Genomic DNA, 72,089 nt, shown 5'->3' with positions numbered 1-72,089 from the left:
AATTCTAGCTAAAGCTAGAATTTTTTACCCACCAGGCTCGCATGAATTCTCGGCGATCCCATCCCCCTTCTCGAGCATGGAGTAAATATTACTTCGTAATATTCACATCATGCTCTGCGATGCCGGATCGCCTCCGAAACGATGCTTTCTTAACATTTATTTCAAAAACATATAGATTCCATATTTTTAAACGATAGATTGTAACCTCGAGATTTTTACCCCCCTTTGAAACAATTGTTTTTTAAAGATAGTTTTTACCCACTGTTTAAAAGTAGTATAGTACATGGGGCGTATGAGATAACAAAAAGTGAACTTTTTGTGATCTCCTACCCCCATGTACTATACGACTTACACAACGAAACCAACTATCTCAAACGTGTTTTTGACAAAAACAACTATAGCTCTGACTTTATCAAACGCAACACTTACAAACCTAACGAACCCAACGAAACAAACAACTCAGTGACAACAGCAACGATACCTTACATCTAAGGCGCGTCTGAGACTATCTCGTGTATCTTACGACCATACAACATACGTGTCGCACATAAACCAATCACAACTTTACGACAAATACTAACGAACATAAAGGACAAAGAACAACCCAACGAACGACAAGGTGCAGTTTACACAATAAATTGCTCAGACTGCCACGCCTCCTATATCGGGGAAACTGGTAGGAACTTAAACATAAGACTTACTGAACACAAACGAGCTACAAAGAAACAAGACAAAGCTAATCACATTGCCGAACATCACCGAATCACCAAGCACAAAATTGACTGGGACTCTGCAAAATGCATTACTTAAAGTACTGACTATAGACAACGGCTTACATTAGAAAGTAGTTATACCAACTTGGAACAAATCCCCATGAAAACATTACACTTCACACTAATTCACAACTGACACCCATACATTACTTTGATGGCTTTCGGGTATCATCCAATGGTGGCGCTTTGATTTTCTAGTGGTCTTTCGGGTCGATATTTAAGTGTGCCATGAAACATCAAAGTAGTTATCATATAATAACATACCACATCAGACTAACAGACTAACAGACTAATTTTTTCTGCATCTATATAGTACTGCCATAAAAATGGCCACCCCACGCGCATCTCCAGTTGAGCCAGTATACGTTCCTACGCCAGTACCATAGATATATCCGGATTTAAAACGTGAATATGAATACCAAGGGGTAGAAGACGATTTTTCACCCCGTTCATCTGTCGAAACGAGCAACTTTCGCCTTGTTCGCATTTCAAACATTAAGGCAGAGCTCCGCCAAGAGCGTGACGCTCGTCATAAGTTGCGTAAGAAATACCCACACATTATTTCGACACTTGACATCTTATCTGCTGCATCGTGTGCCTTTACAGTCGTGACAGGAACTGGAGGTATTGCTCTCACTCTATCTGGTGTGGGCACCCCTGCTGGGTGAAAAAGGTGAAACAGATTCTTCTACAATCACCATCGAATCCGCTGGATTCTCCCTAATATCATTAATTAGAAAATATTTTACAAGTGCAGGAGCGCTACGAGTTTTTTAAACTCCTAGCAAATTAGTTGTCTTAAGTAAACATAAAACACATCGTACTGGTGATATTAACTCTGAATGTAGCTATAGCAATTTGATAAATGTAGACTTACCTGCTGATGCAACATCAGTTGTTCAACAGATGGGAACTGAAAGAGCTCGAGTGATTATCACACTCACTATAGAAAGCATAGTACCCGAATCTTCAACGGTTCTTTGATGAAGATTTGCTACACGAAGAGTTGGATGATTCCGAAGGCTTTCCTTCGTTTTTTTGTTCATTATCTAGAACCGAATAAGAACACTTCATGTTTGGCAAAGGGGATGAGCCACCCTCTAAAGGTGTTGCAGCTTCTTTAAAATCTTTTTTAGACGTTTTAGAAATTTTATTTACTGCACTTAGAAATCGATGATTGTTGTAGTTTATTAACGATGGGTCTCATATATTCCCATATGCAGCTTCCTAACCTTCAGACTTTGTCATAACAGGTGGTCTTATTTTGACTACATCATTAGGCTTAATAAGTCTGCGCTTACACTGTTCCGGAAAAGGTGTAGGTGGAGCTACTTTGGTACGCTTTCTTGATGTAGATGCGAAGTGTGCTAGCGGCAACGCTCTCTATACTACTATTGACTGTATTCAATACAAAGTTGATCTTTATGAAGAAAAAAAAACAAAGCAGTTTTCTGTCGATGACAAACAGGGTTGAACAACAAAATACTTTCTACTTTATTTATACATTTGAACTCGATGACTTATATTTATTAGCAGTGTTATGTGCTTGATAATCCAGTCAGCAAACATTGATCAAAGGTTGCATAATGCACCATTAATGCACCTGTGATAAATAGTCAAAGGGAGCTGTTTACTTAAATTTAGCTAACAGGTGTGGCAGTCAGAGCCCTCCTCTAGTCTGATTATTTCCGAATTGTCTACGCCCAGTTGTATACGCATGCGCAAGTAATCGGTGACATCTGACATGTGTATGTTGCTGTCTGATTTGTCCGTCTTCAAATCTTTTCCGTCTGCGAAACAATATTCAAAGGTTTATCTCAACTAGCTCTATTTTTATGAAAATGAAGAATCCAGAATTACCATGACACTTTCTTTCCTGTTTTGTTGTTGACACTTTAACGTGATCAGCAAAGGCAGCATGAGCTTTTTACGTGGCAACCCCGCTTCCTTGTAAACGTCGCGGAATTTCAATTAAATTTGAACTCAGAAATAAGTCTTACTGTATCAATTCTTAAGACAAAATATATTTTGCTCAGCATATTTAAGATTAAGACAGTAGATAATCATATCTACTTATTTATAGAAATACAAGTTCGGAAAAGATAATTAGTCTGAAGTGTAAAGCGTCTTTTGAAGAAAAAGACGAGTATCCAAATTATTAGCGTGTTTTTAATTCATCCAAACAATGCACTGTTCGTCTTTAATAAAGACTTTCTTTTTTCACAAAATTTGATCACTAAAATCATTAGCATGACAACTGTTGAAAATATGTTGTTTTCAAAGGTGCTCACTGAAAAGTATTAAATAATACAAATACATGCTAACTTGATCTACCTGCAGGAGAGTAAATTCATTTGGCAACCTCTAAAGTAACAGCAGCAGACAGAACTCCTTCTCTATCTCGTTCAAGCAAAGAGGTACGTATTCTCTGTAAATCAGGAAGTCGATAAACTACATTGTAAACCGGTTTATATTAAGTTTTAATTTCATAAGTTCCCAAATAGATACTACACATTAATATTGTTTGGATGAAACACATTGACAATAATTGACTTGATTACTATATTAGCCAGACATCTGCTAGAAATGCTTATCTTCATTTCTTCTTAACTTTTCTTGGAATGTCGTAGATCGAACTTGCAATTGAAATTTTAACTCGGTGTTTTAAGTCTTTACATAAAAAAGATATCGTAAATGCCTTCATTCCAGACATTCCATTTCTCATTGAAACTTTAGCAGTTGACTGTATTCAATATAAAGTTGATCTTTATGAAGAAAAAAAAAACAAAGCAGTTCTCTGTCGATGACAAACAGGGTTGAACAACAAAATACTTTCTACTTTATCTATACATTTGAACTCGATGACTTATATTTATTAGCAGTGTTATGTGCTTGATAATCCAGTCAGCAAACGTTGATCAAAGGTTGCATAATGCACCATTAATGCACTTGTGATAAATAGTCAAAGGGAGCGGTTTACTTAAATTTAGCTAACAGGTGTGGCAGTCAGAGCCCTCCTCTAGTCTGATTATTTCCGAATTGTCTACGCCCAGTTGTATACGCATGCGCAAGTAATCGGTGACATCTGACATGTGTATGTTGCTGTCTGATTTGTCCGTCTTCAAATCTTTTCCGTCTGCGAAACAATATTCAAAGGTTTATCTCAACTAGCTCTATTTTTATGAAAATGAAGAATCCAGAATTACCATGACACTTTCTTTCCTGTTTTGTTGTTGACACTTTAACGTGATCAGCAAAGCCAGCATGAGCTTTTACGTGGCAACCCAGCTTCCTTGTAAACGTCGCGGAATTTCAATTAAATTTGAACTCAGAAATAAGTCTTACTGTATCAATTCTTAAGACAAAATATATTTTGCTCAGCATATTTAAGATTAAGACAGTAGATAATCATATCTACTTATTTATAGAAATACAAGTTCGGAAAAGATAATTAGTCTGAAGTGTAAAGCGTCTTTAAGAAAAGACGATTATCCAAATTATTAGCGTGTTTTTAATTCATCCAAACAATGCACTGTTCGTCTTTAATAAAGACTTTCTTTTTCAAAAATTTGATCATAAAATCATTAGCATGACAACTGTTGAAAATATGTTGTTTTCAAAGGTGCTCACTGAAAAGTATAAATAATACAAATACATGCTAACTTGATCTACCTGCAGGAGAGTAAATTCATTTGGCAACCTCTAAAGTAACAGCAGCAGACAGAACTCCTTCTCTATCTCGTTCAAGCAAAGAGGTACGTATTCTCTGTAAATCAGGAAGTCGATAAACTACATTGTAAACCGGTTTATATTAAGTTTTAATTTCATAAGTTCCCAAATAGATACTACACATTAATATTGTTTGGATGAAACACATTGACAATAATTGACTTGATTACTATATTAGCCAGACATCTGCTAGAAATGCTTATCTTCATTTCTTCTTAACTTTTCTTGGAATGTCGTAGATCGAACTTGCAATTGAAATTTTAACTCGGTGTTTTAAGTCTTTACATAAAAAAAAGATATCGTAAATGCCTTCATTCCAGACATTCCATTTCTCATTGAAACTTTAGCAGTTGACTGTATTCAATATAAAGTTGATCTTTATGAAGAAAAAAAAAACAAAGCAGTTCTCTGTCGATGACAAACAGGGTTGAACAACAAAATACTTTCTACTTTATCTATACATTTGAACTCGATGACTTATATTTATTAGCAGTGTTATGTGCTTGATAATCCAGTCAGCAAACGTTGATCAAAGGTTGCATAATGCACCATTAATGCACTTGTGATAAATAGTCAAAGGGAGCTGTTTACTTAAACTTAGCTAACAGGTGTAGCAGTCTGAGCCCTCCTCTAGTCTGACTATTTCCAATTGTCTACGCCCAGTTGTATACGCATGCGCAAGTAATCGGTCACATCTGACATGTGTATGTTGCTGTCTGATTAGTCCGTCTTCAAATCTTTTCCGTCTGCGAAACAATATTCAAAGGTTTATCTCAACTAGCTCTATTTTTATGAAAATGAAGAATCCAGAATTACCATGACACTTTCTTTCCTGTTTTGTTGTTGACACTTTAACGTGATCAGCAAAGGCAGCATGAGCTTTTACGTGGCAACCTTCCTTGTAAACGTCGCGGAATTTCAATTAAATTTGAACTCAGAAATAAGTCTTACTGTATCAATTCTTAAGACAAAATATATTTTGCTCAGCATATTTAAGATTAAGACAGTAGATAATCATATCTACTTATTTATAGAAATACAAGTTCGGAAAAGATAATTAGTCTGAAGTGTAAAGCGTCTTTTGAAGAAAAAGACGATTATCCAAATTATTAGCGTGTTTTTAATTCATCCAAACAATGCACTGTTCGTCTTTAATAAAGACTTTCTTTTTTCACAAAATTTGATCGCGAAAATCATTAGCATGACAACTGTTGCAAATATGTTGTTTTCAAACGTGCTCACTGAAAAGTATAAAATAATACAAATACATGCTAACTTGATCTACCTGCAGGAGAGTAATTTCATTTGGCAACCTCTAAAGTAACAGCAGCAGACAGAAGTTTCTTCTCTAACTCGTTCAAGCAAAGAGGTACGTACATTCTGTAAATCAGGAAAACAATAAACTACACTTTAAGCCGGCTTATATTTTCAGTTTTATTTTCATAAGTTCCTAAATAGATATTACACTTTAATATTGTTTGGATTAAACACATTGATAATAATTGACTTGATTACTATATTAGCCAGACATCGGGTAGAAATGCTTATCTTCATTTCTCTTTAACTTTTCTTGGAATGTCGTAGATCGAAGTTGCAAATGAACTTTTAACTCGGTGTTTTAAGTCTTTACATAAAAAGGATTTCGTAAATGCCTTCATTCCAGACATTCCATTTCTCATTAAAACTTTAGCAGTTGACTGTATTCAGTACAAAGTTGATCTTTATGAAGAAAAAAAAAACAAAGCAGTTCTCTGTCGATGAAAAACAGGGTTGAACAAGAAAATACTTTCTATTTATTTATACATTTGAACTCGATCACTTATATTTATCAGCAGTGTTATGTGCTTGATAATCCAGTCAGCAAACGCTGATCAGAGGTTGCACAATGCGCCATTAATGCACCTGTGATAAATAGTCAAAGGGAGCTGTTTACATAAACTTAGCTAACAGGTGTAGCAATCTGAGCCCTACTCTAGTCTGACTATTCCCCAATTATCTACGCCCAGTTGTATACGCATGCGCAAATAAAATGTCACATCTGACATGTATATGTTGCTGTCTGAGTAGTCCGTTTTCGAATTTTTTCCGTCTGCGAAATAATATTCAAAGGTTTATATCAGCTACCTCTCTTTAATGAAAATGGCGCATCTAGAACTAAATGGCCGCACAGCCGAAGAATTTAATTTAGAGAGTCAGGAAGATCGTTTAAATGAACAGCAATCGTATAAACCATTAACAATCTCTATTTCATTCTATTAAAAAATCATTTTCCTCGTGTCTTGTCAGCCAGTTAAATAAACAAAACAAATGATGATTGATAAGCGTTATTAAATTTTGAGGTAATTTTGGTTCTGCGATAAGTAAGGTTTTCACGTGTTGATCTAAATAAAAGAGGAAAGTTGTATTTTTGTTTAATTTGATTCATTATTTTAACAAAGTTTTTTTTCAAAAATAAGCGATAAACGGTAAATTAACGACAAATATCAATGTGTGTACAGGCTAAGACTGTAAGAGTATTTAGATTGCTCTTACACGTGCTCAACTATCACCTTGTAGAGCACATGCGCTGTATGTGCAAGGAGGAGCGCTGAGACTTTGACATGTCAATTTAATGAGATGTGAAATGATTTTAGTCATGGAAAGAAGTGAAAACTTCAAGAGTAAAAATTACAACTTGTAAGTCACAAGATTTGTAATTCTCAAATCAAACCAAATTATTTGTTTTCAAATGTTTCTCATATTTATAAAGTTAGAACATTGCGAAATTGTTAAAGATAATTTTTTGATGACGACCATGGAATTTTTCCAATTTGCCTAAATCATTCAACGCTTCTATCTATTAATCCAGGCCACCTGGGCTCATGTAACCAGACATCTAAAAAAATAAAGATGCTATGTCCTAAAAGATTTTGAATTTTAAAATAACTATTAACTTAAGTCATTCAGAAAAAGAATTTCTATTTCAATGAAAACGATCATTATGACAAGAGTAAAATATTGTGTTTTTAACGTTCTGGAAAAGTATGAATATTGAACTATGATTTTAGTTATATTTGAAGCACTGATTTGTATATTTAGTTGTAACTGATGATATGAATCGATTCGCGGCACAATATCGTATTCAACTCGAACCGAGTTATACTCCAGGTATTTATATAGAGAGTACAGCAGTGGTGGAAATTCATTCTCCTACATGCAGGGGACTGTGGGTAAAGCTACGTGATCTATGAATTTTTAACAAAATTACTAAATTAAAAAGCTAAATTACTATTATTTGAGAAATGCTTATAAAACAACTTATTAAACATCCAAAAATATGTTTCAAAAAAAGATATTCTTCAAGACAGCCTATTTGATAAGTTTTAATATTGAGAATGTTATGTCTTGAGGAAATGTCGTAACTGGGATTACAACTAATTACCTTTAATTTTGGTTCGTGGAAATGTTCCGAACTCTTTGAAACTGTTATAATCTTTCGTTGGAATTTGCAAATGAGGTATTTCAGAATATTTCAAAAAAGCTAAAAATTTTCGACCAAGCAACAATTTAACCCCCACTCGAATTTCCAGCACTGGATTACATGCACTTAATTGAATTTTCTTTACAAAAATTAATGTACCAGCTTTTTGATAATGAGTAATGATTAATATTTTTAAGATGGCTATTTCAGCCCTGCTATCATTGTTCAAGGAGGAGGTTACAGCAACAAGGGACGTGAAACTTTAAGCTGTGAGGAATATCGTAACAAATTAAATGATTCAGCTATAGCAGGATATAATATATTAAAGGTAAGTATTGTTTGGTAGAAGATCTAAAGCAAAATTTTCAGAAATTCTTTGATTCGTACAAACAGTACGTTTTTTAGCTATTATAAATGCCAATGTATGTTTTTTTTCGTCCAAGTATAATGGTACTGCTGTTGATGCTGTTGAAAAGGCAGTTAGTGCTTTGGAGGATTGTGAGTTATTCCTAGCAGGATATGGATCTCCGTTGAATAAAGAGATGGAAGTTGAATGTGATGCAATGATTATGGATGGAAGCACCTTAGAAACAGGTTAAAATCATTGCGCACATGACGATATTTTAACCGAGAATTTAAAATGAACCTTAATTTACTGCATCTGGTGGCCATCACAAGTAACGTATGTTGTAAGGGAGAATTGTGTATAATAAAGAAAAGACACAAAAATGAAACTTTGCACTCTATTCAAAATAAGTTATAATAAAAAGGCTTTAAATATTTTTCTGTTGTTATAGGTGCAGTAATCTCGGGTCGACATTTCAAAAATCCGGTTTGCCTTTCTCGACAAATAATGGAAAAAACACCACACTGTGCTCTTAATGGTGATGGTGCTTTGAATTTTGCTATTGGTAACAATTTACCTTGTTGCGAACCAAAAGATTTGAGGACTCCAAATTATCGCTTTGATCCTTTCGTATTTGAGGAATTTGTAAAAACTGGCTATCGTTTTCATGGCGAGCCAAGAGATTCTGTCTGTGCCGTTGCAATTGATTCAAAAGGCCGTTTGGCAAGTGCTTTGTCATCAGGTAAAAACTGGTCTTGTAACTTGTCATCTTCAATGAGCAAACAAACCATAAGCATTATTTCCAGTAATTGTTTATTGTATCAGTTAAATTATTTTAATCAATATACCTTAAATTATTTAGGAGGCATTTGGGGAAAAATGAAAGGTCGTGTTGGCGACGTGCCATTTGTTGGTTGTGGTGGATATGCAAATGACAAAGGAGCAGCTGCAACAACTGGTCATGGAGAGAAGTTGATAAAATTGACTTTAGCAAGACAAGTTGTATTTGACATGGAAGCTGGAAGAAATGCTCAGGTAGGATAAGTAAGAGTAAATCGATTTTCATGTTTTTCTTTGGAAGTTATTTGAATTTATGGGTTTTAAACAGAGTCATCCCATAATGTGTGAATCATTTATCAGTGTTAGAGTTCTCCCAAAGTTCTACTCAATTTGCATAAGCCTGTGCAAACACAGCAAACGTGTTTTATTTCTTTATTGAAGGAAGCAGCGGAGAATGCTGTGAATTTACTTGAAACTAGACTGAGTGGACATGGAGGAGTAATTTCTATTGACTGTAATGGGAACATTGGAAAGGCATTTAATACTGATCTCATGGCTTGGGCAAGCATCAAACATAATGTATTGGAAGGTGGACTGGAAAAAAACGAATAAGCTACCACTAAGGCGCATCATAATATCTAAACTCATCAAAAGAATGCACGATACATTAATATCAACTGCGGCAACTTATTATGACCAGTAATCTCATTTTTATATTTACACATGCACGCGCAATCACACGTACATAACTATTGAAAGCACTACGTGTATGGTATATAGTGGACTATACAAAATAATATTTAATATATATACTGTTTTATTTGGTGTCATTCACAAATCATAATGTAATTGTTCACGTTGAAAAATTTCTCGTTCACCAGGTTTATGGTTTTTGTAGAGGATAAAGTTTTTGTTTTGATTGTTAACTAGCCTGCCTCCTGTGATCTGTTTTTTTAGTTCTAACATTTCATACCAATCTATCATTATCTTTTTTTGCGTTTTGGTTGTCATTTTAAAAAGCCGTCATTTTGTTAGAGACATTTTAGAGAAACAGCGCAGACCATCGTCATTTATACGACTAACATGGTACTCAGAACTTGGAAGCTTCAATGTCAATTGATTTGATGAAGCTCAAAGCCAGAATGTCTGAATCTAACAGAATATCAATGTCTCACAATTTACTAAACTATGACCTAAACTTGAGCCAACTATGAATTACTAATTAGTACCATCCAGACCCATAGTGACCACAAAGGATTTTTTTCTTAAATTATGAATGGTTTGTTACTTTGTTATCATGCATTATTGCAATGATAATTTATGAGGATAACAAACTTGAGGTTAGGCTTAAAATAAATAAACAAAGTAAGGATTACAACACATGATCACTAGTGTTCTATGGAATTTGTAGGTTAGAGCGAGTTTTTATCTAATGCAAGGGACTCTAAGAGGCTGTTCATGCACATTCGCCTGGTAACTAGAAATGATTTTGAGTCATTGAAAGGAGTATAAACTTAAAGCGCAAAACTTACAACTTTTCTTAAGGGTCAAAAGTTATTTTAGTCGTAAATTTCTAATCAGGCTAAATTATTTTTCCATTTAGCAGGTTCTGTGAATTGCAAAGTAAGATCATAGAGAAATTTCTCAAATAAGTTTTTTGTTGTGGAATATTTAATCTTTTCCATTTTCAAAAATGATTTAACGCTTCGCTGAATCCCGGCTGCCAGGTTCATGTGAACAGCCCTTAAACTCCATAGAACACAAGTGATCATGCTCTAACATCTTAAAACATGGCCAAAGCCATGAGTGTGTTAATTTAACTTACTTAGTATTTCTCTTTAAATGAACAATAAGACAATATCTAAATTAGTATTCCATCTGCGTATGTTGAGAATACTAATGACATTTAGAAAATACCAATGAGCCATTTTTCTTGAGCCCGCCCCAGAACATCAAAATACTGGATGCTGACTGGCCGAACGTAATAGTACCACAGATACTGTCAGTCAGTTATATAGTACAATGTTTTGAAATTTACAAACATTACTCCTAGTATGTTGTTTCTAAAACGCCTTTGGTTTTACTGAACTTTTTTTCCGTTCTCAACGACAAAAGACGTACTAAGACTGTAGCTTAATACTGCAATCAAGATAAAACCTGAAGCTCAATGAAAGTAGATTCACAGCGCAGAGAACCAATGACACTTCGCAATGAAACCTATTACAATAAATTATCCTTGTACCACTATATGAGACGCTGCAGCAAACCTTGATTCAATTTTCTTTGGCTGCCAATTATTAAGTAAGTGTCAAATAATTTATGAATTAATACTTTGAAGACTAAATTGTGTATAGTGCTTTAGTAGGAGGTAATTGTAAATTGTAAAATCCTTACAGTATAATTTGAAGATTCTGAACAAAAACGAAAAGCTTTAAATTTTCTTTTAACTTGTAGTAAAACATTAAATTAATTTATGTCACCAGTAATTGGTTTATAAATAAAAGTTTGATGACGCTAACATTGATAAGGAAACTCTGTGGGAAATATCTTCCAATCTTTGAGCATGTTGTTCGTTTATATTCATCTTTTCCAATATTTAAAACATCGTGGTTTTCATTTCTTTCATTTCTTTGGTCACTCTAGAAAGATTTTGTTCATCATTTCGTTCTTTAATTCCATTATTTCTTTCGTAGCCCGACCAGATACATCATTAATTTTTTTATTTATTTCAGTTCTATCTTGATCCATTTTTTTATTTATTTTAAACATCAGCATTTTCACTTGATCATAACTTCGTTGAAACATTTCTCTAATCTCTTCAAAGTCGTAAGAAGCAATCTTTCTGTATTCACATCACTCAGTTTCATGTTTAATCTTGTCTCGCTTGTTTATCTCCTTGTCACAACGTTCATTAGAACACAACACTGGAACAAAACCATAATTTTCAACATGTCGTTCAAGATCTTCAACATTTTTAAATTCTTTGCAACCACGAATAGCGTAGTCGCAATTGATTTTAACTTAGAAATCATATTATTTATAACACGCGCTGGATGAAGCGTAGCTACAGTTAAATCATCTTGACATTGAGGACATGATCAGTTTTCTTAAAATGAAAAAAGAAAACCCCGCGTCACCTATTGGCAACAATTATTTTTTTATTTCTCCAAATGACCGTAATTTTTCACTGGGGAGGCACTTTGACTATGAATTTGACAGCGACAAAGACATAATGAGCATCAGAGTGAACGGCAAAGTTATTAATGAGGACAATCTTCATTGCAGTCTTGTTGATATAAACATTGCACGTCGTCAAAAACGAAAACGGAAGCAAGTATGGAGCCAAGTGAAAAAAGGAAAAGCTGAATTCACTACACACCTGCAATAAACCTACAGGACTTGCATACACGGTGATGTAAGTGTCTTTTTGAGTATCGAAGTATGCTCATCCACGGTGATGTAAATATCTTTTTGAGTATTGAAGTATGCCATACATTCGTTTGCTGATAATGCAGATGTGAGAATGTGAAATGCCTTTTGATGCACATCTCGACATTGAAATTTCGTGTTCTTCTTTGTTAACTCGCGCAACGGTGCTGTTATTGCAGCAAAATTTGCGATGTATCGACTACTATAATTCGCCATGCCCAACAAACTTCTTATATCATAAATACTCTTAGGCGTTGGTGCATTTTGCAACTGTTCCACACGTTTGGGATCTGGTCGTGTTTCCTCTTCGGTAAAAACATCTCTGAAAAATTCAAAGCTTTTATTTAGATACCACTTTCTCTTTTCCAACATGGATGGTAAGACTGTAATTTTACCTGTCTTAGTGTCATACATGATAACACGGTTCCACATTTTTCTTCCATCATCATGACCTCCAAGAAGAACAACTTGATCTCTCCGTCAAACTTTTGCCATGTCAGCCAATGGATGAGGTAATGGAGGCATTTCCTTAAATGTAAGAGTCCTTAGATCAATCTCCAAAATATTTGAAAAATATTTGTCTTTTCTTCCCTGTCCTCCAAAAATAATAACTTTATCATCAAAAACAACAGGTCCATGGCCCCTACGTAGTTCATGCATATGACACAACTCTTTTAAAACATTAGATCTTGTACCTGTAATCTTTATTTCTTTGATTAAATCTGATTTTCCTTTACCAGCAATGTATCCTCCAAAGAAAAGGATTTGTTGTTTACAAACAATAGTTCGATGACGCCAATATTGATAAGGAAACTCTGTGGGAAATATCTTTCATGTCAAAGGAAACTGTTTTATATTCAATGTCTCTATTGACTTGAAACATGGTGGCTTTCATTTCTTTAATTTCTTTGGTCACTGTAGAAAGATTTTGTTCATAATCTTTTATTTTGTTCTTTAATTCCATTATTTCTTTCGTAGCCTGACCAGATACATCGTTAATTTTTTTATTTATTTCAGTTCTATCTTGATCCATTTTTTCATTTATTTTAACCATCAGCATTTCACTTTATGAAAACTTCGTTGAAACATTTCTCTAATCTCCTCAAAGTCGCGAGAAGCAATCTTTCTTTATTCACATAACTCAGTTTCATGTTTAATCTTGTCTCGTTTGTTTATCTCCTTGCCACAACGTTCATTAGAACACAACACTGGAGCAAAACCACAATTTTCAACATGTCGTTCAAGATCTTCGATATTTATTTCTTTAAATGGCCGTAATTTTTCACTGGGGAGGCACTTTGACTATAAATTTGACAGCGACAAAGACATAATTAGCATCAGAGTGAACGGCAGAGTTATGAACGAGTACAATCTTGATTGCAGTCTTGTTGATATAAACATTGCACGTCGTCAAAAACGAAAACGGAAGCAAGTATGGAGCCAAGTGAAAAAAGAAAAATCTGAAGTCACTAGACACTTGCAGATTAAAAAATGGATTAATTGAAAATCCAGATCATTTATTTGTCATGCCGGAAAGATTTATTTTGAGAATGCAATAAAAGTTAAAAGCGATGATATTTTTCTTTGCAATGGTGATTCAGGGGTGCTGGTCTTTTTTTACGACAAAAAAAAAACATAACAAAATGTTTTTTTAGCATATAGGGTTCTTCAGGAGAGCAGTAACACATACGTATGCCTAAATGTAGACACTGCGTTGGAAGCCCTGAACAAAGGAAATTGTGATTGGTACAAGATTTGTGGGCCTCTTTAAGCATCAGTGGTGTCATGTCTAATTCCTGAAGAATTATAAATTATGTTGATGGAATTCCGTGTGTTGCGAATATTTTATCTAGTTTCGGAATAACCGCTGCAGCTTTTGTTGATGGCACTAATTCTACTTCGGGGTACCTTGAGTATCTATCATTCACGACCAGCAGATACTTCCTGGAAGGTAAGGGACTGTAAAAATCAGCATGAATAGATTCCCACGGGCCTTTGGGAGTATTTGTCACATTCATTGGTTCGGGTGGTTGTGATTTTCCCACTGCTAGACACGGAATGCATTTCTCCAAGGGTTTCTTTTACCAATTGATCCATATTAGGGAACCATACTTTTTCTCTCAAGAGTGCTTTAGTTTTGGTTAGTTCCAAATGACAATTGTGTGTATCAATAGCTTTCTGCTGTAGACTTTTTGGGATGACAATTCTGGTACCTTTTCATCATCATCATCTTGCGGCCTCAGCCGAGATTGAACTCACGACATCTTTCCAGTATTATTTATCTTTCATAGCTGCTAACAGATTTTCCTTAGGAATTGTTGTGTCTCGTCTTATCCTATCTGGAAAGGTTAACTTGCGTGATCTATTCTCAGATGATGGGTGTCTCCAAAGCACAAATGATGACACTAGTTCATCAGTTGCACGTGCACAATGGCCAGCGAGCTGAACACGTCTCTTACAACCTAAGTTTAATACTCTTGGTAGGTCTCCATATATAGTTTCTAAAGTTGGGGGGTTTTGCCAAGAGAGATTGAGGAATCTTCTTAAGAGACGTGTATAACATCCATCTAAACGCTGCTGTTGTTTGGCTGAAAGAGTCCAAGTCTCAGAACCGTACAATAAGATGGGCTCAACAAGAACTCAAAAAATTTGGATTTTAAATTTCCGATCAAGGTTGGATTTCCAGATCTTATCAAATTTGTTGCAGGCAGTCCATGCAATACCTTTTCTGATGTTTAAGTCTTTCTCTGAGTTCTTCATGTGTGATCCTAGATACTTATTGTCTTCAACACATTTCAGAATATTTCCTGACAGTGTTTTGATCTCCTGATTGTTGCGGATGTTAACTGAAATAAATTCAGTCTTGGTTTCATTGAGATGAAGACCTGCACAGTTGGCTGCTGACTCAAGAGAAGAAAGGAGAGATTGGGATCCTTGGAGATTGTCAGACAGCAATGCAATGTCATCAGCAAAATCTGCATCAGTGATGTAGAGTGCAGGGTAGCGTGAGCTTTTTCTAGGCTGATACTTCCGGCCCTTTTCATTGATAGAATCTACTGACACACGCATGATGTAGTCTATCACAATTATATAAAGGAATTGTGCCAGTGTGTCACCTTGGAGAATGCCAGCCAGGATATCAAAGAGTTCAAGAATTTCAAACATGGTATCGCAGTTAACTGAGTCAAAGGCTTTACTGAAGTCTACAAAGATGAGAGCGGCAGTTTTATTGCAAAAAGTGATTTCCTCAATTATTCTACGCAATGTGAGAATTTGAACAAGAGTGGATCGGCCTGTGCGGAAGCCATTTTGATTATTGCGCAGAATAGGTTCAACTTCAGAGCCGATTCGGTTCAAAAGAAGCTTATTATAGATTTTTGCAGCTATAGGAAGCAAGGAGATACCGCGATAGTTAGTTGGCAACGTCATAGGAAGCAAGGAGATACCGCGATAGCTAGTTGGCAACGTCATAGGAAGCAAGGAGATACCGCGATAGTTAGTTGGCAACGTCAAATCACCTTTTTTGGGCATGGGAATGATTTGTGATCTTCACCAGATGGTTTGTGAAATATGGCTGGTCTTTGCATAATTGCAGAGATCAAGAAGTAATTGATGAAAGATAGGGTCTTTCCAGAGGTAGCTGGTATCTTGTCTGGTCCGAGAGTATTTTTCATTGGTTTCTTAAAGACATATTTCAACTCTGCACTTGTAAAAGGGCCTTTGATATATTTAAGGTTTGACTGACTCGAACTTTTGGAAGTGACATATTACCTGGAAGACTTGCGGGACTGCCCAGGAGGCGTTTAAAATGGGAGTGCCAATTAGCAAGTCGTTGCTCTCGGCTGCCACCCTTGACTGAAGGTGAGGGTTGTGAGCCTTTTCCTGCTAGTTGGTTTATCGTCTTCCAGGCTGCAGAGTGTTGTTGATTGCTATGAAGATGAGAAATTTTGGCTATTTCTCCTTTGATGTAAGCTCTGCAGTCTTTGACACTGTTACGCCACTTTTACGGACCATAATAAAGTCTAGTTGGGCTCTGCTGCCATTTGGATACTCGAAGGTCCATAAATGGTTCTTATTAAATCTAGTGTTAGTTGCAAAGAGACTAAATTCTTCAGCTAGGTCTACCAGATGCTCTCCGTTGCAATTGGTTTCTAACTGAAAGGTAAATTTGGCATCATGTGCTCCAAGTTTAGCGTTAAAGTTCCCTTCGACTAAGAGATAGTTGTGAGCAGGAACTTGCTCCAAGGAAGAACGCAAAGTGCTGTAAAAATCATTCGGTTCCTCTTCACTGATATTGTTGTGGGGACTATAGCAAGATGTCACTGTTGTGGTTGGGTTGCCTTTAAAGTCAGCAATAATAATCCTGGGAGATATCTTCTCTATGTGCAATACATTTTCCATAGCTGCTAGGGAAAGTTCGAAGCCTACACCTCCAACAGATGAGTTAACAGAGTTCTCACAAGATGATGCTGTAACGACATGATATTCTTCTATTTTCTGATACTCAATGTTTGTGTCAGGGTAGAAGAATCGATGCTCTTGAATAGCAATAATATCTATGTTCTTTACTTTGCACTTCTTACAAGTTCACTAAGACGAGATGGAGGATTCAATGTTCTAGTGTTGAAAGTGCTGATAATGGTACGTTTTCTACATTGCCTTTCCCTGGGGTTTTCTGCAGTAGAATGATGACGACCGGGCCCACCCTGCTGACCAATGGGACGCCTGCCGGACGTGGGACCTTCACCAGAAGTTCCAGCCCCATTCACGACGTTGTGAATACTAAGTTTGGTGTAGTTCATAATCTTGTCATAGCTGAATACTTGATGCTACGCTACGGCTATCAAGAATGTTTTTATCGTGACACCATCACTAGAAGGACTGCCGACCAAGGCTGAAGATATCCCTCTGCCCATGAAGCACGGTTATTCCCCGCCGAACGCCAACCCGAAAATTTCAAGACAACGGTGACTAATCGGATATTTCAAGAAATTTCGGAAATCTTGAAATATCGGAAATTTCAAGACCACAGGTACCTCTTAGTTTTACTACTTTTGTTGTAACGGACAGCTCGTCTTTGATTTGCTTGAATTGTTTAACTATATCAGAGTCCCACTGGTTCAATTTAACTGAAGCTCGAACCCCTTTTAAGACTTGATCTTCATCAGTCGCTTTTACGATTTCTTTGATTGTCATCGCTTTTGGAAGGTTGTTAAATGCAATGAAGTTTACATATTCTTCGGTCATTTGCTGTTGTTTGTGGTTCACTTGGACCGGATGTCTGGATAGATAATCAGCAGGGTTAGTAGATGATTTTGAATTCCGATTGCCATAGATAACCTCGAGAGGCTTATGGTCTGTTTTTAAAGTAAACTCGCAGTATGCCATACATTCATTTGCTGATAATGCAGATGTGAGATTTTGAAATGCTTTTTGGTGCACATCTCGCCATTTAAATTTCGTATTCTTCTTTGTTAACTCACGCAACGGTGTTGTTATTGTGGCAAAATTTGTGATGTATTAACTACTATAATTCGCCATGCCCAACAAACTTCTTACATCATGAATATTCTTAGGCCTTGGTGAATTTTGCAAATCGTTCACAAGTTGAGGATCTGGTCGCATTGAAAGAGGATTTGCATATCGTAAGAAAAACGCTCGTGGTTTTATGTTTGCTCACAGCATATAAGTATTCCTTTCCTTCAATACTGCTATCTGATTGATTGCCGTTGTCAATGGGTTTAAGTGGGTTTAAGGGACGTTTGCTGGAAGTATTTGCGTGTTCTTTACGTTGATCTTGTGTTGAATTATCTCGTTTAGGCTTACTGTGACAAACGCTCGAAATGTGGTTTTGTTTTTCCGCATTTATGGCAGGTTTTTCCTTTCGCCGGGCAAACGATTCAGATTGGATGGTGGCCAACGTGTCGTTATTTCTGTCCTTTGACTCGATATCCCGTGCTTGATAAGTGCTTTGCTCATCTCTTCGGCCGTCCAGCAAAATATCCCTGAGTTTATACTCGGGTTTTTTTAGTGCTTTCTTTCGTATCCGCAAAGAAGATCCCGCCATGATTATTTGTTGTTCAACCTCAAAATCAACGTTATGAGAAGCACATGTTTGAGCTAATTTCCTCAAACGCGTATGAAATTGGTCTAACGTTTCTGATTGTTCTTGTTTGGCTTCGCGAAATTTGTACACATTTAAGTTTTAAAGTGTTGTATTAACAGGCCTCCCTATAGGATTATCTTTTATCAAACCTTTTTTCAAGTGGGGGACGACGTCACCAAGGGATGTAACTCTCTGCAACGAGTCTTTTGTTCACCTTCTGTATTTCAACAAGTTAGAACTCATTTGAATATTCAAATATTACTTTCGGATGAGTTGGGGAGAACGAAACTCGAAGCTTTAAATAAAATGTTCAATGAAACAGCCATCAAGACAATCAAACATCAACGTTTGTATAGACCATGAAAACTATAAAATGTTCCAAATATTTAAATTCGTAAAAAGAATTGTAAGTTTTTATTAATGTTTATCCTCTCATTTATTCCCAATTTGTGTGATAAATTGTACAAATCTTCAAATTAAATTATGCATGAGCTACGAAGACCTCAACCTTCTAGCTAAGCAACGCGTTTGGAAAATTATTGTAAAAACTATTGAAAATTATTCTAAATAATTGTAAAAAGCATAGCCATAACGTAGGCAAGAAAGATTAAATATGACAAAAATAGTTCATTTTTTATTTTGAAAAATATTAGTTTCCTCCCCCGCTCAATTGTTACTATAAACACTATTTAATCTTTGGTTGCCATGGGAGAGATGTAAATATGGAGTCTGGTGTATCACGTTGAAGCCGAACTAAAATCAACGATTTTAGATTGTAACATCGATCAAAGCCATTTAAATCATGGCTGAATCGTAAGTGAAGAATTCTTTGTTATTCCAGGCAACTTTACATGGTTTTAATGCTTCTGAATTGTGATAAACACGGTTTTATATTTCATTAATAGAGTGAAAGTCGCCGTCCGCGTTCGACCTTTTAATACAAGGTAAAACGACAAGCTTTGTGTGTTTGTAAAGCAGGAATTTTAAGCAGGAATATTTATATCTTGGCAGGGAGAAGGACAGAAATGCGAAATGTTGTATCGACATGCCAAATAAAACGATGACTCGTATCAAAGATCCGGACAATCCCGGTATTTCACAATTGCTACCTGTTACATGAATATTTAGAATTGATCTTTTAACAGTAATTAGTTCCACACTAAGGTTTTTAAAATCTGTTTTGAATTCGTTAAGTTGACACGTGCAAAAGTTTATAAATGTTTCGCTTTTTTAGATCAACCGCCGAAAGAGGTGAGTCGTTTGTACTTTGTACGATCAAAGAATAACAAAGTACTTGGATATTACATCAGTTTTAGTTGAAAACACATGAAATGATTACCACAACAAAGTAACAAATTTTGTATTCTAATGTAAATAATAAAAATGTCTTCTTTCTATGTCATTAAACACGTTCTATCATCTATTGTGTAGTTTACGTTCGACTTTTCCTACTGGTAAGTACAAAATTTTCATACAAAATTTTCTTAGTGGGAATGTTTTGAATATTTCAACTTTCATTTTTCATACATTTTCACGTCAGGTCACATGATGGTTACGAAGTAAATAGTGAAGGTCTTTGCGTTCCCACTGATGCTAAATATGCAGACCAAAGAACTGTATTTGATGATCTGGGTCAGGGCGTGCTGAACAATGCATTTAAAGGTTCGTACAATGTCGAATAAACTCGCTCATTTCCCTGCCAAACGAAACATGAAACTTCCAAGTTTTAATTTCAACGAGAAACTTATGTGCTGTAGTGAAGTCTGTTTTGTAAGTTAACGCCATAATTACCGTTTTTTCTTTTAATGATAGTAAATTTGGCTTCGTGAAAAATCCTTAGTGAATAATCAGTTTTTTATATTTACATATCTTTCATCTATCGTTGACTCGTTATACCTTTTGTTTCTCTTGTTTTTAAAATACAAGCAAAGTGTTGAAAATGACTTACTAATGCTCAGTTGAATTAATGTGTAACTTAAGGAGCGTTTTTTTACTCGGCAAATTTTTTCTTGATCAACTGCGTTTTGAATTTTTCATGGGCTTGTCAATACACCAAAATTGTCTCATTAGTCATTTCTTTATTTTTTAATCGTCCGGATTATATAGGCTTAGATCCCAGCCATTGAGAGGATTATGTGTGTATATTAGATGATTAAAACAGCTCTTTGGAAGCATGTGTTTGAAATGAATCCCTTTTAATTTTGTTTTCGCGGAGGGTTCCGTAATGTTAGGTTTTGGATTTTATATTTTTTTTGATGGATAAGATTTTTGAAAAGCTATACATATTATATAAAAAATAGCTCGCAGCTTCTTTCCAGAGCTCAGACAACTTATTCCTTTCTTTAATTTAGGGTTCAATTGTTCGTTGTTTGCTTATGGACAGACGGGAGCTGGAAAATCTTATTCCATGGTTGGCTATGGCCCCAACAAGTAAGAATAAAAGCATGGTTTCTTCAAAAATGACAAGTATTGAAACTTTTTTTCCCTTCCAAAACTTGCACAATGAAGTGAGAACATAAAGTACAGCCATCTCAGTTTGTTCTCTACATTACACAGTCCATTGGTCTATTTGCGTAACATGTTCCCGGATATTGGGAATGTATACGTCAGTATTTATATAACGCAAATGTATTAAAGTATCATTCCATTCCATTATTTTCTAATTCTAAGAATGCAGTCCCATTGCTCATGTAGAACTGAAGGATTTTCCATTGTCTTTTTTTAACAAGTGTAAACTTAGTCATAGGCTTTCTTCATTTCATGAACGATTTTTTCGATCTTAAGGAATATTCTTCATTATGTATGCAAGAAGTTGCTACATAAAAAGAAATATGTTGGATTACATATAATTGTACATATAATTTTAATATTGGATAGGGTAAAATGAAAATCCAATTCATTCAATGATTGGTGAAAGTAAAAAAAGTTGGGATGGCTTTTTTGTTACCTTTTTTCCGTTTGTTTCTCTTCTGTACCAACCCTCTGTATAGATATTGAACTTTTTCTTGTTTTCAATTCAATAAAACATGATTTATATTTTAGAGGTATTGTACCAATCACTTGTGACGAACTTTTCAAAAGTATTACAGAAAACCAGGACAAAGCAAACACAGTATGTATAACGAAATGAAGTTTTCTTTTCATCATATGAACATTGTTTTCTGACTGGTAACTTTCGATAAAAATGGGACAAAAATGTGCTAAAAACATGACTAGAATTTGCCCGAAACCTGACTCAAGCTTGGATGAAACGCGACTAAAAACCAAATGTTTGGCGTTTCGTCGACCCTCGCTCAAGTTGTACGATTTATTTGGTGCTTTTGTAAAAGTTTTGTTCTACAACTAAAAAAGAACCATTTAAAATATCCATGTCTTTATACTAGCGTTCTTTTACAGCGTTATGAAGTAACCTTCAGTATGTTGGAAATCTATAATGAACAAGTGCGTGATTTACTAACGAAGGATAATCCTAAAGGTGGTTTGCAAGTAAGTCTTAATTTTTTCATGAAATGAATATTTGGATGTTTATATATTGAATCATTTCTTCCATTTTTCGTGAAGGTTCGTCAGAATCCCAAATTGGGATCGTTTTTCGTACAAGGTTTAAAGAAAGTGGCGGTTGGAAGCTACAAAGAAATCGAGAAACGAACAGAAGAAGGTGAACAATAGTGGATAATAAGTTCATTTTTTCAGTCAATACCCAAATTACCCATACACCCCCTCTTTCAGGAACGTCAAATAGGACGGTAGCCGCAACGCAGATGAATGCCACTAGCTCACGGGCTCATACTGTTGTGACAGTGACTTTTGATCAGATCAGCAAAAATGACTCGGGACAGGAGACGAAGAAAAGCAGTACCATCAACTTGGTTGATTTGGCAGGTAGGATTTTGTGTCTTTCAATCCTCGAGAGGGCTTAGTTAGGACGTACTTCAGTTCCAACGTGCATGCGCATTTTTAGCGTTTTAGTAATGGCGTCAATGTAAGTGTATAGTTAAATTAATGAAATGCTGGTAGATGTTGATGAACCAGGTTAGTGCAGTCATCATCAACACCAACAGTCCTTCTCAAGACTCCACTAACCTGAACGATACACATTTACAAACATTTAAACATACTTTTGGGTTCAAACCATTCCCTTTTTTAGGATTATCGCGCTTTCAATTTGCAAAAGCTTCTTGCCGAAAAATTATATAATTACAACAAAAACAAACGTTGCGTTTTACGTATTTTTATTTGTTTTGATTTTATTTTCAATTAAGAAATAAAAGATGATTACTGCGTTTGCGCAGGCTTACGAAAACCGAGGAGATCTTTGGGAGAACACGAAAGCACATTAGTGCAAGCCCGAGACCGAAGTTCTTACAAACATCTCCGAGGTTTGCTTAAGCCAGTGCAAACATGAAAAACATCTTTTACTTCTTTTATAAAATAACAACAATGCGAAAAAGTCAAATTTAAAACAAATGTTTTAATTTTCCTCTAAAATATATTCATGATCGACTTGCAAATTCTCTTTGACTGATTTAATTAATTGAGCTCAATACAATTTGCACAGGCTTAAGCTAACTCAGCTATTATCCAATCAGCTCACGCGTTGTATTGTTTCATTTTGTAATTTCAATTGAATTGTCACGTGACTAACCACTCTCCATTTAAGGTAGCGAAAGAGCGGATAGTACGGGAGCCACAGGTGATCGTTTGAAAGAAGGCGCAAATATCAACAAAAGTTTATCAGCTTTGGGCAATGTTATTTCTGCCTTGGCTGATCTTTCCATGGGAAAAAAGAAAATCATGGTACCTTATAGAGACTCTGTTCTCACTAAATTACTTCAGAATGCTCTAGGTGGGAACAGTAAGACGATTATGATCGCAGCGTTATCGCCTGCAGATATAAACTATGATGAAACACTTAGTACACTGAGGTAAGGGATCATTTAGTACACTGTAGGATATACTTAGTACACTGTAGGAAACATTTAGTATAATAAGGTGAGGGATCATTTTAGTATACTAAGGTGAGGGACCAGTTAGTACAATATAGGGAACACTTAGTACACTAAGGTGAGGGATCGTTTAGGGCACTGTAGGGAACTCATTGTATACTTAGGTTAGGGATTGTGTTGGAAAAATAAGAAGAGAGACCATTTTGCGCACTAAGATGAGGGAATATTCAGTACAATGTATGGAATACTTAGTATACTAAAGTGAGGCATCATTTAGTACGCTGAGCTTAGGGATCATTTATTACGCAGAAGTGGAGAATCGTTTGGCACACTATAGAAAGGGAACACTTCTAAGCATTCTAGTGAGAGAAAATTTATAGCAACGTAGTAAAGAGACACTTGTTACACTAATGAAAACACTTAGTACACCGAGATTAAGATCACTAAGACAAGAGAGAAAGGATTGGTGTTGTTGGTTTTAGGAATCAATTACTTGTCATAAACATTCCTTCATAGATATGCTGATCGTGCAAAAAAAATCAAAAATAAAGCGGTCGTCAATGAGAATCCGATGGACAAGTTGATCCGGGAACTTAGAGAGGAAAACGAAAAGTTAAAAAAGTTCCTTGACGGAGGTGGAGCAACCATACAAGATGTGAGTGGTCGGGGTGCTGCAATGAGTGCTGAAGGTCGGTGTAGTTAAAGGACACTTAGGGGCAGGGAGGGTGAATCGTCTGGTCTTCATACGTTTTTATTTTCTGGCAACAGAGAAGGAAAAGATGCGAAAAGAGATGGAAGCTGAGATTCGCGCCCAGCTCGCAGCCAATCAGGAAGCAATGCAGAGTTGGGATGAAAAGGTTCGTCTGTGGACATTAAGGGTTTTTTGTAGGTACTTTAGTATGTCTGTCACCTGGACGGAAACTGCGTAAATTTTCGTTTAAAATCAGCAAAATCATTTATTTATACAATAATAATTCCTAAAAGAAAACGTCAGTGACCCTCAGATTATTCTCGTGCTGTTTTTGTCTGTGTTTATAGCTGGAAAAATCACGTAGTGAAGAGGTTAATGACTCGTCCCAGTCCAAAATTGCCGATATTCCTCATTTGGTGAACTTGAACGAAGATCCCATGTTGTCTGGAGTGGTTAGACATTTTCTCGAAGGAGGTAAGATGACGTAATCGTCAAATCAGTGACGTTTATTATCTCACACGTAACGATTATTTTAACTACAGACGAGATTACTGTTGGTCGTAAGGATGCTGATCCAGCACCAATTATAACTCTCAGTGGACTAAGGTAAGAAGAAATTTGTCAAGAGATTAACAGAGCATATGTTATTCTTCTGACGTCATTCATCTGCTTCTCGTGTGATGTCATTGACTAAGTTTAATTTGTTTTTGTTATGTAGAGGATATTTGTTGTTTGCTACAGAGTACAGAGGCAATTTACACTGTTCTTGTGCCCTATATGAAACAATGATTTCAAACAACTATCCTAGTTTTACGTTATTTTTGGGATTAGAATCGTTTTGATCTCATAAATGGTAACATCCCGTTTGTTGCGGTCCTATAAGGACATATGGATACTTATAGTGTAACATAAGGTTATGGTCTAAGATGTAGTCTTTGTTACAGACTTTGATCAACTATTTTCTCTCATTTCTTTCAGCATTCAAAAGCAACACGCCATTATCACGGTGAAAAATGGCGAGATTACTGTAAAACCAGCAGCACAGGGAGCAAAAACTAAAGTAAACGGAATGCCGTTACCTGGAGAACGGGTGTTGAAACACCTCGACAGAGTTTTATTTGGTCAGTAAAATAAATATAAACATAAGTTTTTGAACGCTGTAAACAATTTTAAAGTATCATTTGTCTTGATAGTAGCGAAGTCAGCTCGTTTTTTATTCCAACATTGTAATTAGTATTCTATTCAATCACAAAAGAAAAAAGGAAGGTTGCTGATTTACTTGAAAAAATGATCAATAAATTTGCTGAGAAATTGCATTGCAGGAGTAAAAATTCGGGCTGAAGTTGCTGCTGTAAATTGGAAATAGTTGGAAATTGAAAAAGAAATGCCTACACAGCAATTCTCCTTTTAATTTGCTGTGATTGAAACAAAGATGAATTAAGTTGTATTAGGATTAAAACAGATGACAAGTGGATATAATGGTAGTAGAATACAAGGGACGAGAATATGGAACAGGTTCAACTTTTCACACAAAGTTCTTTTTCTGTAGGTTCAAACCACCTTTATTATCTTGTCAATCCAAAGAATACGGAAAAGAGTGAAGGATCCCCGGATGAAGTGGACTGGAACTACGCGCAAAAGGAGATGGCAGAGGCAACTGGTTTTCAAACTGGTTTTGGAACCGGCTTGTCTAAAGGTAGATTTTATGTTTCGAGACTGACATCTTTAAGACAGTTATCATTTAGGAGCCTTAAGAACAGTGGCGTAGCCAGCCCGCAAGTTTGGTCCTTCTATGTTAATTTTTCTGTGTTAACTCACTGTAAAAATAACAGATTTCTAAAGAAATGTTAATAATTCTTAATGATGTAAAACTTACATATCAAGAACAAAACTTGCGGGCTGGCTACACCACTGCTAAGAAAGATCTAAAAGATCTCGATGATTCACTCAAAATTCAAATAACTTTCAGTAAGCATCACTTCTATTTCTTCCTGTTTATTCAAGAACAACAACTCGCCCAAGAACAAGTGTTGGAATTACTTCCTCTGGTCGGCGAAGCAAACGCAGTCAGTGAAGAACTGGACAAACACAAGTAGTTGGAATTTAATGCAGTTTTATTTAAAATTACTTAGAAGTTATGTTTATCACCTTTACTATGATTTTACTAGGAACTTCGAGCTCGTTCTAATCTCTGGTGCTGCTCAAGGAAATCTAACTGGAAGCACAAAGTGGGTGCATAATTAATTCAACTTCGTAATATTTCTAGTGCATTCTAAGTTCTACCTAATATATTTTAAACAATCGAATTAAGATTGTGTAAACTTTACATGAACACGGAACAGTTTATTTTTTGGAAAGATGTTTACTAAAAATACTAGAATCTGACGTATTAATGGCTGATTACAAGAGCCCGGGCAGCCAGGATTCAGCTAAATTGAAATAAATCCGTGTTTTCCATCACGCGATACCAATCCCAATTCCAATAACTAACAAATATATCGATCATAGCCTAATACTATTGGATAAAAGGTTAGGTTAAGGATCAGTTTTGCATACTTAAAAGTATGCACAGAATTATCACCAACAACCCATTAAGTGACCATAAAAAGATTGACTTTTGAAATTTTTACTATTATTCTTATAGAGTTATGGTCAAAATGACCGATCTTCTGAATGGCAACTCGTGGCTCTGGGATCGTGGAAAGTTCATGAATAGACGTTATTTAATGCAGGTGAAAATACTGACTTATCAAGCATTGTTTCCTTGTTCTTTCTCTTTTTGACGTCATCCCTCTGATCTCTTTTGCAGGATCTTTACCAACGTTACCTGGATGGAGACTCGACCGTCGCCAACATTCCTCAAGAGGAAGATCCATTTTGGGAGCCACTGGAAGACGTTTTGGTTGGTACGGCTAATGTCTTCTTGCAAAGTCTTGCTTACGCTCTGGATTTTGACGATAAACTCAGCGTTACAGATTACAAGGTAAAGTTGCGAATGTCAAGGTTGTAAATCCACTGGTTTTTTAATGGAAGGGGGCTCACCTCCAAAATTCAAAGTCAACTGGAATGTTGCAAAGGACTACAAGATTAAATTGGGGGGGAGGGGAAGCTGGAGGATTTTTGGGTGCCCAACCATAATTTGAACTGAACACAATGGTAAAAGTGCGAAGGGCCGTGAAGGTCATATAGTCGGGAGGAAGGGGGGAGTGCCCTTTCCCAAATTAAAATATAATTGAAAGATGAGAACCCTCCTCCCCCCCGAATCAAAGTTAACAGTACATGTTTGGAAGAAAATTGAGATTTTCTTTCTGCTCGTGCTTCCACAGGGAGGGGAACAAGCTTCAATGTATGTGAATGTTACGCCATGTAATCAAAATGGAAAGTCTCTTGATGAAGATTATTTTGTTGATGACAGCAAGGAGTTATTGGGAAAACCATATCATTATAAAGTAAGGATTATTGTTCTCTTCTCTTAAATTCTGTGCAAACTGTTTTCCGTTATGTTTCGAATCAACTTCATTCTAGCCACTGAATGAACTAGTTTAGCTTGTCGATATTACTCATTAACATAATATGCGTAAAATGAACACTAGCGTAGACACTTATTAAGGCCTGCTATGCTACGTTTTCCATTTTAACTCACTTTACACTTGTAATAGTTAAGCGCGTATACCAAGTTAAGCCAGGCTCAACAAAGGGTATCTTCGCCGTACAAAACATTTACGTCACTTAAAATGCCAACGAAATCACCAGTACTGTACGGTCCTTTTATACTTTCCTGATTACGGCCCTTTTATACTTTCCGAAAGCAATTTTTTGTGCAGTAATCAAATTCTCTGAATTCTCTACCCGCTCGGCACCTAATTGGCCGGCCACAAAATAATTTTCCGCAGGATAAATCAACGGAAGTTTTCTTTTCCTTAAATCTTCCCAGGTCACGATTCGCACGGCCGAGGTTCGCAACTCGCGGTTCTCGAAAGGTCTCTACGTCAAGTACAAAACTTTCGATCAAACGGAAGAGTTCACGAAATCTCCGGTCGTCAAAGATTCTCTATCCCCGGAGTTTAATCACTCTACGATATTCTCGTTTCCCGCCATACGAGATGAGCATCTGGAATGGTTCGAGAATGGTTGCATTACGCTCATGTTGTACGCAATACAGAAGGAGTCACTCGCTGATTCAAGACTCTCAAAGATGACAACAAAGGTACATAAAACTGAAGGGGGAGGGGTGGTGGAAAAAAAGCTGTATTTGATTATTACCTGAAGAACGCAATTGCCATAGTGAATGGCCAAAAATTTAAGAGTTCCCAAGAGTTCTGAAAATAAGTGAAAACTCAAGAAAACCAATGGAAATCCACGAGCTCTAAAAAAATGTTTAGGATTTAGAACTTCACACGAATATTCTGCGAATAACAGTTTTAGATCACAATGCATTTCAGCAGACAACTTGTCACGTGTCAACGTCTGCCTACGACACCCCCACCCTTGATCTGCCCCTGTCTACTGTACAAATAATACACGCTTACTTTTCAATCAAGAATTTGACGTATCAATGATTTCTTTTCAGGAATTACGTCAAATGGATCAATACAAAAGAACCGATAGGAACCCATCTTTGAGGAGAAGTGTTTCCATGAAAGTGGAAACGAATGAAATTTCCCAACTGAAATCGGAAATCATTTTGTTGAAACGACAAAATGAGAGACTTTTAAAGAAAGAGAAACGACTGCAGGTTATGTACAAATATTGTGGACATGTCCTTTGTTTGACATGGCGCAGCTCAATATTTTTTTGTTTTCTACAGAGTTTATGCGAAGAATGGGCAAAGAAACCATCGCCCGAACAAGATTTTGCCGCCTTTCATCGTCAAGTATCTGCTGCCGCATACCATCAGAGTGGCAGGCTCAAATATCGTGTTCATATGTTACAAGCGGTACGAGCGTGAAACTAGAGTATTTCTGTGTAGTGTGGTTTCAACAGTAGAGGGGAAAGTTTTGGTTTGATTATTAGATTCAATCTTAAGGTTTTTATCATTGTATTTCTGATTTAGTTAGATTCATCATGTTTCTGGCGCAAATTAGCTAAAAATTCGCAATGATATAATGTTTGAAAATTAGTGATTATCATTTGTTCGTTAATTTACTGAATAGCATCATGAAATGATGACATTGATGATGCAATTAGAAGACTAGATAAATTATTTAATTTAATGATTATAAATTAGATCGTATATGGTTAAGTGATTAGTTAGATTATGTTGTTCGGTATGTTTGCAGCACATTATATTGTTATATGTCTAAGACGAGCGATTTGGTTTGCAATCTGGAAAATGTCATCCCCTTGAGTGAGAAGTTGACCACTCAGTAACCAGGAAAAATCCAAATAAACCATACAAATGCTATGCTTTAAGGCCAAGATACCGCTGGACTAAGCAAAAATAGATGTGCCTGCGTACATGACTGTGGCCAGTTAATAAAATTGACACGTTGTTTTCAAAAAAAACTATAGCAGTATACTGAGTTCTTCATTTATACAGTTTGCTCAAGAAAAGCTTGCTCGGGAAAATCATCGCTTTCTTTCATTAATAAGTGTTTAGCAAAATTTTATACTCCATTTATTGATTTTTATTTGTGTTCAAATACAACGTTACTTTGTCGCTCTTAACTTTACAAAATATTTGAGATGTTCAGAGAAAAGACTTGTTATGATTTTACAACATTGCCTTTTTTCATTATAGCTACTCAAGGCTCAACCTGCAATCGAAGCCAACGGCCAGGCGAAACTGGATGAACCGAAAAAGGGTGGTGCGGGAAGTCGCGCATGCTCTGTCATGTAATTTCGCGTGTGATGTGTAGGATTCAAGAGAAAGATTGAACCGCAACGTGCAATGTAATTGAACGTATGTTTATATCTTTCGCATTTGTAAGTATTAAAACAATGAAGTATGCATCGCTACTTGGGATTGTGGAGCAATTAAATATATAATTATTTTACCATCATAGAAATAAATTATTCCTTCCCTGAAAGGTCTGCAACTATAATGGAACCTTACGATGTCCTATTTGGTTTGCTTCAGTTTGCACTTGATAAAAACAAATAAGTTTGGCAATTTTCCCTTTTATTTTTAAAGTACACAAAGTTAAAATATCTATTTGACTTGCATAAATTACCATAAAGAATCAAAACTTGTTTTATGAATACATTTGTTAAGACTTGGTTGTGCTTATAAATTTAAACGTTTCTTCGAAGAGCGTATTTGTAATGATACATGAGAACTGGGTAGTTAAGAAAAACTGTTAAAAAATTAGAGATAAAGTTTAGTCTGCCTTTGTGTCTAACTTTTTGTGCCTTCGTGTGTACCTTTTGTGTAACTTTTTGAAAACCTTTTTATCAACTTATGTGTCTACCTGTGCGTCTACATTTGTATCTACATTTAGGTCTTCCTTTATGTCAACCTTTGTGCTATCTTTATGTCTTCCTTTATGTCTACCTTTGTGTCTACCTAAATGTCTACCTTTGTGTCTACCTAAATGTCTACCTTTGTGTCTATCTAAATGTCTACCTTTGTGTCTACCTAAATGTCTACCTTTGTGTCTATCTAAATGTCTACCTTTGTGTCTACTTAAATGTCTACGTTTGTGTCTATCTAAATGTCTACCTTTGTGTCTACCTAAATGTCTATCTTTGTGTCTACCTAAATATCTACCTTTGTGTCTATCTAAATGTCTACCTTTGTGTCTACCTAAATGTCTACCTTTGTGTCTACCTAAATGTTCATCTTTGTGTCTACCTAAATGTCTACCTTTGTGTCTATCTAAATGTCTACCTTTGTGTCTACCTAAAGGTCTATCTTTGTGTCTACCTAAATATCTACCTTTGTGTCTATCTAAATGTCTACCTTTGTGTCTACCTAAATGTCTACCTTTGTGTCTACCTAAATGTTCACCTTTGTGTCTACCTAAATGTCTACCTTTGTGTCTATCTAAATGTCTACCTTTGTGTCTACCTAAAGGTCTACCTTTGTGTCTACCTAAATGTCTACCTTTGTGTCTATCTAAATGTCTACCTTTGTGTCTATCTAAATGTCTACCTTTGTGTCTACCTAAATGTCTACCTTTGTGTCTACCTAAATGTCTACCTTTGTGTCTAGCTAAATGTCTACCTTTGTGTCTACCTTTTGTGTACCTTCGTATTTTCTTTTTAAACAGCCTTTTTTTGTCTACCTTTTTGTCTAAAATTTTTAATAGGTTTGTGTTTACTTTGAAGTGTAACTTTTTGTCTTACGTTTTGACTAAATTGTGTCTGTCAAAGTTTCCGACACGAGTGACTCTTCTGTACATTCTTATTTTGTGCTTAGGGGCTAATTATATGAGCCTGGGTAGCTGGGATTCAGTCAAGCGTCGAATGCTTTTGGCAACTGGAAACGATTTGACACTTATCGTCAGATAAATCTTCACGAGCAATGTCACAATATTCTGATTTTATTACTACGCAAAACTTTTAAAATTAAAACCAGTTTGGCCTAGTTTGAGAATTACAACCGGACTGACGTGTGGTGCTTCGCGAACAGTTGTAATTTTTAACCTTGAAGTTTTGGCTCCTTTCAATCCCTTGAAATCTACGGGCTAGCTCACTATCCGTGCCAACTCGCCTCCATATAATCAGGCCTTTAAGCGTAAGGCACTAGAACGCCACATCTGCATGTTAAAGTTTCGTTAGGAGATTTCATCCCCTCCACTCTATCCTACTTCTTGTTGTTCATCATGATGTATAACAAAATTTTACGCTAATGTATACAAGTCTAATTGAGTCTACTGTCATTTTTTTTCAGATACGTTCATAATGCCTGTGCTACATTTAAAATAAATGACATACCTACCCATGAAGATATATTTATACCCATTTCATGGTCAATCTTTTATCACTATGGCTTAAAGTTTTAACATGATCTTGAAAGTAGATACCACGATGGATGGTAGAGCTCTTTTAAATTCTTAGAAATTACCATGTTACAGCGCACGATGCATTTTACAAGAGTTCGTATTTCTTTAAAGAAGACGCGTAGCTTATTTGCTTTGACGAGAAGTTCTGTGTCGACTGAAGAGAACTCTACAGAACTGCATCGGCATCGCGTTTATTGCTATGTCTCCTTTTAGGTGTGTAAAAAGCTCAATATTTAATTGTGCAAGGTCATATTTATATAGGCATTTCATAATCCACCGAAAATAATGTTTTCGAAGAAATTTAATTCGTCAGAGAATTTATTCATGAATATTTTGTACCCTCTCCCCTACTCTCCTCCTCCCCTACTCCCCACAATTATTGATCTTCCAATGTACATTATTGAATTTACTATTTAAAGGTTTAAACGGTTCTTAAGAGCTCTACCGTTCATATTCGTGTCTGCAACCGTGCATGTTGTCGCGCGTGTTGTGGGTTGCGATGCACGAGTTTCGCGAAGGTGCACGTACACATCACGTACTCCACAGTTTCTTATTCCATTAACCCTATGTTGCAAAATATTTTTCGCCGAGTAGGCTCCATCGTGTTCGGTGATTGTTGCTCTGAAGCAACGCCATGCAGCAAAAGGTTAAGTTGTAGATTTTTGCTGTAGGTCGTATTAATATTCAAACAGCGGAAATATTCATGCAGTAAGTCTTTTTGTATTTTGGAGCGATCACGTCTTGCGTTCTCGACGGATGTGAAAATTTCCTCAATATTTTCTTAGATTTCATCTTCGTTACAACCGAAAGCATCTCCCACATGATATGCATAATCCGTCGCAGAGATTTTACACTTCTTGCTGGCATTATAGATACATTGTGCATAAGATATCTACAGATATCATAATTTCTTAATAGCACTATATATGTCAGGCATTTCAAGTGAATGACACGTTTTTTAAAATAAACATGTTTCGACATGCTTATGCCATTTTGAAAGACACCATCCCTCCTTACTTTAAAAACATGCGTAGTATTCGAATTCTCATGCGCGGGATGTAATTCCCATTATATTGGTGAGACAAGTTGCCATCTCTCCACACGCATCAAAGAGCACAAACATTCTGACAAAAATTTCACACATTTACAAACACCTCCACACTTCACCACAATGTAAAACCAAATACAATCATTCTTGTTTTCGCATCCTAGACACTGCTAACTCTTCTTTCTCTTTAAAACTCAAGATAGCGCTCTACTTAAAAAAAACTCAAACTGAGCCTCAATAAGCAAATACATCACATCAGCACGATATTCAACTTTTAAATAATTCAATCACCTATAATAATTTGATACACTCTATAAATAAAACTGTAAATAGATAGCACAGTCATTCCTTGTACTGAAGATGGCATAAGCAAGCCGAAACTTGTTTACTTTAAAAAAAACTTGTCGCTCACTTGAAATGCCTGATATTGACATCATACGGTTTCTTTATTTTCAATATGTTGTTCTTTGACACAACTCTCTGCATGGAGTAATGTTCGACAAATACTTATTTAAGGATGGCAGATGTTTTTCAAGGTTATTCCGTTTATCGCAGTATTTCTCTTTCTGGAGATGAATGCAATTCTTTATTAGTGGTTCCACTATCAAAATTTTGAGTTGGAAAATAAGCTTTCATTTGTTAAATGGGATACCAGTCACTACTTCGATTCACCAATATGGTGAAGATAAGATTTTAACAAAATTCTAAATATGAAATCGTTTCAAGTTCTCAGTTTTTAAAAAAAACGTAACTGTAAATTTTAGCTTCGTGCCACATGGTGCCACATCTGGCGTCAAGACATTTTTGTGGTACGTATTGATCTCGGAATGAAGAAAATTTTCATAAATTATAAAAGCACGACATGACGTCGTCATACTGTACGATTACCAATAGAGCAATTATGGAGTTTACAATATATCTCTGTGTTGCACATTAAGAAAGTATTTATTTCCTGCTCATTTATATGTCGGTGGAAGTCAGAAGATGCACGTTAAATCTGATAAACGGCTTCTTCAAAACACCATAATTCATTTCGCAGAGAAACTTAAAGTTTTGGATCTTGTAACATGAATATTTACGAAGGTCTGAATTCTTTTTCATCCTACAAATTTGTTTGGAATAAGTGCGAATTTCCTCTCATCGATTTCGTTCAATTTTATCCATTTCCTCAAATAGTTCAGGTAAGTCGTTTTAAGTTTTCGATGATGTATAGTATATAGCATGACTATTTTTATTCTGAAGCTGCATGCTATTTCTGTTAATCATTTATCATGAATTCAATTTATTGATTTATTGATGATGTATTCAACAGGAATTGACTGATGTTAACACTTAACGACACTATTTAATGTACTTTACTTCTTCATCCGGAGCTATCTAATGCTAAAACTTGAGTCCTTACATACTCCAGTCAGGACCATTCTAGTTCTTTATCAGGAGTGATCTGATGTTGAAACTTGAGTTGTTATATACTCCAGTCTCCAGTCTTTATCAGGAGTGATCTGATGTTTAAACATCTGTTCTTATATACTCCAGTCTAGTGTCTTCATCAGTAATGATCTGATGCTGAAACGTGTGTTCTTTTGCATTTTCGTAGATGATATTACAGTTAAAATAAAATGTATATTGTTTGAATATTACATACATAGTGAATGAACTGTAATGTAACAGTGTCCATATCCTCATAAACTGACTAAACGTGTGTCTGAAGCGCTCTGACATATCAAATATGTTGAAAGTACGTAATTTCTTAACTATTTTTCTTTTGAAACATAGATTAAGGACGGTTTTTGTGGGAGCAGCGAAGAAACGTCGTATCTGAAGGAGATGTTCTTTATCTACACGACCTCAAAGAAACTCAATGTTTTCAAGCGCAAACAGAATGTGGCAAGGATGCTCAAATTCCATTAAACCTCTCACAAAAAGTCAATGTGTGTTATGAAAAATCTTTAAAAGACGTGAAATCGCCAATGATCTTGAAAACTTTGTTCCCTGACAAGTATAAAAAAGTTCATCTTCAAAGTAACCTGAAAAATTATCTGGACAATGACGATGTTTATTTCGCTGGCGATACTTTAGATGTTGTTGAATTTGATATTTCAAGAAAGCAATTGGTTTGTTTGAACAAGGAAAACCTTTATGTAAGGTTTAGTATGCGTCAACTGGTTCATATGAAAGTCACAGATATAACAACAGCTTCGTTTTTCCTTGCCGAAGTATATAAAAGATTCAACTTACCTGTGATTGTTTTGTTTGGACAAAAGGCGAAATTTAAAGGTTTAGTCACTTTAAAAAAAGTTATAACCTTGCAAACTGTTATAGCCTCCAGCTGGCACGAAGATGGTAGGACAATTTTGACTTTTCCCGCTGACCTCGAGATTTCAGTGGTGCCACCTTCCCAGGAAACGATGTACGATCTTACGTATCGCAGGCTCTTGGATGGAGTGCACAAGCGCTTAAATTTTGATAAAATTGAAGAAACAATTGGGCCTTGCGAGGTGTATATTTTTGTTTTGTTTTACACTTAAATGTTTTGTTGATGTAAAAAATGGTCGATCTGAATTTTCTTGTCGCGAACTTTTGTAAGGCTATTTTAGTTCTGTCTTACATCACGTTTCACTTTTATGCCTTTTCGTTCTTTACCATTACGAGAAGGAAACAGCAAAGAGCCTGGGAACGAGATGTAGTTGACAATAGTCATTATTGTAAAAATATACATCACCTTTGCATATTGTTCCTTCTATAAAAACTAAATGAATTTTTTCTCATTGAAATGGCAATATTGCGCTGCACAGTGCCGAATGTAAAAGCAAATTTTAAAGGAATGTGTTTTTATTTCATTATTTTAACAGATATTCGATGTCAGCCAACCTTGTGCTGTTAAGGCAATACCTTTCGGAGCTTTTCTGTTGAATAGACCAACAGGCAAGGGAAATAAAAGCGAAAATGACAGCAAAAGGATCGATTTGTTTGAAGAAAACAGCAATTCGTTTCAATCACGTGATGGACAATCTGCGTATGGAAATTTTTTGGAAGAATTTCCGTCTGATGAACGTGGCTACCTATGCCCGAAGGATGTCCTTGAAAAGTTAGAAAATTATCGACAGGGCTCCGATAGTTCCTCGAGGCCTCACGAGGCTATGTGGACCACTCAGGATAGGGACAATCGATGTACCGATGCTTTAACCACGAAGGAAAAATCACCTGACATCAAACAACATCATACCTGTCAAAGTATGAAAGACTTCTCAATTCAGGACGTCTGTTCACTGCTCAGGGAGATAAACCTCGAGCAATACGAAGATATGTTTGAGCAAAAGCAAATCGATGGTGGATTGTTGGAAGATTTGAACGAGGACGTGTTGATAAATGATTTTAAAATGCCATCGTTTCATGCTATGAAGTCAAAAAAAGCTGTCATGAACAATTGGAGACCTTTGATAATTCCATCACCTGACATCAAACGACATGATACCTGTCAAAGTATAAATGCCTTCCCTAATTATAAAACAATCCTTACTGCTTAACAATTATTCAACATTTCTTTATAGAATTTAATTTGAAAAGCCAATTTCTTGATGAACATTACAACATTAAAAAAGACGTACATAAAAAATTTAAAAGGTATGTTAGGAATAGGCAAAACAAAATTCTTTTTTTCATCGTATTTGTTAGCTGTAAGATAGGAAAAATGGGTATATGAATGGATAATAAAGCTGTATAGATAGTTATAGGCACATTGTTTTTAATTTAGATTCGTTATCCTATTTCTGATTCTATTATTAAGCATATCGTGGATATGTGGCAACTATGGAACAGTTAAAAAAACAAAGTTATACCATATCCTCATTTGTATATCACAGTTGATGGTGATGAAGGAAGGTCCGATGAAGATTTAAAGAAAGAAATTGACAAGATATTTGATTGGGAAGCATCAAAATTCATTGAAATCAGGCGTAAACCTTACAAAAACCCACAGATTCGATATTTATCAAACTTTCGCGCTGTTCGAAAGAATGATACACCAAATCCAATGCAAAGACTGAATGGTGTTGTTATGGCAAACCAATCAACCAGTGGCTCTCATGGTACAATTACAATGTTCTGTAGCAAAAACAATAGGTATTACGCCTTGACATGCGCACATGTTGCTTGTGGCGCAAGTGACATGGTGGACAGTGCATTGGCTTTTAACCAGAAAAAAGACTTTTTGGCAATTCGCGATGCCGTCAAACATCTTAATGAAGGTACAGCTTATTTTTATAAACTACCAAAAACTAAGAAAGAAGTTGAACTTCCCTCTTTTCCTAATGGCGTGTTTGGTCATTTTGACGGAGAAGTTGATATTGTGAGAATTTTCATCGGTGATAAACCATGTTTTCAGTATCTTGGAGGAGATGACTTGGAATGTTTTGCCCTGAATTTAGATCTAGCAAATGAAGAACTTTACGAAAGAATTGAAAATGTGGATGAATCTGTGAAAGTTCGAACAGATTATCATAACATTGGATTTATTAGTGAAAGATGTTGTTCTCACTTGACAAAGTCTTCATATGAAATCGAGAGAGAAATCATTTTTCAAAATGCGGTGAAGGTCAAAAGTAATTTCCAATTTCTAGAAAATGGTTACTCTGGTGCACTTGTTTATTTTTTGGATGAACAAGAAAATTGGCAGCCATTTGCATATGGTGTATGTGAAATAGATGATGATGATGATGTCAATGATGGTGAGGGTGGTTGTAGTGGTGGTGGTAATATTGATGACAATGATGGTGGAGTTGGTGGTGATGGTGGTAATGTGGACGATGATGGTTATGGTGATGATGATGGTGGTGATGATGATGGTGGTGGTAATGATGATGTGATATTCAAAGGTCCACTTATGAAGACCTTCATATGTTTGAAATTAGATAAAGCTTTAACTGCTGTTGAATTGGATGATTGTGAATACTTCAGATCAGAGGTCTAAACAGCAATCCAATGTCATCGGAACAAACCAACCGATAGCACACGTTTTTATTAACATTGACAAGAAATAATGATATTTATAATTGTATTGTTTTTAGTTGCTTTATATTATTTCATATTGTATTTTAGAGTTTATCGCGGATATTTTGCAACTAGTTATAACTTGGAACAGTTATAAAAAACAAAGTTATATCATATCCTCATTTATATTTGCGTTTGACAAAATACACGAATGTAGACAAAGAAGAAACGGAGAGAGAGGTCATCTTTCAAAATGCAGTCAAAAACAAGCTTTTCAATTCATCCAAAGACCAAACTCTTTTTCCTTGACGTTAATGGACTTCTCAAAGTAAACACCTAAAAAATGTAACAATAGAAAACCCAAAATGTGTCGAAACGCGTTTACTTGAACCATTTATTAGAGAAAAATATGAGAAAAATAGCAAATAATAACTCTTCATATGCATTTATTGAGCTAAACGAAAATTGTTCACAATTTTTCATGTTTAGTTAAAATACATACAGTTAGCACATAAAATAATCGAAAGTTTCTACCTGTGAATGAAAGTGAACTAATCCTTTTACAATCTCGCGGAGAAGTCGCCACATTTTCTCTGTTGGTCGTTATAATAATATCTTCGTCAATAAAATCCCTTCGACTACTCTTTTCACAATACTCCATCTGTATATACAAACTTTGCAGAGTACACTTTGATACTTCTTGCAAATCATCTCTTGAGGTGATTGCTTCCTCTTCACTTTCAAAATCAGATGCCTCGTTCTAAACGAAAAAACGCTGGTAGCTATTTTTACATATCTTCATCAACATCATGAAGAGTTCCCACTACTATATATCGCATGAGCCAACTAGCTTCCAAACTGTATATGTGATTCATCGATATTTCTTTTGAACACATCTTTAGAACTTTCGGTGTTATTAATGGATTGTACCTGTATTGGAACCTCATCCCCGGTAGAGCTTTTATCGTTGCCAACACACTTGGAATCATTCGCATTTTCATTGGTCCACGAGTCCTCATCCAAAATTCTCGAGCGTAGGCTAGGTGCTTCTACGACGTTCAGTTTCATTAAGCTATCTTCAACCTGGCGTCTCTGTTTCTCCTCCGTCAGGCTTCATTTTGTTTCATTGCTGGAAGTTTCATTTTCAAGTATTTGCTCTACCTTAATCGACGAATTATAATCCATAAAAAAAAAACATATCTAACATTGTCACGAATATTACGAGTGGCGTAACAAAGAGTTGATGAATTTAATAGGCATTTGTCAAAACAAGCTTAAGAGGACAAAGAGCATGTCAAAATTATATTATTAAAAATTTGCTAAGAGCATATACAAGCACTAATTTCAGAGCTTGCTCAGTCACAAACTAATTGAGAACGACCAACTGTATGATCTAGTATCCAATATGGAATAATTAGCTGGCTCAATCACAAATTTTGAGATAAATCATCTGCGCATGTGTCGAATTGATTAGCTGCCCAAGTTCATGGTCATGGCAACGACCAATTAAATGTACTAGCACCTATTTTGAAGTAAATAGCATGTTTAGTAACAATTTAATGGAGAAATCATCTGCGCATGCGCTCGAGCACGCATAGTCCACTCGACCAATTGTTCAAAGTCATGGCAACAACTAACTATACGTGCTTGCATTATATTTATGGCAATTAGCTTAATTTTGTATATATATATATATAAATCTAAAACTTCATATAGTAGATGTCAATTAGCAGTGGAAGCTGGGTGCGATATAGTATGTAGTGGCTTAGGGGCCCACACTTCGGTGGCGACCGCACTCTCCCTGCGTACCCGAGCAAAGCCTATCGCAGGTGATCTCAGGGTCTGATGGACGGAAGCTTGCTATTGGCATCTCCCAAGTAGGATAGCGTGGAGGGGCCGAAATCTCCTACCGAAACGTTAACATGCGGCGTTATAGTGCCTTACGCTTAACAAGGTGTCGGGAAGCATGGACCGAAAACGGGGGTTTTTGCTTTTGAATTTCATCTTTTTGTTGAAGAAAAATGAACTAGAACAGCCAAGGATACTGCAAAGGTTCAAAAAACTTCTGCATTTTTGACTTATAATTTTAACCAACTCTAAATATGTTTATACGTTTTCTAAATGCTACCTTTTAAAATGTAACTTTTTCATAACTCTTTCGTGATGAACGAGAGCCTCCTTATACATTATAACATCCTCATTATGAGCAAAAACATTCATGGGCTTCATTGAAAAAGGGATTATCTAATTTTTATAATACTTTTTACAAATATAACCTTTAATAAGCCAAGCAATTTGTATCGTGTAAATTGAACCAAGCTTTCAACCCTTATGGTATAAAATTTTGACTTATTTTGGACAGCAAATTTCTTTTTACCTTGAAATATTTTCATGATTTAATCTAGAAAGGAACTTCTCTTCTCGAGTAATTTAGTGATTTAACAGAACACTTTTCGGATTCAAAGGAATTCTTTTGATGACATAGAGACAGCCGTACAATTTATTACGTATCTAAGCGTAAATAAGCATTTCTAAATCACGTCCAAAATTTCCTTCACATGACCAAATTACCGTCTATTTAAACGATGTATGTAATGAAAAGTTACCTTGACAAATAAAGCAAACCTACATTTTTACAGGCATTTGCTACACCTCAAATTCATTCTGAACTCTTCAATTTCTTGCAGCGTAGTCGAAAGGAAGAGGCATCAAATCATTATATTCATCTCCATCATCACAACTCTTTTTATTTCTGTCTTGATATTTTTCAGCGTCAAGCTTGTCTGAATGGACTTTGTTGCTTAACATATGAAATATATTGTTACTTTGATCATAAATTATGAATAAATCTATCGTTACTAATTCAGGAATAAGTTCTATCGAAAAAGATAGAGATATAACCAGTATGTCTGTACTAGTCGATCGTATGCAGCACGTTTCAATAAAGACGTCTTTCATCGTCCATTGACAATATTAGTCAATTTAATCCATTGGTACTTTTAATTGATAAATATCAAAAAATAAGTTTAAGGGCTTGACGTCAGAGATGATTATTTGAAAGGCTTCAAGAACGGGCAAGAAAGAGTTTGAGGTCATTCATCTAAAAGAAGATGCATTATGTGTTCATTCAGTCTTCTGGGGTGTCTTTAGTAGTTTAGTGCAGATTTCACGAGTCATATGACGGCGCAGGCGCAAACATCTATAAACACTGTGTTGAGGACGTAGCTAATATGCGATATTATTGTTTTTTTCGGCGTGATGGCGTGTTATAATATTTGATCTTTTGCGTTGTGCTAGCACTCGATGTGAAAGCTTCAATAAAAACTGCAATCGTATGAAATGTTTAGATATGGTGCGGTATATCCACTGACGTATGGTCTTTATGGTGGACATTGTTGTAACTCTAATTTATTGGTTCATGATTGTTGTTTTTGGAATCTTTTCCAGTCACCAACTTTTTCTTCATCATTGTCGACGTTGACATGATTTCGCCCTGAACGTTGTCTTTCTGTTGACCTGTTTGTATCCGTTGTTCCTCTAGTCGAATTTTATTTCTTCGTTGCTCTGCCAGCGAATTTGCTTTGTTTATTTTATTCACATTTAATCTCGGTTTTCAACAGTACTTTAATGGTGCTTTCATACTTTATTATGTACACGTAAAACGAACAAAGATGAATCCCACAGGACCATATTTTCAGTCTTTATAAGAATAATGATTTCTAACAAATGAATGTACATTTTATTCATTGCTAGTTTTGTTGATGTACGATGTACGAAACATCAGAAAACAAAGAGCCTGAAGGAGCTTGTTTTTTAAAGATGACTTGGCGATTATAGCTAAAAGCAATGGCAATAAGAACTGACATCACATGAAATCCTGGAAAGGTACGAGTTAAAGATGGACGCTAAGAACAGGGAGACCATAGTATGCAATAAAATCGAGAGCAACTAATAAATGCCAGAAAGACAAATGGACAAGATTTGAGAAAAGAAAGATTGTCATTTGATTGATTGACGTAAACAAAATGTTGCAGATTTCATAAATAGCAAAAAATAACAACATATCAACAAATCGTACTTTCTTTGTCGAAAAGTGGAATCCAAGACCGGATTTTCGCAAAGACGAGCATAAAGAATGATTAAACTTCCACTTTAATTTCGATCATCTTCACAGAAAGCGGGCCATAACATCATAAGAAAGTGTACATCAAAATGGAGGAAAACACAAATCTCAAAATTAAACTTTATCTGTTTCTCTCTTATGGTAGTAAAATCTACAACGAATTAAAGAATTCCACAGTTTCGCGTGTACAAATATTTCTAGCAAAATAATCAAAACACATTTCTCCGATAAAATCAAAATCAATATATTGGCGGTTGTAAGTGAATGAAAAACCTCTTGATAATAATTCACGTAGTTTTGTATACAAATGCCACACGAATTTCAAAAAGCATTTGCATTAAACACGACTGAATACTGACACGCATGTTTCGCGTAGAAATATTTGTCAAATACTCCAAAATCGTTTTATGAAATAATGAAGCAGATTATATGATCCATGATTTGTCAGAGTTGAGGAAAATTGTTAATCTCGGCTTGATCGGAGACTGGCGAGCCGTTGATGACGTAATTCACTTTGATTCGCATACGTAACGGCGCCTAAGTGTTGAAAAATACAAAATAAATTCTTTCGGCCGAATTCTTGGATTGCAAAGCTAAATCTTGAAGTGAAAAGTGTATCGAGTTAAATAGTTCTGGGAGTATGGGAGTATGTATGTTACCTTCTGTACATGTGGGGATAGTGCAGGATAGCGAAGTCCTGAGAAGGATTGTTGGCGTTGACTGACGTTTACTCCTCATTTGACTCTGAAGATGACTACCGCTAAGGTTGTCGAAACGTCAGTCAACAACAACAAAAACAGTCCTTCTCAGGACTTTATTAACCTGGACGATCTACATCCACAAACAAGCAACGATACTCTCGGGTTCAAACAATTTACTTCATTACCTTCTGTGGATTGGCAACTTTAACCAGTTGCGTTATTTGTCCAGAATTATTTGGTGGAATTGTATTCCCAGATGGACTCTGAAGTTGAAGCTGTAGGGTCTAAAAAACAATCAAAGGTCGTATTATTTGTAACTTGAAACGAAATATTGAAATGAAACATACACAAACAGGCGTAAGGGCTCTAGGAGCAACGAGACGATTTCTAAGGGGTAGATTTTATTCTTTTGTCGGAGGTGGAATGCCCTTCAGATCCATAAAGGAACCTATACATACTTGTATCATACCTTAGGTACTGCTGCTTGAAATACAAAATCAGTGACAGGAACGGCCATAGCGTTGGTTACGTTTAATGAAATATCCACAATATTGGCAGGATTATTTTCAACTTTTTGAAAGCTGAAGTCGATTTTGATTCCATTTTTATCGTACGCTATTAACGACGGAATACCTGTACAATTTAAAAGGCAAATTGAATAAGAGAGAATGATAGTCGTTGACTACATGAGCCCGCGTACTCTGTGGTTCCGGGGAAGCGTTAAGTCATTTTTGTAAGTTAAAACAATCAATAAAAAAGCTCAATATAACGGCAAAACAAAGTCGGTTTTTGACCTGTCACTACTAAACATAAATACCATGTTTGTGGATGTAAATCATCCAGGTTAGTGGAGTACTGAGAAGGACTGTTGGTGTTGATGTTGAATGACGTTTCGACAACATTTGCGGTGCTCGTCTACACAGGCAAGTGAAAAATAATTTGTACTGATAGTCCTCGCTTGACTCTGAAGATTAATATTGCAAATGTAGTCGTAACGTTTGTCGACACCAACATCAACAGTCATTCTCAAGACTGTACCAACTAGGACCATCCACATCTACAAACATGAATGTAACGATACTCTGGTGTTCAAACCGTTCAATTCCTACATAAATTGCATCAAATAACGTGAAAAGATAATTGTTTGAGACAACAAATTCTCGCATTTGACATTTTATAAGCTCACAAGATGATACTATAAATCGCAAGATTATAATTTTGGGAAAGACTTAAAAATGTAGTCGGTGACAAGCTTTATGGCGGGCCGTTATTTTGAGCTGTGTATTTATCATTTAAAGAATTTACTCGAATATTATCGATATCACAACAATTGGAGTTTATCAATTTTCTAAACATAGAAAAAGAAAACCACTTAACGTCAATTTAAAAATTACAACAGAAACTATTTATACCGCTTTGAAAGATAGTAACTTTCACGCTTAAAACTACTTACAATGACTTAAAGTAATATCACGACAAATTGCATACATGGACAGAATTTCTAGGGGGGCGGTTGTAGTTTCAGTTGGGCTGCTCCCAAATATCTGGTTTCGCTTCCTTACAAGACGTTCACCCCTCTAAGAACCCTTCTAACAAATCAATACAGTTGAAGTTACATTTTCAGGGCAATGTTAAAACTCTCTACAATACATTTGGTGGCTGCACTACCCGATCGGCCCTAAAATCGTTACACTTTATCTTACGTCACTTTCTTACCAGGCAACCTTCCTAAAATTTTTAGAACCACCCCTCTGAAACTTTGAAAATCTGCCTATGATTGCATCTCAGTTAACCGTGTCATATTAAAGTGATCATGGACAGTTTTCGAAGACAAACAATCACATCACTCGACAGCAGGTAACGAACTCAAGACCATTCTCCTACCTTGCTGCGCGGCCAACGGTTGGTTGAACGAAGGTATGAGATTATTTGTGTAATCTTGCTGTACCACGGGGGGTGGATTTGAGGAAAGACCATCCAACAAATTAACCATGGTATTAGGTGCAGCTGGAGGGACTGAGTTCATCGAAGGTGGTGGTGCTAAAGGATAAGAGAGGACAATAAATAATGACATTGGCAAAAGAGACTTTGCCAGTGAAATCTCATATTAACTAGAACGTTAAACACACAACTACGTATCTTTGAAGCGGTAATTGAAGTTAGTGTTTCTCAATGACCTAGAACCCAGTCTACTAGATACCTGACTCCGTCAAGATTTTATAGTAACAAGTGAGGCAAATCACAATCTTGAAAGATGGCAAAACTGATGATATTTACGACTAACATCTGCTTTCTCGGAGTTCATATACAATTGCAAAGTAAATAGTGAAAATAGCTCTAAAGATAGCAAACACCATAATCGCCACGACAAAGTCTATATTTTAATATTAAAGTAAATAGTCTATTTTTTATTTTTAAAATGGTGGAAAGAATTGGTTTTTAAACATTCTTTGAACTTTTTTTTTCATTTTGAGTTTTACGTTTTGCCACCTTTCAAGATGGCGCCCTTGCCTCACCTTGACACGGTTGTTAGACATCTAGAGGACTGGGTTCTAAATCATTGGTTTCCCTGAGTTTTTAGAAGTTCCATAATCTTATTTTACAAAATCAACAACGATTTACATAATTGAAATGACATGTTTTAGTCCAGGAATTCTGGTAATAAAACGAAAAACTCGGGTATAAAGGACTTCGAAACGACCTTTTGCACTTCTATTTAAGTTAGCGTTCCAGTTTATACAGAGTTCAGTAAACAGCGCTATCATTGAAGCAAATAATTGGTTCTTGGACTTGTTACTAACCTGAATTTGTGACATTCATGTCAAGATCACCTAGCAGGTCTAGAAGATTGCTACCATTGGTGGAGGGGGGAGTGGGTTGAGGTAGGGATGCTGGCGGTTGGGATGCCTGCGGTTGGGTTGATGGGGCAGGCGCAGATGACGTGTCGCCAAGAAGATCGAGAAGCGTGGTGGACTGAACACAAGAAAAAGATAAAAATGAGTCATGTTTAAAAGTGATACAAGCATGGAGTTTGAGACAACATACGGGGTTTTTAACGTTAGTTTCAATATCACAGTGCTATGAGCAGCATATTTTACATGGCGAACGACAGTAAAATGGTTACCATTTTACAATTGATAGCCAATTTTAGAACTGTGAACTAATGTCCCTCATTATTTCAGTTACGTGTCGTGGTATATCTACATTAAGTTAACTAATCCCTAGTTCAACTGTCAGAGGTATTGCGTCGTTAACTTATCGCTGTTAACTTAACTCAGGATGAGATGACTCCTTGTCTTCATTATAAATATAAGTAAATTTGCTATTAACAAAAGCAGACGCGTCTGACAGCATTTGATGAAAAGTCTTCAGAAACGCATCGTGTCATTTCATTTTTAGTTTTTAAAAGTTCTTTTTAGAATAACTCGATTGTCATTCACCATGAAAAATACGCTATTCGCAGCAATATTTGTGTTTGCAATTTTATCTTAGTTTTGAAATTTAATAGTAAATTAAAGGAAATTAAATTTTCGATAGTACAAACTTCAAAAAATATTCAAAACATAATGAGCACCATTGTATTTAAAACCTGACCCTCACCTCTGTTGGTTTATTTTGCTTCTGTTCAGGAACAGCTACATCACAAAATTACAAAATATCGTCAGACAAAACATCAACGAAACGCGCAGCCACAGTATAGAAACAAACAGTAGTCCCACTCTACAGAAATTTTTTGTGTAGCGTATTCTTATTACGCATGTGATTAGCATAGTGGCAGCCAGTAAATTGCATTTTTTGACAAATAGGAGCACTGAAATTGCTATCCGTGGCCAGTCATCTAATTAAACATACAACACCCAAGTTGCACAGTGGAGTGAGAGAACTGTTTGTTTCTATACTGTGGCGCAACGCTGGTGGACCCCGAATGACATGGCAGGATTCAATAAGGCTCTTGATAACCATGGCTCAAAATAACATCCTAAATGCACCCGGCGAATAGGATCGCTCAACTTTATTATCACTAGGTCGAAGTCATTGGTGCAAATATATACATATATTTGCACCAATGACGTGAAAAATACATTTATTGAGATTACTGATTCTCGTGTTTCAGATTCTAAGCGTTTATGACATCACACATTGTCTCACTATAGCGCTTATGGAGAAATCTTCATAAGCCAAGATTGGCGACCGCACAAAGAACGATCAATGGATGAACACAACGACGTAACGTGAATAGTATGTAAATCAGCACTTACTGTAATTACATACAAAAGCAAATACGGTTTTTCTGAGCAAAAATTGACGTTTAACTTTTCAATGAGAACATTGAAAGGAAAACTGATTAATAGTTGTAATTAATTATCACGAAATGTGACAGGCAATGTACAAAAAATTGGCAGGACAAAAGTAATTTATGGCCGGTCGTTGTGCGCTGACCGGCAGTTATTTTGAGCTCTGTCGGATACCGTCAGTGCCCCAGATATCACATCCCGCAGAAGATAACATAAAGAACAAAAAACAAGACAACGAGATCTTTAAAAAGGAGAGATACAAATTCTTCACACGGCGAGAGTCATGATTTTCTAACTTACGTTGTTCCTCGTGGACACTTTCTTTAACTTCGCCATTCTCGACGGTTCCATTCTTCGTATCCAATACGGGTATTCTCTAACAGACCGATCCTGAAGAAAATACAAACTTAGAACACAAATATTCGACAATGCGAAGTATACAGTCATCAAAAATTGACATCAAAAATTCTTCAATAATCATTGAAAAATTTCAACCTCATTTAATCCTGGCCTTAACACAGTTTGACGTACGTACCGTCATCAAACATTACTAAATATTTGAAAAAATTGGTCACTAGCAGTGTTTGCACTAGCTTGCGTTTTCCGATCTGAGATGAACCATTAAATAAATTAAAGAGAATTGGCAAATCAATCACGACAACATGTGAGAGAGAAAATTAAAACATTTGTTATAAATTTGTCTGTTTGGCGTTATTGTTCTTTAATAAATAAAAAAAAGATGTTTTTTTTGTGTTTCCAAAGAATTTCCAAAGAACTTCGGTCTCAGGCTTGCACTGATCATTTCTCAAGTTCTCCCAAACGTTTCCTCGGTGTGCATAAGCCTGTGCAAACACAGTAAACATCTTTTACTTCTTAAATATTTCAAGTGAAATCTAACCTCATTTCATCGTAGTTTTTAAACAGTTTCACATATTCAACAGATCTTTGTTGAAGCTCGACGTCCATGTTATCAGAGAAACGGTGAATCAATTTTTTTATCGCACTACATGAAGTATAAATAAAATGTCAATGGCAACAACAGCATTTTGATAAAAGGGAAAAAGAGAATAACATTTTCTTACTCAAGATTTGATGTAAATCTTGTACTCAGTTTCATTAGCGCATTCAAGGAATATTCTTTTGAGACTTGATTCAATTGATTGCTCGCCAACATTCCTTCAAGAATATCCACGACATCGTTCTCGGTCACCTAGCAACAACAGAAGCTTTTCGCATCGGTGTTCGATAACATTGTTGATGAATATAAAGCTCTCGTGAGTGTATGTGTGGATGTATTTATGATCTCCAGGGATATGTATGGTTGAATATTGATTCATCGGGGCATGCACGGATGTACAGTGTGTATCGAAAATCCGAAATCAGATTAAACTTTTTTAGGCAATCGCGCCATTGACATTGTGTTCGAGGCTTGTATTTTTAAATAGCAAGAAAAAGAGGAGCTTTTAACTTGCCAATGATGTTTTTATTAGTTCGTAACGATCAGAAATGATCGAGTGTTCTCCTTATAAAAATTGCAAATCGAAATTACATGTTCCCTTGGGTGTAGTTAAGGCGGTTTCACTGGCATTTCAAACAAAACCAATGAAACAGCGGATTTCTCACTGTGCTGTATCCATTGAACTAGATATATATCTTGAAGGCTACGTATCTTAAAATAAACATGCATGGACTTGCATGAAAGACGCGTGTCCGCGGGTCAAATCTCGCATTGGCGAGATACGCCTATCGTCGTAATAGAACTTTCTTTGAGCCGTGCGTGGAAGGATTGAGACTAGTTAAATTGCAGGAAAAATGCGATTTCGACTTGCAATTATACTTTAAGAGTGGTCAATGACTTCTGATTGTTACGAAATAACATATCACTGAAAATGTAAAAAGTTCCTCTTTTTTTCCATATTCAATTATAACCGCATAACAAATCTGATTTTTTTAATGCTCATTGTATATTCTTTTTTTAATAAAATATCGATATTTTTTTTTCATCTTCAGGGACCAGTTTCCCGTAGGCCGAATACAGCACTATTCACAGGATAGCAATACATTTGAAACGCAACAAAAATCTCTTTAACTGGAAAAATCTACGACAATCTATGAAATCTACAATAATGGTTCTAGTATTACAAAGTTTCATTGTCGTGAAGAAAATAAAAGCACTTTTTTCACAAGTTTTAAAAATTACTATCAAAAGGATAACGCTATACGAGCTTCGTGCAAGCTGCCTCAGATAAAATAAAGCATCTGTTCACTTACATTCAGGGATTCATCTTCGTCAATATCTTTAAACAAAAGTTCACCAAACTCTCCGGTACACCATGCAGCAACTTGTACTAATGATTGCTGAAGATGGAAATAAAGAAAATTGTTATATACCAATGGTCAAAGTATATTTTTTCTGCAGTTTCATTGGCCGAGAGAAAGTCGTGTGACAAATTAAACTGATTCCTCGCAAGTAGCTTGAGAGTAAGGCTAATATCAAGTTCAATGTCAGGGGGGATCAGGGAAGCACACATGATTGATATCATGTAGAATGGCAGGGGGGATCGGGGCAGCATATCTGGCTAATATCAGGTTGAATGGCAGGGGGGGTCAGGGCAGCATACTTGACTAGTATCTTGTTGAATGGCAAGGGATGAGGGCATCATACCTGACTAATATCATCTTGAATGGCAGTGAATAGTTGCTGAACAGCATAAGCTTGTAAAGTATCACTTGACGCAACCATATGAATAAGACTTGGAACTGTATCATCACGAACATAGTTTCCAGCCTGTGAATAACATTATGCACGTAGTTATATAACTTTATCTACCGAAGCATTTGATTGGCTTATAAACAAGCATGAAGGTATGCGATTGGCTAATGCCTCCTCCATCTCATTATCACAAATTTCAACTAAATACAGAACTGACGAGATTGCTTAATTCCTTTTTTAATGTCTCCACCACTAAGCTTCACAAACTACAGATGCATCTGATTGGCTTATAAGCAAGCCATGACTAAAGTGATTAGTTAATTCCAATTTAACATCTCTATAGCTTAATTTCACTATCTACCTAAGCAACGGATTGGTTTATCAATGTGCTTCATAACACCGTCCAATGACTGGAATAAAATGTTCTAAATATACTCACTGTAGTTAAAAACTTTCATCATTATATCAATGTGCCACCTTTTATTGGGAGCATGTCTACAAATGATCAAAAATGGAAAATTTATCTTTCTTCGCGATAAGCACAAAGATGGATTCTAGAAATCCTAATCAGCGATAAACACTAAGATGGATTCTATGAATCTTAATCAGCGATAAGCACAAAGATGGATTCTCGAAATCCTAATCAGCGATAAGCACAAAGATGGATCCTCGAAATCCTAATCAGCGATAATTATAAAGATGAATTCTAAAATCACAATCGGCGATAAGCACGAAGATAGTTTGAAGAAATCGTAATGTAATTCAACATACTTCTCAGCAACTTGGAAGATATTCGATGTTATGTATGATTTCAAATCAGGATCAACGTTATTGAGAAAAGCCAAAAGTTCCTTCACCATGCCACGTATATTATTGGAGTTTATCAAAGCAAACGAAAGTTCCACTGCGCGCCTAAAGAGAGACAAAAATATTTCGACTGTAATCACAGTTTGAATTCACTACGTATGTAACTAAAATTCTTGACTTCTTCAGGTAATTGAAGTTCAACTTTGATTTCAAATACTGCAGTTGCAGCGCCAAGTTTTAATACCGAAGTAGAACAGCGGAGTTTTATATCCAATTATTTTTACCGGAGTTTCAACACCGGACTTCTACTATCGTCGTTTTATTACGGGAGTTTAAACACAACAGTTTTATTACCTGAGTTGTTATTCTAATTCAAACTATAATAAAATTAAAATAATCTTGCACTAAATTACATCAAAACTAAAGATTCTACCTTTGTATAGAAATATCAGGATCCTTTAGACAGTCCAAAATGGTACTGCGATGACGCTGGACAGCTTGATAGTCGGCGCTGACAGTTTTTAACAAAGTATTGAGGGCGACATAGCGAATGTTCTTGTCATTATTCAACAAAAATCTTCCTAAGATATTAACAGCCAAGACCTGTACAAAATAAGACGCACTGACTGCTGTTCTACTGGAATACTATTAATAAATATCGCTCAATCTTCTCTTACTCGTAAACCGCTTTCTGATTTGATATCCATAATGGCCAAAACAGTTTCATATAAAATAGCATTGCCGACGTTTTTACTTGTCTCCGTATTCGTTGCCACCTGAAGAAATTTATAGGATTCAAAATGACGGAAAACAACACGAAATTCACGTTCAAATATCATTTTAACTTTAGCACGAAGAAGGTAAACATCTCTAATTGACCAAACTATCGTAAATGCTCGTTTTAACGCCGCGGCGCTTTTTAAATTCCCCCGGTTTGAACGCCGCATTTATGCGGGAGCAGCGCTAATTAAATATTTTATTGCCTCAAGAAAATAACGAGTAGAAAAAATATATTATCATTATGTAATATAAAACTTGATGAAAATATTGTCAAATAGGCGCAGAACAAGATAGTCGCAAACGTTAGAGTTCAATGATTCCATTTTTACGAGCGCCGCGCTAAAGTTACTCAGAGGCGGCGCTAAAGTGGAGCGGCGCTAAAGCGAGCATTCACGGTAGGCGAGGCAGACGTTAAAGTCAATTAGAGAAAAATTTTCCTAGAAATTGGTGAATTGAAATGAAATCATCAGCAAGTCAATGCAAGCAAAGCCAAACTTATATAAAACACCATTATTGCAAAATATAGTGCAGTTTCGTATAAAATTAAACCGAAATGTAAATAATATGTGCTATACAAAAGTTGTTTTTCGTTGTGTCAACTAGCGCTTATAAACTCACCTGTGCAAGTACATCATTCATCGTATCGCTTGCTTCTTCGTCGTTCCTCCCAAGAATACGCAACAAACGGATGACGTGAATCTAAAATAACAAGATTTTGATATTTTTATTTACGCATGCCCAGTGAAATGTGTTGATTTACCGCAATCTGATTGGCTGCAGTAGCGGGCGGCTTTTTACAATATCCTGACAGTGGTGGAGATATTTATAATAGCAAGAGTGAATTTTACTATCTCAGACGAAGTGAATTTTGTAGAAAACAATTCAATCTCAACCATTGAACTACAATACATTGAACGCAACCATAAATAGAAAAGCCTGATAATTCTTTGAAGCTAAATTTTACACTTAGACACGCGAGATTACACATAGACACGCGTGTAAGTCAATCAATTATTACTCCGCAAGAGAGTCTCGAAACACTACAGACGCGTGTCTGGGTAAAATCTCTCGTGTCTGGGTGTAAGATTTGGCTTCAATTATTTGCTTCAGATAGTGTTTCATGTATTTTAGGTCAATGGTCTCAACAAACCACATTGACCATTTGACAACGAAAATGTCGTTATTATGAAAATAAAAAATAAAAACTTTATGTACCGTTTAGGTCGCTTTCACATAAAAAATATTTCCCTCCGCCTCAGTGAAAATATTTTTTCAGTACAGACCTCCCAGACGGTAAATTACGTTATCGATAATTTAGTTAACACATAAAGTTATCTACAAAACTGAAATCTGTAAAAATATCTCCCATCAATGATCAACGGACAACGATGTTTCCAATAGTTTTGGAGTTTTCCAACGAAAAATGAAATGAAAATGCAGTTTGAACTGGAAACACAATCTATGTCATAGGTATATTTTACCATTGAACTAAAAATAAATGGCAACGCTATTGTGAAGTCAACAAAACCAAGGACTAGGACAATCTACATTTACAAACATACGCCACGCAGCAAATCTTACACCCAGACACGCGTGTGTAGTGCTTCGAGATTCTGAAAATTGATTGACTACACAGGCGTGTCTGAGTGTAATCTAGCGTGTCTGGGTGAAAAATTTGGCTTCAGGAATTTATTAGACTTTTCTATTACAAGTAGCGTTCCATGTATTTTAGTTCGATAATTTTTACCTGAAGAAAGGGATCGCTGATGCCTGAGACATCGTGCTCAGGTGAATAACCAGACATGATTAGGTTCTTGAGAATCTTCACCAAAGTCGACACGTGCTGGATAAATGGACGCGAACAAAAATGATCGGATGAAAACTATCTTCAAAAATTAGTGAAGAGATCATTCATACGGCGTGACTTACTTTTCTAAAATGCGCCACGATCTCTGGATTAAGTTCGCACATCTCGGTAATGAGACAAGTGGCAGTCAGGAGAATGCCTAAAACATCAAATCGTACTCTATTAAACTTATATTCTGATTGTAAGATACTTATGGGAAGTGTGCTCCCCTTAATACAATTCACAACTGCTTTGGATAACTTTCTCCAAAATTAATAAGCCATATGCCCCCCCTGCAACCCAAGGCTAGGAGTGGTACACTCCAAACGCTCATTCTCTAGTCAAATCATTCCTAAAAGTGACCCAGCTAGTTTTACATATCATTAAAAAGTGACCTTTCCATATAGAAATTGCCACCTGCAGCCATTCACCCAAATCATTCTATACTTGCAGAAACTAACCATAAGTTTTCTCATTCAAAAGTGACCTTATCATATGGAAATTGGCACAGCACCTGCAGCCCTTACAACCAAGGCTATGAGGAATGCACCCAATCCCCTAGTAAATCTATCCCTGCAGTTACTTACCGTGGTTTTTCTCATTCAAAAGTGACCTCGTTATTGGGACAAAAATTTCCATCAAGTCTGGTACCTTACGAATAATTCGAACAGCACATAAAGCAGCCTGGAGAGAAATGAAATATGAACTTGGCATAACACATACATACACACAATTTTTAATCAAGGATTTGGGAAAACTACATCAAAAAAAAATTCTCACACCGATACCTTTTAAAGTGAAACTGTTGGATGTTTTAATAATCGCCGATTTCACCTGCCAAATCGACTCATTTCTTGAGAGCAGATACTGGAAAAGAAAAAGTAATCATCTAAAATAAAGTGCTACCAGAAATACATAGTAATAAAAACGAGGCAGAAAAATTGTTTGGACAAAATATGATAAGGCTGTGGAGCCCATTTTACCAACATTTCACTTATTTCATGAACTATATATAATTAGAAGTGAAATTCTTTGTACAAAGGCAAACAACCAGCATATAGCATTAAAACTAAAAAACACAAGTAGCTGGACAATGCATAGTAGTACTGCCAATAGACCTTCATTGAAAATTACATAAAAGCCAAGCAATATATATTCAGAGCTTTATTAAGCAGCACCAGCATTATTATACATGTACAGTCTCTAATTACTAGATAAAACTTAAAAACAACTTAAAGTTTTATATCGAACAATTATTTAAGGTTTCTGCAGGAATTATGAGAGAGTTAAGAAAAGCATGCAAAACACGAGTAAAAGGTGAGTGTTTTGCACTGCTTGTCTTAACTTGAGCAAGATTCCCAAGTGTTTGGATCAGGTCATCTATATACACTTGAAAACATTTAGCAATTGTTTATAAAAAAAAACAGGAGGATAGTGTTGCATGCTTTATACATACAAATGACTGGAAATATAAATTTCGCTAAATTCTCCCAAGCAAACAAAGCTGTCAAATTTACATTGAAAACAATGCAGTCAAAAGCATTAAAACATAGATTGCAGTGAGGTTAGAAACTTTTAAAAATTTAGAAAAATCACCAATGTTAATTCGAAGTTCTTATTTACACTGTCAGAAATGCACTCGGTTAATTAGGCAAGAAAATCATATTGTTTACAAGCATGTTGAAAATTTCTTTGAAAGCAATTTCAATTTTCCTACTTGGATGGCCTGATCTAAACACAGGTATCAACCAATCAGAGCACATGTGTAGCATACTTTAGCAAAACATTATTTCATAAAGTTTTTAATGTATTGACTTGCATTAAGCGATTTCAAGAAAAATCTCAAAGGATGACCAACAGATTTACTGTATAAAACTGATTCAGTTCCTCCTACCTTCCCAGTGTGCTTAATGCCAGTCCAATGATGAATTGACTGTTGTGATTCAAATCACTAAAATAAAACAACTTGTTTAGAAAGCACACTTCAAGACAAATATAAATTTCATACATTGTGATGTTCATTCATACTTTTTTAAGGAATTCGTTATAAGTAAGTGAACATCCTGTCTTTCATCCAACAACATCATAGCACCAAGATAACCGACTCTCTTGTCCGTAAACTTTGGGGATGCGATCAGTTTCAAACATTCCAACTATGGTTCAAAAAATTTATTCTATAAAATACATTGGTCCTATACAAAGGTTTTTTCAGATTTCCCAAGGCCAGGAGTTAGGAGATCATAATTCCCAAAGTTATTTTAAACTTGTTCATAGGTAACGTTTATTTTCACTTTTACAGAGTTTGAAAATTGCAACACTTAAAAAAATCGATTGTCAAGAGAACTCCTTCAACTTTTGAACATTCCACTATTACAATTACAGGGGAAGAACCAAAAGTGTCAATCAAATGTATTCACATAATTTCTAGCCCTACCCCCTACATAACAACATTCCCCCCCCCTATCTTCATCTAAGTACAAAAATGACATTTCTCCTAAAGTAGATTGACAAATGTAATTACGTTATATTAGCACATGCTTTTATTCTTACAAGGCAAATCTGTCAGAAAATCATAATCAATTTCTTTCATTCATTTTTTTGAAGCAGTGAATGAACACAAAATATTTGCATTGTAAGAGTAAACAATTTACTGCCTTTGCTAGTAATAGGTCAGGAGAGATAGAGACCAATAGCAATATCCATAAAATCTATCCCTGTTCAAACAAGTTTTGTTCACTTGAAACAAAATTTCACTTGACATAACTTTGTTACCTGTCCAAAATGTGCCGGGTAACCGAGCATATGAATGTATAAAAGCTTGGCCACTGCTCTGGACCTAAAGTCATTGTCCTCTTCACTAAATATATCCCGTATTTGGGCACATTCTTTTGAAATAACAGCACGCTCGTCTGCTGCAGTACGAGCTGCTCTGATGGCTCGAATAAGATCTTAGCTTCAATATTGCAGGCATTTTGAGGTCATGAGTTAAAATGAAACCAAAATCTTCTAGAAACCGAGACAAATGAAAATGAAACAATTCAAAAATATCAATAATTAATAGCATTATTAATAATTTATCAAGACAATTCCAGGTTTGCACAAACGGAAACGGAACTGGCTTTACGAAAACAGCAAGAGGCAAAGAAAAATAGGCTGTTGTGTAAAAACAAAGAGTACACATGTACAAAATATACAAATTAACACATTCATTGATGAAAAACGCTTCAAGGTAAATTAAAAACACGATATTGGTAAAACAAATCGAGGGTTACAGTTTTAATGCCCAACAAAGTTAATACATTAAAAAACTTCGAAGTTTTAACACGAGAAAATTCTAACTAATCTAAAGTTTACACTCTCCACGTCAACTAAGCCACTAAGTATCAATGGAGCTAGATGCAAAAAGGTTTAAAGCACCTTGGCAGTGCATCTTTATTTGTGACACAAACATTATCCGCTCATTTATAAGACCAAATAAAATCACATCCAGTTCGACATGGTCAGAGTATGACTTGTACTCAAAATTTCACGGTTTATAACGACAAAAGTACAGCACAAAATTAAACTGTGAACACGACAACAGACCAAGTAGATGTCAATGAACGTACCTTCGAGCTCAAGACGGCTCGGGAAGAAAAATTCCTCGCGATATTTCACGTAACTTTCAATTCAACCCAAGCATTCGGATGATCTTGAGTAAGACGGAAGATTTAGAATAATTAAGGAAGCTATTGCGCATGCTCACTTGCATACATGCTTATCACGAATACATTAGCAGAAATTATTTTGAATAACTAAATTTCATGAGACCAGTGTTCAAAATGGTTCAAATAATTGAAATAAAGTCATATTGAAGCATAATCTAATACGTTGAAATATATATTATGACTTCTAGCATTATCATTTGCATTGGTCATTTGTAGTAACCATTATTTACCGTATGAACTTTATTCATGACACGTCATACTCATATCACGAGGTGCTTCCGTTTCTACTAAGTCCAATGAAGTCATGCTATTGACACTTTTGAACAAAATAGGTACAATAGAAAATTTCCGGATGTGTTTTCAAAGTATTCAGTTCAAAATTTCAAACAACAAATGGAAACATGTTTGTTTAAATACGCTGACTTGGCAAGAATAGATAGGACAGAAACAGTTAATATTGCGAAGACCTCTTGCATTCCGTACGAATTTTCCTGCAAAATATGGGTAAAAGTGGCAAGAAAGTTAATAGCTCTGCGAAGAAAGAACTTCCTCAAAGACAATTTCAAGATCTGTGGTAAAAGCCAAGGATAAAAAGAAAAAATCTGTTAAAAAATTGGTCAGTTTAGTCCCTCATTTGGTTCCACGTGTTCAGAGATTGTTCTTATTTTTACATTATTTTTGCATCCGAAATAAAAATTTGTCGTTTTTAGACCAAGGAAAAGTTGCAAGATGATATTGAAAATGCAAATATTCAGTTTACTGATCTGCAAACCAAACTGGTTTGGGAGAAAGAAGATCAGAGAGAAAATGAAAGGAAAGAAAAGTCAAAAGGGCTTGAAAAGGTGATGAATGAGTTCTTAAATGTTTAAACTGTAGTGAGCCTGGATTGAATGGTCATGGTTGTGGGTTGACCTGAAGATTTGTGGGTTGACCTGAAGATTTGTGGGTTGGCCTGAAGATTTGTGGGCTGGCTTGAAGATTTGTGGGTTGGCAGGAGAACATTTTTGATGTACTGTCTTCATTGAATTATTCATTTAGATTTCTATGAGTTTTGTATCATATGACAAGCAACTAGAACAAACAACCGAGGTGTTTGGAAACTTATGAATTCAAATGGAGATTGGGATGCCAAGAAATCTTGGGAAACATTGTACTTTCCCTATTTCGATGATAGTTTTTCGAAATGTATAAATGTACAGCAATTGTGATATATTGTATTATAAAAAGTTATTGTGATAAAGAAATAAATTTTTTGATGAGTAGAGTGGCAGAAAGTTATAAAGAAATTTGTAGTTTGTTAGTAACATGAATTGCCTTAAAAACTTTGATACGAATGATGTACATTGTAAAGCAAGTTTATTTCAAAAATGGCTTTAAAATAGGTACACCAGGCACACAATGACTCAAATAGGATATTTCCATTTTCATTTTATGATTCAGGACAGAGATATGAGACAGGAGAGCTGGGGGGCACAATAATGTAAGATTATTTATTTTTATTATCTGAAGCATTGTATGAAGTAATCTTTCCAAGGATATCTTCGAAAATCATGGATTAGAAATGATGATAATCACTGTTTTTAGTACTTTGATTGTTAGTCTGTACCTTGATAAACTGGTCATGCATAATGTGTAAATCAAAATTCAACAAATACATTTAGCCATAAGCATGTTTTAAATAAATTGTAAAATATCTAAGCTGAAACCTATTTGTTAGTATGTTTGTTTCTTTATGCCAGAAAAAATCATTGACCAAAAGTAATATCACAATTAAATTTTATTAAAACATATTTTACACACAGTTTCCTCTGAGGTTATTAATCGAGAGCTGAGCATTTAAACAAAATGATATTAAACATGAATTCTTACATTACAACTTCTACATATCAACAATAGTTACACATAAAATATATGTCATTGTTTCATTTCAGTTTAGACATAATTTTGCCCAAATGGTAAAACTTCAGCAATGGCTCCCCTTCGCGGTTTATTCATTGAAGGAAGACATGTCCATGAAGAACTACTTACCATATCGAAACACTCCACTGATTTAAGTTTTTCACCTTTATCATTCAGACCTCCCATGACACCAATTGTACCACCAGTTATAACTGCACAACAGAATCTTCTCTTTTCTAACATGGATGGTAAAACTGTAATTTTTCCTGTATTACAATCATACATGAGAACACTGTTCATTACTTTTTTTCCATCACAACCTCCAAGAAGAACAACTTGATCTCTCCATTGAACTGTTGCCATTTCAGTCAATGGATGAGGTAATGGAGGCATTTCCTTAAATGTAAGAGTCCTTGGATTAAATTCCAAAACACTGGACAAAACATTGCTATCCTTTCCCTGTCCTCCAAAAACAAGAACTTTATCATCAACAACAACAGCTCCATGGCACGAACGTGGTTCAGGCATACGACACAACTCTTTCAAAACATAAGATGTTGTACTTGTAATCTGTAATTCACTAATTTCATCCAATGTTGTATGTTTATCATAATCATATCCTCCAATGTGAAAGATTTGTTGTTTACAAACAACAGTTCGATGATGCCAACACCCATGAGGAAACTCTGTGGGAAATGTCTTCCACGTAAAAGAAAACTGTTTTATATTCAATGTCTCCATTGACTTGCAGCCAACACCTCCAACAACAAATAAAATATCATTATAAATAAATGATGACCCATAGACGTGCGCATTTTCCATTGATGCTATCTCAAACCATTTCACCTTCTTCCATGAAAATATTTCAACACTCTTTGAGGAACCAGGTGAATAACCTCCAGCAACCAAAATATCACTTTTTAATGTGTTTATAACTATTTCAATTGGTGATGTTAATGTTTGAACATGTTGTTCATTTTTATTCATCTTTTCCAAGATTTGAAACATCATTACTTTCATGTCTTTTATTTCTTTAGTCAGCAAAGAAAGATTTTGTTGAACATCTTTTATTTCTCTCTTTGATTCCATCATTTCTTTACGTATTTCCGCATATTGTCGACCTACTTCAGCATCCATTTTCACTTTTACTTTGTCAACATGATCAAAATTTCGTTGAAACATTTCTCTAATCTCTTCAAAGTCGTGAGAAGGAATCTTTCTGTATTCACATAACTTAGTTTCGTGCTTGATCTTGTCTCGTTTGTTTATCTCCTTGCCACAACGTTCATTAGAACACAACACTGGAGCAAAACCACAATTTTCAACATGTCTTTCTAAATCTTCAACTTTTATAAATTCAGGACAACCACGACTAGCGTAGTCGCAATTGATCTTAAACTTTGAAATCATATTATTAACAAACCGCGCTGGAAGAAGTGTAGGTGCAGTCAAATTATCTTGACATTGAGGACACCTTTGTGCATTAACTCGTAGATGTTCTTCAATGCAATAACGACAAAAAATGTGTTCGTTATGTCGACACATTCTTGCATCTTTAACGATGTTAAGACAAATGGAACAAAGAAAATTTTCATCAACAGCAGTCTTAAATCTCGATTCCTCATATCCACTTTTGTTATCATTAGGATGGCCAGCCATTTTAGACGCTTTCCAATGCAATTCTGTGTTTGGGACACCTTTAACGCTGACCCAAACCTAATCCAAAAGTTGGCAAAAATATTTGTTTATGGGGCGCGAAGTGTTTCTTTATTATTTACGGGATTTTTAATAAATTAATTATTAAATAACCAAACGTAATAGGTTGGTTATTTCAAATAACCAATTTTGGACTAGATAAGTTTGGTTATATCAAATAATCAATTGACAAAATTTGGTTATTTAATAAATAACCATTATTATTTCGGCGTTGATTTGGTTATATCAAATAACCAATGGTACGCTAATTGGTACCAAATCGGTACCGAATTAAAAATGGTTATTTAATAAATAACCAAGTAGCGTACAATTGGTCATTTGATATAACCAATTTGATTACCGAATTAAAAATGGTTATTAATTAAATAACCAATTAGCGTACAATTGGTTATTCGATATAACCAAATCGGCGCCGAAATAAAAATGGTTATTTATTAAATAACCAAATTTTGTCAATTGATTATTTGATATAACCAAACTTATTCTAGTCCAAAAAATGGTTATTTGAAATAACCAACCTATTACGTTTGGTTATTTAATAAATAATGAAATTAAACATTAAAAAGTCCGTAAAAAAAAAAGAAACACTTCGCGCCCCATATTTGTTTACCGCTTAAATTATTCAACACGTCATGTCACCCAAACAAAAATAGATACGCATCTCGTACATTGGGCTTTTAACCTTTGTTAGCAACTGTGTTGCCAACTTTGGATTTTATTCCGAAATCTCGGAATTTTTTAAAGTAGATGGGATTCTTTTAAGATATTTAATTTAAAATTAATTTTTGGAATTTTTTCATTTTGAGAAGTCATTCCATGAGTTAAGGCTCCAGATATAAATTTTTGGGTAAAATGGCTTGTCTGATAACTAGTTATGTTGACGACACTCGCCTCTAAAAGCAGCTAGAGCAGTAGATCAACTGGTATAGAGCGGTGTGGAAAATGGATTGCACTGAAAAACAACCTCTTTATAGAGTACAGTGACTCATTTTTCTCAAGGACTTTTGCGTGCATTTTCTTAAAACACTTGTAACTGATGTTTAGTAAACAAATACATCGTAAATGAGAAATAATTTTAATATGATAACTGACTTGATTCGACAAATGTGCAAAAATTGTTTTTATGTTTAAACGTTCATATTATACCATTATCAATTAACGCCAAAACAGTCCAAAAACAAAATTACATTGTTTTTTATTGCTTTAGTAACTCGTCTCTAAAACAGAAGAGAAGTTAATAAATAAAATGCGACAAAAATCCGGAAAAATTTAGCTAAAATGTGTTATGTTTGAAAAATGATTGAATTTTTGCTTGTTAAAGTTCCTTCATAAAAAAATCCTTTGTTTCCCTTTGCATATGATAAAATTTAACCATTACAAATTGAACGTCTTGTTTCACAGTTTTATTCTCCAAATACCTAAAACATGCATTATTTAAAACAAGAGTAGATGAATTCGTGAAAGTTATAAAGTTTCTTCTCTTTATGAAAGTTTCTTCTAAAAAGGATAGCGCTGTAATATTCTCCTGGGGAAAATTGTGATTTTTGAAAATCCCGGTTTATTTTGGGAGCTTACTAAATGCTTTTGATTGACACAACATTGCAGTTGGCAACACTGAAACTAACATGACGTTTTCATTTAAGAAACAAAAAATGTTTACTGTGTTTGCACAGGCTTATGTACAACGAGCAGACCTTTGGGAGAACACGAAATCAGATCAGGGCAAGCCCAAGACCGAAAGTCTAGTAGTAAATTGAAAGTTTAATTGAAAACCAGAGTTGATATTGTGTTCTATTGAAGATTTTTAAGAAAATTTTTTATGTTGGCAGAATTTTCGTTTTGAGAGAGCCACCCGATGCTCGAAGGACCACAAAAAGCATGGCACAAAACTTACACCTCTGTCTTGATGTAAAGCAACTTTAATTTTAACTTTTCTTTATAACTCTTCAATTGTTGTCATTGCTCTAATGATTTCTTGCTTAGAGGAACAAAGTCACACTTTGCATGTTTGATTTTTATTTCAGCTTGAAAATATTTTAATTAGAATGGTAAAACTTCAGCAATGGCTCCATATCGTGGTTTAGTCATTGACGGAAGATGTCCATGAAGAACTGCTTCCCATTTTAAAACACTGAACTGATTGAAGATAATCTTCATCTTCATCATCAATCTTTCCTCCCATGACAACAATTGTATCTTCTATTATAACTGCAGAACATCCTAGTCTCTTTTCCAACATGGATGGTAAGACTGTAATCTCACCCTTCTTATTTTCATACCTGATAAAATCGCTCAATGTTCTTTTTTCCATCAATACCTCCAAGAAAAACAGCTTGATCTCTCCATCGAACTGTTACTATTCTAATCAATGGATGAGGTAATGGAGGTATTTTCTTAAATGTAAGAGTGCTGGACCAAACTCCAAGATACTTGAAAGAACTTCTTTTGTTCCTATTCCTACAATAATAAGTACTTTATCATCAACAACTTCAGCTCCAAGGTAATACTGTGGTTCAGGCATGCGACACAACTCTTTCAAAACATAAGATGTTTTACCAGTAATCTGTATTTCTCTAATCAGATCAGATATTCCTTTATCTTTAATATATCCTCCAATGAGAAGAATTTGTTGTTTAAAAACAGCAGTTTGATGACCCTTAATATTATGAGGAAGCACTCTTCCATGTTAAAGGTAACTGTTTAAGATTCAACATCGCTATTGACTTCTTGCTCCGTTTTCTTCCAACAACAAATAAATTATCATCATAAATAAACGAAAAAGCAATTAACTTAGGATTACTTTCCAGTTTAGAAGAAATCTTAAACCATTTCTTTTCCTTCCATGAAAATATTTCAGCAGTGGTGTCCAAGTCACCTCTTACAACCAAAATACCATTTCTTATTGTCCACATTGCTTTAAAATCACATGACTTTCTAGTGACGTAGAAGAGTGACGAAATAAGTTAGAAAGTTAAGAGACTTACCTGAAGTCGAAGTCTGATTGAACTTCTATAAGAGACTGCTCAGGAACTACGAAGTCACTCACCCAACTAATAACTTTCTTCTTTCAAATGATGTTAAATATTACTTGCCTGCCAATATATATGTGGACATTCACATATTTTTAAAAAACTGATCGTGATATCGCGCTCTGTCTAACATGACTTCCTACTTCATAAACAGTAACTTATATAGTTTCAATCGAACTTCAACTTCCGGTAAGTCTCGTTAAATTTTCTAATTAAATCAGCGTTGCCAGATGGAATAAATTCAATTATGCTAAATTTTCATTAAAAATAAGCCAGTTTTCTGCCAACTTCTGTGAGATCGGAAGTTAGTAATAGTAAGAGCAAAATTCGACTTTTAAAGGACTAGTAACGAGCAAAAAATTAAAAGTGCAAGATTACATGAAGCGGAATGCAACACCATTTAATGGCTTAATGCTTAAAATTTGATGTGTTTTCAAAGTATTCTCTTCAATGTAATAAGCGTTCTATATTTGACAGCGAGTAATTATTGACATGCCAACCAAAATATAGCGTATTTTAAACTTAACTAATTTCCAAACTAGAAGAAATTAAGAAAACTCCTGCCCACGGCAAATTTGAAAGAAAATACTCACTATATAAAAGCGTTACTTTTCAAAAACTTTGTTGCAGATCAATGCAAGCCCGAGGCCGAAGGTCGAGGATTACACATGCTCGAGAGTTCTCACAAATGTCTCCGAGGTTTGCATAAGTCAGTGCAAACATGAAAAACATCTTTTATTTCTTTTATAAAATAACAATAATGCGAAACAGACAAACATTTTAATTTTTCCTCTAAAATAAATTCATGATCGATTTGCAAATTCTCTTTGACTGATTGATTGTTATGATTGATTTGATTGGTTGAGCTCGGATGTGTTTTGCACAAGCTAATGAAAACACAGATCTAGACCAATCATCGCTCGCATTACATTGTGTTTATTTTAAAGAGCGTTATGATTGGCTCATAGCACAAAATGTCTATAAAAGTGCCGATTAGCTTTATTGGACCTTGTTCAAGCAAGGCGTTAGGTGGGCGATCATTTTCAGTACAGCTTTGCAGCTTTGAAAATAACCAGTTACAAATATCAACAGAATTTGATCGTAAGTTTCTTCAACTACTAAAGATGGATGTCATTCATAATTTAGAAGACTATGGATTTCAGACAACGAGCATTTATTATGACTCATCACGTCAAATAGAAAGGATTACAATGAAAAATCAACATTGGCAGCAAGATCAATAGAAACACCAACCACTAACTAACTTTTGAAAGATTTTCAGTTAAATAACAGCTAACATTATGTGCTCAGATAAAACACGTAATCGAAAGTATAGAGCGAAACTAGAAGTCATTAACTCCATTTTAAATTTTTTATGTTTTAAAACTAAATACTCAAATGTTCACATAACAATTAAAAGCACGTTTTCTCAAAGCAAGCGTTTTGAGTGATCAAAATGGGATCAATAAATATTTCCATGTAAAACAGCAATTGTTAACATCATTAAACACGATGCATTAAGATAACTGTGTTATATCATCGTTGGGTACAAAATACGTTTCCGTTTTGAAATTATGTTTAGCAAAGTAGTTGCTAAGATTAATAGTTTGAAAGCGATGTAGTTTGATCATGTCGATCGAAACCACAAGAACAAAAATGGTAAACAAACTGTACGTCCGTTTTATTTGCAGTTGCATGCTGAAGATCTTACGGAGAAACTTTAAACGAAGATGTTAGGGCAATTAAGAAAACATATCTGTAGGAACTGGTAGCTGTCTGCATTAATTTGTTCTTACTAACTAAACTTAGCAATTGAGAAATTTATACGTTATACATATGAATTTCAGTTGTTTTAGCTTTACATTTTATAGTTTGAATGTTTCTACTGTAATTCATCACCTTAGAACTAATTTCGAGATCGAAATTGATTTATGATCGCAATGTGATTTCAAAGATGAGCCGTTTTTATACATCTTGTAGCTATGTTCCATAATAAATACAAACAAAAATTTTAATTAATTTTACCATTTGTAACTTAGGAAGTGTTAAAATGTACAAATTTTTGCTCAAATGCTTGTTAAGCTATGAAATTGGGAAAATGTAAGTCAAATCAGTTTTTAAGTGCAAAAGATTAATAAATTAAAGATTACTTGTGGATAATTTTTGTTGATAATTGTTTGTAAAATCGACCATGGCAGGCGTCTCCAAAAATCACCGGAAATAGATTTCAGAATTTAATGATCAATTTGGGATCAATAAATATTTCCATGTAAAACTGCAATTGTTAACATCATTAAACACGATGCATTAAGATAATTGTGTTATATCATCGTTGGGTACAAAATGCGTTTCTGTTTTTGAAATTATGTTTACAACATACAAAGTAGTTACTAAGATTAATAGTTTGAAAGCGATGTAGTTTGATCATGTCGATCGAAACCACCAGAACAAAAATGGTAAACAAATGTCTCTTAACATTTTCATGTTTTTCAAAATACACATTGAGCGCCAGACGACGCGCATTTGAGCTTGGCTATGTTAAAATATTCCAATTGCTAAGTGGAAATTTAATGAATTATTTATGCAAACAGGTGTTGTTTTGGGTAAAAATCGTTACTTAGCATTTACATTTAAGATATTTTCATCATAATTTCACTGTACGTCCGTTTTATTTGCAGTTGCATGCTAAAGATTTTACAGAGAAACTTTAAACGAAGATGTTAGGGCAATTAAGAAAACATATCTGTAGGAATGGTAGCTGTCTGCATTAATTGTTCTTACTAACTAAACTGAGCAATTGAGAAATTTATACGTTATACATATGAGTTTCAGTTGTTTTAGCTTTACATTTTATAGTTTGAATGTTTCTACTGTAATTCATCACATTATAACAAATTTCACGATCGAAATTGATTTAAAATCGCAATGTGATTTCAAAGATGAGCTGTTTTATACATCTTGCAGCTATGTTCCATAATAAATACAAAGAAAAATTTTAATTAATTTTACCATTTGTAACTTAGGAAGTGTTAAAATGTACAAATTTTTGCTCAAATGCTTGTTAATCTATGAAATTGGGAAAATGTAAGTCAAATCAGTTTTTAAGTGCAAAAGACATTAACAAATTAAAGATTACTTGTAGATAATTTTTGTAAATAATTGTCGTAAAATTGACCATGGCAGGCGTCTCCAAAAATCACCGGAAATAGATTTTAGAATTTTCCGAAGGGGAGGGAAGGGGGAGGGGAGGTAATTTGAACGGTGCTAATCCAATGGCGAACTTAATACAAAACGTTAAATTTACGATCCTGTTGTCTACTTTTTCACTCAAAGCTGAAATGTCAAATTGGACATCCAATTCCTTATATATTATATGGATTGGAACATTACCATAAAAGGTTCTGGGCCGACACTCCTTTAGAACACATTGAGCCCCCATGCTGTTGTAATTTGTGCAATCATCTTCAGGTCAAGAAAGTAAACTGGAATGGATCTTTTCCAATAATGAATTTCATATTAATTTATTTTCAAACAACTAAAATGAACAACTTGAGACATGTTACTCCAATAGATTTAATTCAGATAAGATGTGCAGCGATAAGCATTCTCGAAAGGGCGTATGATTGCATAAATACAAGAATATGTGTTTTATTGCATGTCGTTTCTTAATTTGTTAGGTGCATATGAGCTAGAAGAGTTTAGAGACAAATATAACAACAATAAATATAATGTACGCGCATTCTACATAAAATCTCAAATTAAGATAAAAATTCCGAGCGAAATTATCTGAAAGTTTGGTCGGTAAAAAGTTTAATTGCTTTCTTTGTTAACTTGTAATTCGACTAATTGTAGAGGAGTAGAAGGGAGAAATATTAAAGGGACTGAGCTAGATCTTAACTTCGTTCTACGTTTGTAACCAGATACGAAGCTTCCAAACAAACTAATGAATCAATGATCGACGTTGCGTGTGTTTACTCAGCTCATTCTTGCCATTCATATATTTGTCGCAAAATAGCTTCTTTTGGAATTCGTTGATAACTAACCGAAACTAATTGTCTAGTGGAGTAGAAAACCTTTAAACTTTGTGAATACATCACAGAATGATGATCTAAGAAATAATGAGTAAATTGACAAAACTTGACACCCAATTTCGACCTTTATATAGAGATTCCGATTACTTGAAAGTTACAAGAAAATTGTGATTATATTTGCTGGAATAGGTGGACATTTCCCAAAATGTTCATATTTATCTATATTTATTCAAGTTCTGATCAGTTAGGGGGTGTTTACATGAATCCGGAATGTCTTTCAATTGCAATCAAAACGTGATGTCAATCCACGTTTAAATGGGAAATCAACACAAGGATTGACATTTCGCAGAAATTTTGAATTTTGAAGATAACGAACTTAACGAACTTAAACATTATTGCATGAAACTAATTGTTGCTTTTTTTCGCACTCATTTTAGACCATTTAGCCGCCTTAGGGGGTGTTTACATGAATCCGGAATGAGTTTCGATCCGGAATGAACTCATTCCACTTTAAAAGAAATCCTATTGCATGTTTACATGAATCCGGAATGAGTCACAACTCGATCCAGATCGAATTCATTCCTAGTTTCATTCCGGATCGAAATTTCATTCCGGATCGAAATTTACTTTTTATCTCATGTAAACGCGAATTGAGTTTCATTCTGGAATGATATTGTGATTAATGACGAAGCACGCATGTGCCATGGGTATTGTCTTCTGGCAAAATGCTCGTAAGCAAATAAAGAGGCTAAATGGGTTAAAATGAGTGCGAAGAAAACAACAATTAGTTTCATGTAAACACGGATTGACATCACGTTTCGATCGGGATTGAAAGTCATTCCGGATTCATAAACACCCCTATTTGCTTACGACATTCAATTTCCCAGAAGACAATACACATGGTGCATGCGTGCTTTGTCATTAATCACAATATCATTCCAGAATGAAACTCAATAAGCGTTTACATGAGGTTAAAACTAAAATTTTGACCGAGTGAAACTTCGATCCGGAATGAAAATAGAATGAACTCGATCCGGATCGAGTTGTGACTCATTCCGGATTCATGTAAACATACAAAAGAATTTCTTTTAACATGGAATGAGTTCATTACGGATCGAAAGTCATTCCGGATTCATGTAAATAAACGTTCTTTATTTGACAGCGAGTAATCAGGGGCGGATCTAGGATTTTTCAAACATCAGTCATAAAACGTCGGAGGCGCTCCGCACCTGGGAGGGTCTGAGGCAATCTCCCCTGAGAAATTTTGAATTTCAGAGTCTTGAAAATGCCATTTTCAGCGTTTTAGAACAATACAAAATGTATTTTGTGGGCATCGTTTTTGCGTAAAAACAACACATTTTCTTACGTTTTTTTCAAAAAAAAAAATAAATGAACAATGAATGTTTTGCCAAATATTTAGGCTCATTATCATGCCAAATATATGGCTCATTAGCATGTCTAGGAACGTAAATTTATTTTACAATAATGCTATTCAAAACAGATATATTCTTTAAAATTTCTAAACCAAGTTGTCAGCATAGACCCCTTAGAGACTCCATCTCAAACCTCTATGTAATAAGTTAAGTTAGAAATTTATAATTGGCTAAGTGACAGTTCATAGATATAGAAAAAAGCTCAGACTTCAAACCATGCAAGTTTATTGTAACTCTTACCCATCTTCACATCAGTGCCAGCAATTCAACCTTTGAGAAAAACCAAAATTTTTTCTGCCAAAGATTAAGCAAAATTATCAGAGGAAAATTTGCAGTTAAGGTTAGCTTAATGCCATAAATGTTTATTAGGCATTTCACTAGACTATTATCTTCTGCAAGGTGCTATATAGCAATCACTAGTAGCATTGTATTATAAAATACAAACAGAATGTAACCAACATGTCTTTTAATTATATAATTACATGAATGTTAAAATGGTTTATGTGTCATGCTTACTGGTTATGATAAATATCTTTCATATGATCAAAGCTTGTTTAAATGTAAATCTAAAATAATTTAGTTTAGAAATTATAATGATCATCAGAAAAATTACCTAAAGGATCATGAAAAATACTTTGCTGTTTTGCCAAATTTCAAGGTTTATCTGCATACATAGGAAGACATTTTACTTTATAGAAAATGCTTTCATACATCAATAGCCCTTGGAATTTATGGCAACAATCTGGTATGAGCCGTAGATTAACACACCTTTACATCTCTCTACATGAGGTGTTCAGTTAGAAAAGGGGACAATATGTGACATGGGACAACATATCGTATGTGAAATACTAGGTTTAATACCATTCCAGTCAAATTGTCAAAATAAAAAGTCATGGATCAGAAGACTCAAAATCACAGGTTATAGTAAACAGCTTCTCATGTAATCAATGTTAGTTTTCTCAAATCTTAAACAATATGTAGTATAACTGTCCAATGATTGAATGATCAATGATCATAAACTGAAAAGCCCCAAACATTTGTTTATGATAAAGTAAATAATAGTATGGCACCTAATGGCTACAGATTTTGTCCATTGAAATATAATTGCAGGAATGTAAGATTTCGCTGCCATATAACGGTCACGATTCCCAAGCACTAAAGAAATCATAGCTAAAAGTCCTTCGTCAACAAACAATTTTAGAAGCATCAATCTGCTTACCATACGCCATATTAACATAAATCGCATCACACACTCGCATAAATTGACTTTGATATATTGCATTCATGCATACACTTCACTTGTCCTTTACTTACGATTTTCGATGTAAATTTCTGCTGATCAAACTCAAAACAATGTTGGCTTTCTTGAACATCAATGACTGAAATGTCGCTCGCGAGATCGTCTTTGCCAAGCATTTACAATTCATCCATAAATTTTTCACCCTCTTGAAAAAATTCAGTTGGAAAGCAGCATTCATGTCAACATTATATAAATTTGTAAAGATTTCCATAAATTCCATCTGATTGTAGTTTAGTTTCTATCATGCTTCAGAAAATTACTATGAACGATCAAACATTCAATTCAGACATTGAGCTTGACTATGTTAATTCAGTTATTATCAGTCGTTTCTCCCAGAATACGCAAATAAACGGATGACGTGAATCTAAAATAACAAAATTTTATTTTTTTTATTAATGCACGCCCTGTGAAATGTGTTGATTTTATCGCAATCTGATTGGCTGCAGCCATACTTTTTACACTACATATGTCACCGTGGGTCAGGATATTTATTATAGCGAGAGTCAATTTAACGTATAAATCCAGAAGAAAAGAAATTTGTAGAAAAACAATGCAATCTCAATCTTAATAGCGTTTCATTGACCATTTTACCACGAAAATGGCTTTATCGTGAAAATAGAAAATAAAAACCTTAGATCAAGCCTAGGTTTGCATGGAAATAAGAAATATTTCTCCACCTCAGTGAAAAAATTTTTTTCAGTACAGACCCCAGACGGTAAATATTTCTTACATAAAGTTATCTACAAACTCAAACGTGGAAAATATCGCCGACAACGAATACGCTTCTAGTAGTTTAAGAGTTTTCCAACGAAAAATGAATGAAAATGCATGGCACAATCACCCGCAGCCATTCACCCCAACCCTGTATTCAGTAATCATTTTCTATAACTTAGCAGTAAACTTATCATAAGTTTTCAACATTCAAAAGTGACCTATCATATGGAAATTGCGCTGGCAATAACCACCTGCAGCCTTTACAACCAAAGCTATGAGGAGCAATGCAATCTCAATCCCCCATTCACTAGTAACTATCCCTGCAGTTACTTACCATGGTTTTTCTATTCAAAAGTGACATTGTTATTGGGACAAAATTTCCATCAAGTCTGGTACTTTACTTAATAATTCAACAGCACATAAAGCAGCCTGGAGAGAAATGAAATATGAACTTGACATACATGCACGCAATTTTTAATCAAGGCTTAGGGAAAACTACATCAAAAAAAAATTCTCACACAAATACTTTAGTGAAACTTTTGATGTTTTAATAACGCCGATTTCACCTGCCAAATCAACAATTTAATTCATTTCCTTGAGAGCAGATACTGAAAAGAAAGCACACATCTATAATAAAGTGCTACTGTAAATACATAGTAATAAAAAGCGAGGCAGAAAAATTTTTTTGGACAAAATATGATAAGGCCATGAAGCCCATTTTACCAAAATTTTACTTATTTCATGAAATATAT

The 72,089-nt window shown here is 35.1% G+C and overlaps 6 protein-coding genes and 1 long non-coding RNA gene across 7 annotated transcripts; 5 read left to right on the top strand and 2 right to left on the bottom strand.

The window, feature by feature from the left end:
• Window positions 1-7,594: 7,594 nt before the first annotated feature.
• On the top strand, window positions 7,595-9,700 carry LOC124436058 (isoaspartyl peptidase/L-asparaginase-like). The gene is made up of 6 exons (XM_046985985.1): window positions 7,595-7,649; window positions 8,160-8,290; window positions 8,406-8,556; window positions 8,760-9,050; window positions 9,171-9,343; window positions 9,530-9,700. The coding sequence occupies exons 1-6, from the start codon at window positions 7,595-7,597 to the stop codon at window positions 9,698-9,700; spliced, it is 972 nt and encodes a 323-aa protein (XP_046841941.1).
• Window positions 9,701-16,468: 6,768 nt separating this feature from the next.
• Window positions 16,469-16,918, bottom strand: LOC124436057. Its single transcript, XM_046985984.1, has one exon. It carries the CDS (start codon window positions 16,916-16,918, stop codon window positions 16,469-16,471), a length of 450 nt encoding a protein of 149 aa, XP_046841940.1.
• Window positions 16,919-17,015: 97 nt separating this feature from the next.
• Window positions 17,016-33,198, top strand: LOC124436781. Its single transcript, XR_006945482.1, has 3 exons — window positions 17,016-17,026; window positions 19,352-19,355; window positions 33,105-33,198. It is a non-coding gene; the product is annotated as an uncharacterized LOC124436781 (long non-coding RNA).
• Window positions 19,310-30,511, top strand: LOC124436780 (kinesin-like protein KIF28P). Its single transcript, XM_046986756.1, has 27 exons — window positions 19,310-19,436; window positions 19,529-19,567; window positions 19,635-19,714; window positions 19,858-19,874; window positions 20,055-20,077; window positions 20,164-20,285; window positions 20,975-21,053; window positions 21,666-21,735; window positions 22,020-22,109; window positions 22,185-22,281; window positions 22,353-22,505; window positions 23,284-23,548; window positions 24,086-24,258; window positions 24,338-24,426; window positions 24,608-24,734; window positions 24,803-24,866; window positions 25,239-25,381; window positions 25,810-25,956; window positions 26,265-26,352; window positions 26,429-26,488; window positions 26,905-26,992; window positions 27,070-27,243; window positions 27,587-27,709; window positions 28,195-28,467; window positions 28,831-28,995; window positions 29,068-29,196; window positions 30,001-30,511. The coding sequence occupies exons 1-27, from the start codon at window positions 19,426-19,428 to the stop codon at window positions 30,097-30,099; spliced, it is 2,988 nt and encodes a 995-aa protein (XP_046842712.1). The 5' UTR covers window positions 19,310-19,425; the 3' UTR covers window positions 30,100-30,511.
• A 996-nt stretch (window positions 33,199-34,194) lies between the features above and the next one.
• LOC124437356 lies at window positions 34,195-38,425 on the top strand. The gene is made up of 5 exons (XM_046987333.1): window positions 34,195-34,435; window positions 35,031-35,752; window positions 36,107-36,737; window positions 36,806-36,878; window positions 37,042-38,425. Exons 2-5 carry the CDS (start codon window positions 35,225-35,227, stop codon window positions 37,151-37,153), a joined length of 1,344 nt encoding a protein of 447 aa, XP_046843289.1. The 5' UTR covers window positions 34,195-34,435; window positions 35,031-35,224; the 3' UTR covers window positions 37,154-38,425.
• Window positions 38,426-42,589: 4,164 nt separating this feature from the next.
• LOC124436056 (AP-1 complex subunit gamma-1-like) lies at window positions 42,590-56,454 on the bottom strand (the record flags this gene model as incomplete). Its single annotated transcript, XM_046985983.1, is given in 25 exon segments — window positions 42,590-42,903; window positions 43,253-43,351; window positions 43,537-43,700; window positions 44,952-45,107; window positions 45,869-46,040; window positions 46,668-46,702; window positions 47,663-47,675; window positions 47,707-47,752; window positions 48,261-48,365; window positions 48,445-48,572; window positions 49,634-49,720; window positions 50,028-50,150; window positions 50,515-50,525; window positions 50,527-50,570; window positions 50,847-50,987; window positions 51,316-51,485; window positions 51,560-51,658; window positions 52,281-52,361; window positions 53,410-53,505; window positions 53,592-53,668; window positions 54,096-54,265; window positions 54,343-54,375; window positions 55,403-55,459; window positions 55,537-55,661; window positions 56,281-56,454. Coding segments are annotated over 25 exon segments (2,499 nt in total), but the record flags the coding sequence as incomplete, so codon positions are not given.
• A 1,065-nt stretch (window positions 56,455-57,519) lies between these two features.
• On the top strand, window positions 57,520-58,543 carry LOC124436055. Its single transcript, XM_046985981.1, has 4 exons — window positions 57,520-57,547; window positions 57,755-57,831; window positions 57,926-58,057; window positions 58,254-58,543. Exons 1-4 carry the CDS (start codon window positions 57,520-57,522, stop codon window positions 58,320-58,322), a joined length of 306 nt encoding a protein of 101 aa, XP_046841937.1. The 3' UTR covers window positions 58,323-58,543.
• Window positions 58,544-72,089: the final 13,546 nt, after the last annotated feature.

Source organism: Xenia sp. Carnegie-2017, unplaced genomic scaffold (genome assembly GCF_021976095.1).
Source record: "Xenia sp. Carnegie-2017 unplaced genomic scaffold, XeniaSp_v1 HiC_scaffold_16, whole genome shotgun sequence".
Taxonomy (NCBI): domain Eukaryota; kingdom Metazoa; phylum Cnidaria; class Anthozoa; order Malacalcyonacea; family Xeniidae; genus Xenia; species Xenia sp. Carnegie-2017.
This window is presented reverse-complemented; position numbering and strand designations above follow the sequence as displayed.

Coding starts and splice junctions, on each gene's coding strand:
- LOC124436058 (XM_046985985.1), top strand. CDS start 7,595: ATGAATCGATTCGCGGCACAATATCGTATTCAACTCGAACCGAGTTAT. Junction 8,291..8,405: donor CAGGATATAATATATTAAAG/GTAAGTATTGTT, acceptor TTTTCGTCCAAG/TATAATGGTACTGCTGTTGA. Junction 9,344..9,529: donor AAGCTGGAAGAAATGCTCAG/GTAGGATAAGTA, acceptor TCTTTATTGAAG/GAAGCAGCGGAGAATGCTGT.
- LOC124436057 (XM_046985984.1), bottom strand. CDS start 16,918: ATGGAAAATGTATTGCACATAGAGAAGATATCTCCCAGGATTATTATT.
- LOC124436780 (XM_046986756.1), top strand. Junction 20,286..20,974: donor GCTGAACAATGCATTTAAAG/GTTCGTACAATG, acceptor TCTTTAATTTAG/GGTTCAATTGTTCGTTGTTT. Junction 26,489..26,904: donor AATCTAACTGGAAGCACAAA/GTGGGTGCATAA, acceptor TTATTCTTATAG/AGTTATGGTCAAAATGACCG.
- LOC124437356 (XM_046987333.1), top strand. CDS start 35,225: ATGATCTTGAAAACTTTGTTCCCTGACAAGTATAAAAAAGTTCATCTT. Junction 35,753..36,106: donor AAACAATTGGGCCTTGCGAG/GTGTATATTTTT, acceptor TTATTTTAACAG/ATATTCGATGTCAGCCAACC. Junction 36,879..37,041: donor GTACATAAAAAATTTAAAAG/GTATGTTAGGAA, acceptor TCTATTATTAAG/CATATCGTGGATATGTGGCA.
- LOC124436055 (XM_046985981.1), top strand. CDS start 57,520: ATGCTATTGACACTTTTGAACAAAATAG. Junction 57,548..57,754: donor GACACTTTTGAACAAAATAG/GTACAATAGAAA, acceptor AGCTCTGCGAAG/AAAGAACTTCCTCAAAGACA. Junction 58,058..58,253: donor AGTCAAAAGGGCTTGAAAAG/GTGATGAATGAG, acceptor TTATTCATTTAG/ATTTCTATGAGTTTTGTATC.